General features: G+C 41.4%; 6 protein-coding genes and 1 long non-coding RNA gene across 10 annotated transcripts in view; 5 read left to right on the forward strand and 2 right to left on the reverse strand.

Annotated features, from left to right (window-relative positions):
* The first annotated feature begins 482 nt into the window (after window positions 1-482).
* Window positions 483-3,717, forward strand: LOC133451847 (E3 ubiquitin/ISG15 ligase TRIM25-like). Its single transcript, XM_061730990.1, has 2 exons — window positions 483-632; window positions 1,907-3,717. The coding sequence occupies exon 2, from the start codon at window positions 2,062-2,064 to the stop codon at window positions 3,715-3,717; it is 1,656 nt and encodes a 551-aa protein (XP_061586974.1). The 5' UTR covers window positions 483-632; window positions 1,907-2,061.
* A 16,534-nt stretch (window positions 3,718-20,251) lies between these two features.
* Window positions 20,252-25,240, reverse strand: LOC133452150 (uncharacterized). Its single transcript, XR_009783243.1, has 3 exons — window positions 25,111-25,240; window positions 24,873-24,923; window positions 20,252-20,287 (listed from the first exon to the last, which is right to left on the reverse strand). It is a non-coding gene; the product is annotated as an uncharacterized LOC133452150 (long non-coding RNA).
* Window positions 25,241-27,993: 2,753 nt separating this feature from the next.
* Window positions 27,994-30,271, forward strand: LOC133452406 (E3 ubiquitin/ISG15 ligase TRIM25-like). The gene has a single exon (XM_061731680.1). It carries the CDS (start codon window positions 28,064-28,066, stop codon window positions 29,735-29,737), a length of 1,674 nt encoding a protein of 557 aa, XP_061587664.1. The 5' UTR covers window positions 27,994-28,063; the 3' UTR covers window positions 29,738-30,271.
* Window positions 30,272-37,854: 7,583 nt separating this feature from the next.
* Window positions 37,855-43,325, forward strand: LOC133451848 (tripartite motif-containing protein 16-like). The gene is made up of 2 exons (XM_061730991.1): window positions 37,855-37,871; window positions 41,654-43,325. Exons 1-2 carry the CDS (start codon window positions 37,855-37,857, stop codon window positions 43,323-43,325), a joined length of 1,689 nt encoding a protein of 562 aa, XP_061586975.1.
* Window positions 43,326-51,052: 7,727 nt separating this feature from the next.
* Window positions 51,053-52,869, forward strand: LOC133452407 (tripartite motif-containing protein 16-like). Its single transcript, XM_061731681.1, has 2 exons — window positions 51,053-52,448; window positions 52,497-52,869. Exons 1-2 carry the CDS (start codon window positions 51,053-51,055, stop codon window positions 52,721-52,723), a joined length of 1,623 nt encoding a protein of 540 aa, XP_061587665.1. The 3' UTR covers window positions 52,724-52,869.
* A 6,374-nt stretch (window positions 52,870-59,243) lies between these two features.
* LOC133452408 (tripartite motif-containing protein 16-like) lies at window positions 59,244-63,064 on the reverse strand. 2 transcript variants are annotated; one of them, XM_061731682.1, is made up of 2 exons: window positions 62,955-63,064; window positions 59,244-61,503 (listed from the first exon to the last, which is right to left on the reverse strand). In XM_061731682.1, the coding sequence occupies exon 2, from the start codon at window positions 61,317-61,319 to the stop codon at window positions 59,652-59,654; it is 1,668 nt and encodes a 555-aa protein (XP_061587666.1). In that variant the 5' UTR covers window positions 61,320-61,503; window positions 62,955-63,064; the 3' UTR covers window positions 59,244-59,651. The 2 variants fall into 2 exon arrangements, with proteins under 2 accessions (XP_061587666.1, XP_061587667.1); XM_061731683.1 differs by lacking the exon at window positions 62,955-63,064 and adding an exon at window positions 61,572-62,175 and having other exon boundaries at window positions 59,244-61,463.
* Window positions 63,065-68,019: 4,955 nt separating this feature from the next.
* zmynd11 (zinc finger, MYND-type containing 11) overlaps window positions 68,020-71,403 on the forward strand; it is a 49,770-nt gene continuing 46,386 nt past the window's right edge. For all 3 annotated transcript variants that reach the window (XM_061731684.1, XM_061731685.1, XM_061731686.1), the window contains exon 1: window positions 68,020-68,222. In XM_061731684.1, coding sequence (XP_061587668.1) covers window positions 68,204-68,222 — 19 coding nt within the window. In that variant the 5' untranslated portion in view covers window positions 68,020-68,203. The remainder of the gene's footprint in view (window positions 68,223-71,403) is intronic.

The raw sequence follows: 71,403 nt of genomic DNA on the forward strand, positions 1-71,403 counted from the left end.
ACCAGATAGAGACAGATCATCTTCATGTAAAAATAAAAAGGTTCAGCTTTGTTATTTTCTTGAAGGGAACATATCTTGCAAACACAAGCATGTGTATCTGAAGAGACTCTGAGTTCAAAATATTTTAAACACCAAAACCTTGTTGCTGTGTTTGGTGCCACCAAATTTGACCAAATGTCATCCAGAGAGATTGTAAAATGCAGATTGTAAAATGCAGATTGTAAAATGCAGATTGTAAAATGCAGATTGTAAGATGCAGATTGTAAAATGCAGATTGTAAGGGCTTTGTGACGTGACAGACACAGACAACAGTGGAATTATCCCCGCGATCTTCCCTTATTGGCTTCATTCTTGTTAAATACCAGAGTAAATAGATCGTGTCCAGCAGCGCTTCACCTCCTCCTGCAGCCGTTCGTCAGGCGTTGCCTCCAGGCAGGAATCAGTCCACGGTGGAAACTCATTGGAAACCGATGCGCTGCTGATGCTGGCTGGTAAAGCAGGAAGTTACAACGAAGAAAGAAACAACAGCTTATTTATTTTATACATATTTGTTTCAGCTTCTGGGTGCAAAGTTCTGTGCTCGGACTCCTTCCTTCACTGTTGTTCTGTAACGCCACCCCTGGAAACAGCTGGTAAGGAATAACAGATACTTTCAGACTAACTTTGCTGTTTAGTTATGATTTCCTGATAAAGTCATGTGGTTCCCCGCTTTTATTCATTCATTTTTATAAGTCATCTTCTTTATTAATTATTAATAACTATCGTTGGACAATTATTGATAACGCTCTAATAACTGAACCAGCACTCCCTTTGTGGCACAATGTGATCCAGGTCCTGACCTAAGTTTCTTCCCTCTTAAAGGGGAGTTTTTACCTGCCGTAGTTTATGTAATAATTATCAATAAGGTGGATTCATTCATGTAAGAGCAGCTGCTCTCTTTCAGGATTCAGATCCCAACTGAAAAAACTACAAGGCGTCTGCTCGGAGAGGAAAACTGGTTTATTAATTTGAAGAACAGGTTCTCAGCAGGAGAGATGTACATGCATGAAACATGCGTGATTAAAAACAACACACCATGAATAAGCTCACCTGGACCTTCCAGCTCCAATCATTAAAAGTCAGCCATACCTTCTGCTGCACCTTTAGGGGGTTGGCTCTTATTAAATGGATCTAATAAAATTTAAAAAACAGTCTTAAAACCGTAAAAAAATTATGGCTGACCACCCATAATCCAGCTTCTGGAATACAAAAATAAACATTTTACTCTCCCACAATACATGAACTAAAAAAAAAAAGAATCAAAACGAGTCAAAACAATCAGACGCTACTTCTACCTTAGTAGACCTTCATCCTGGACACGTCCCCCAGCCGTCCTCTCACCTTCACTCCAGCACTTATGCCTGAGTCCGTTGCTGCTACACAGATTCTGGACATTTGTGTAGTCCACATGTATCAAGACCTGAATGCTTCCTACTTGTTGTAAATGTGACCTGTATAAAGAACGGAGCCCTTTTTTATTCCAATACACTGATTAGTACATCAGAGGAAACTTCAACTTCTGTGTCTCATTCAAAAAGATTTAACACATCGATAACTTTGCAGAGTCACAGACACCTCACTAACAACTGTTTTATTGAAATATTATTAAAAAGAACAGATCTGAGTCACATTAAACACTTTAACATATCTATGTTATCGTTGTTGAGAAACTACTAGAAACAGTCTGGAAACCTGGAACATTACGCTGACAGTAGCTTTTAAAGATTTCTAATGTAAAAAGGGTTAAAGAAAGTGTTTGTATTTCAAACAACTTCTCTTCCTGGATGCTGATGAACCTTCCTCTTCTTCCTGCTCTCAAACCAGCAGATCCAGTCTGACCAGTGTTTCCTTGTTCCCTCCCCTGCAGATCTGCAGCTTAAAGACGAGTCTAAACAACATGAGCTGAACACTGAGAGCTGACAGCCTCCTACTCTGCACAGACACGTGATTTGTAGATCAGAGCTCAGACTAGTTTCATGTTTGAGGAAGTGAAACTGTCTCAGTCTCAGTTACAGAGGTGAAATGGCGCAGAAAGGAGCTCAGCTGTATCAGGAAACCTTTTCTTGTTCGATCTGTTTGGAGGTTTTAAAGGATCCGGTGACTATTCCCTGTGGACACAGTTACTGTATGAACTGTATTAAAAACTTCTGGGATGATGGAGAGAAGAAACTCCCCAGCTGTCCTCAGTGTAGAGAGACATTCATCCCAAGGCCTGTGCTGGTGAAAAGCACCATGTTAGCAGCTGTAGTGGAGCAGCTGAAGAAGACTGGACTCCAAGCTGCTCCTGCTGATCACTGCTATGCTGGACCTGAAGATGTGGCCTGCGATTTCTGCTCTGGCAGAAAACTGAAAGCCATCAAGTCCTGTTTAGTCTGTCTGGCGTCTTACTGCGAGAAACACATTCAACCTCATCATGATTCATCTACATTCAAGAAACACAAGCTGATGGATCCCTCCAAGAACCTGCAGGACAACATCTGCCCCCGTCATGATGAGGTGAGGAAGATGTTCTGTCGTACTGATCAGAAGTGTATCTGTTATCTCTGCTCTGTGGATGAACATAAAGGCCACGACACAGTCTCAGCTGCAGCAGAAAGGACTGAGAGGCAGAGAGAGATGGAGGTGAGTCGACAACAAATCCAGCAGGAGATCCAGGACAGAGAGAAAGATGTGAAGCTGCTTCAGCAGGAGGTGGAGGCCATCAATCAGTCTGCTGATAAAACAGTGGAGGACAGTGAGGAGATCTTCACTGAGCTGATCTCTCTCCTCCAGAAAAGAAGCTCTGATGTGAAGCAGCAGATCAGATCCCAGCAGAAAACAGAAGTGAGTCGAGTCAGAGAGCTTGAGGAGAAGCTGCAGCAGGAGATCACTGACCTGAAGAGGAGAGACGCTGAGATGAAGCAGCTCACAGACACCGAGGACCACAACCAGTTTCTCCACAACTACCCCTCACTGTCACCACTCAGTGAGTCCACACACTCCTCCGGCATCAGCATCCGTCCTCTCAGGTACTTTGAGGATGTCACAGCAGCTGTGTCAGAGGTCAGAGGTCAACTACAGGACATCCTGAGAGACACGTGGACAAACATCTCACTGACCATCACTGATGTGGATGTTTTACTGTCAGAACCAAAGAACCGATTCTTGAAATATTCATGTGAAATCACTCTGGATCTAAACACAGTAAACACACAGCTGTTACTGTCAGAGGAGAACAGAAAGGTGACTTTTATGGAGAAACGTCAGTCTTATTCTGATCATCCAGACAGATTCACTGAACGTCGTCAGGTCCTGAGTAGAGAGAGTCTGACTGGACGTCATTACTGGGAGGTGGAGAAGAAAGGTGAAGCTTTGGTAGCAGTTTCATACAAGAATATCGGCAGATCATGGGGGGGGGAGGAAAGTGCATTTGGAGGAAATGACAAATCTTGGTCACTACATTGTTCCTCAGACAGATATGGATTTTGGTACAACAGCATCAAAACCTCTGTCTCAGGTCCTCAGAGCTCCAGAATAGGAGTTTTCCTGGATCACAGAGCAGGTGTTCTGTCCTTCTACAGCGTCTCTGAAACCATGACCCTCCTCCACAGAGTCCAGACCACCTTCACTCAGCCGCTCTACGCTGGAGTCGGGATTTACAGTCCGGGACACTCAGCTGAGTTCTGTAAACTCAAATAGACTTATTTCCTCTTCATGTTTTTATTTCAGTTTTTCTTGATTTTCTTTTCTTCTCAGAGATGAACGTCTCAAACTCTGATGGATGGAGGGACGTTTTTGTTCTATAAGTTGATGTTTTGTTGTTATTTCCTCTTTTGGGTTTAAAAGTCGTTCTTTTGTAGTTTCACCTCGGAAATATTAATAATATTAACATCTTCTATTTCAGTATAAAAACAAAGAAATAAGCCTGTGTTGTAATTGTTGTTAACTATTAGTTTTGATGTGTTTCTATGTTATATTTCTCTTTTCTTCCACTTCATGGACTCCAACAGACAACCCACCAGACCTTCTTCATTCACACTTGTTTCCTCATTCATTAGCAAACCAAATGTTCTCGTTTTCGAAAAATGAAAATATTTTTTTAAACTTGAGCAGAAAGTAAATAATTTCAGAAATGTTACTGACCAGCAGCAACACAGCAAACAGTTCAGTAAAGCCTCTAGTTGGTGTAAACTGGTGTGTTGGGGCCGGTAGTCATAGCTGCAGCTGCAGGACCAGACTAGATCTGCAGATCAGATGTTGTTGATGTCTAAATCTGTTGAGGAGGTTTCATGTTTAACAATCTGAATATTTAGTAAGAAATAAAACTTCTGATTTTCTAACAAAGTGTTTTCTTCAGTCTTCATTCCAGGATTTGACTCAGATCTGAGGGAGAAAACATGAATCTAATATTCAAGTAAAAATGAGGCAGTTTTCCTCCTGAAACATAACAAAGTACAGGGTTCATGTTCACAACAGATCATATTTCTGGATTTAAATGTCTCTTTACTGATTTTACTGCTCTTGTTCTGGCCAGACGTCACTCAGAAAAGAGGATTTAAATCTCCACAATCCTCTTTTCCTGTTAAATATAGATGAAATAAGTGAATTAAAACAGTAAAGAGTTGAATCTCAGTGAAATGGACCCGTCTTGGGTGCAGGAGTCACTGCAGGAACATGTTCTGCTTGGAAGATGCTGCTGGACGGTACCAGAGGGCGGTGCAGCGGTTCAGCTTCACTCTGCAGGGTGGAGGTCTGGGAACGTGGCTCAGGAAACCTCCCAAGATGGCTCACTTTACCGTCAGCGTGTTAACAACTGAGTGCACGTTGTGACACTAGATGTAGGAAATGTTTGACTTTTAATGGGCCGTGAAGCCTGAGAGCAAGGGTCAAGTAAACTTTGAGTTTCAATGTGCAGGTGAACAGAAGCAGCAATAAAAATGAATCATGATGGAGACAGAAGCTCATCTGGACCTCTGGGGATGTAAAGTCAGCTCGGGTCGTCACTCCTGTGTTCCCAGGTTTCTAGAACTTCCCCAGACCAGGATCACACTGGTGTCTACACTGATGTTTACAAGACTTTTTCAGCTAAAATGATAATAATAATAATAATATTAATACGTGGATGTTTTTCTGAATCAGGTTGATTTAAAAATTGAAAAACTGGGGCCGGATTCACCAATATTTTCTTAAGAATGGTCTTAAGAAATGTCTTAAGATCTAAAATTAAGAAGTTCATAAGAAAGTGCAATTCCTCAATATTTTCTTAAGAACCGCCTTAAGAACTGTCATTAATTACGAATTTCTTATTTTTCCTACTTAAGAACTTCTTAAAATATGTCATTGCAACATTTATACCAACCCAGTCTCACACAAAAACGTACCCTGCCTACGTTGGTCCAAAGTGCAAAAACGTAGAGGGGCTACAATATTAGCCCTTGAAATGTATAACTGTTACGTTTTTTTAGCCCTTAAAACGTATAACTGTTACATTTTTCTGCCGATTCGTTTTGCGCCCAAGTCACGTGACTTTTAAGATTTTGGCCGTGATACCAACAAACACGGTGGACATTTTTCCATTTTTGAGTGAAGAAAATCAATATTTTGAGTTAGTTTCTGCATAGAAATGCGTTTTGATTACATTTCTAGCAATACATATTTCACTTTCATAATATTCACTCAGTAAATGTATATAATCTCTTGCTTGCTCGTGGTTGCAAGGTTTTTTCAGATCTCGTCAGAATAATGTAAATCTGGAACGTTTTAAAAACGTGAAATGGTTACATTTTTGGTTGCTGTACACGCTGTGAAGAAAATCAATATTGTGAGTTAGTTTCTGCATAGAAATGCGTTTTGATTACATTTCTAGCAATACATATTTCACTTTCATAATATTCACTCAGTAAATGTATATAATCTCTTGCTTGCTCGTGGTTGCAAGGTTTTTTCAGATCTCGTCAGAATAATGTAAATCTGGAACGTTTTAAAAACGTGAAATGGTTACATTTTTGGTTGCTGTACACGCTGTGAAGAAAATCAATATTTTGAGTTAGTTTCTGCATAGAAATGCGTTTTGATTACATTTCTAGCAATACATATTTCACTTTCATAATATTCACTCAGTAAATGTATATAATCTCTTGCTTGCTCGTGGTTGCAAGGTTTTTTCAGATCTCGTCAGAATAATGTAAATCTGGAACGTTTTAAAAACGTGAAATGGTTACATTTTTGGTTGCTGTACACGCTGTGAAGAAAATCAATATTTTGAGTTAGTTTCTGCATAGAAATGCGTTTTGATTACATTTCTAGCAATACATATTTCACTTTCATAATATTCACTCAGTAAATGTATATAATCTCTTGCTTGCTCGTGGTTGCAAGGTTTTTTCAGATCTCGTCAGAATAATGTAAATCTGGAACGTTTTAAAAACGTGAAATGGTTACATTTTTGGTTGCTGTACACGCTGTGAAGAAAATCAATATTTTGAGTTAGTTTCTGCATAGAAATGCGTTTTGATTACATTTCTAGCAATACATATTTCACTTTCATAATATTCACTCAGTAAATGTATATAATCTCTTGCTTGCTCGTGGTTGCAAGGTTTTTTCAGATCTCGTCAGAATAATGTAAATCTGGAACGTTTTAAAAACGTGAAATGGTTACATTTTTGGTTGCTGTACATGCTGTGAAGAAAATCAATATTTTGAGTTAGTTTCTGCATAGAAATGCATTTTGATTACATTTCTAGCAATACATATTTCACTTTCATAATATTCACTCAGTAAATGTATATAATCTCTTGCTTGCTCGTGGTTGCAAGGTTTTTTCAGATCTCGTCAGAATAATGTAAATCTGGAACGTTTTAAAAACGTGAAATGGTTACATTTTTGGTTGCTGTACACGCTGTGAAGAAAATCAATATTTTGAGTTAGTTTCTGCATAGAAATGCGTTTTGATTACATTTATAGCAATACATATTTCACTTTCATAATATTCACTCAGTAAATGTATATAATCTCTTTCTTGCTTGTGGTTGCAAGGTTTTTTCAGATCTCGTCAGAATAATGTAAAACTGGAACGTTTTAATAACGTGAAATGGTTACATTTTTGGTTGCTGGACACGCTGTGGAAAAAATCAATATTTTGAGTTAGTTTCTGCATAGAAATGCGTTTTGATTACATTTCTAGCAATACATATTTCACTTTCATAATATTCACTCAATAAATGTACATAATCTCTTGCTTGCTCTGGTTGCAAGGTTTTTCAGATCTCGTCAGAATACCCTGGCTACGTTGGTCCAAATGCAAAAACGTAGAGGGGTTACAATATTAGCCCTTGAAATGTATAACTGTTACATTTTTCTAGCCCTTGAAATGTATAACTGTTACATTTTTCTGCTTATTCGTTTTGCGTCCAAGTCACGTGACTTTTAAGATTCTGGCCGTGATACCAACAAACATGGTGGACATTTTTCATTTTTGAGTGAAAAAAATCTATATTTTGAGTTAACAAACACGGTGGACATTTTTCAGTTTTGAGTGAAAAAAATCTATATTTTGAGTTAGTTTCTGCATAGAAATGCGATTTGATTACATTTATAGCAATATATAAATGTAGATAATCTCTTGCTTGCTCTGGTTGCAAGGTTTTTTCAGATCTCGTCAGAATAATGTAAAACTGGAAATTTTTAATAACGTGAAATCGTTACGTTTTTGGTTGCTGGACAGTGCTGTGAAAAAAAATCAATATCTTGAGTTAGTTTCTGCATAGAAATGCGTTTTGATTACATTTCTAGCAATACATTTTTCAATTTCATAATATTCACTCAATAAATGTACATAATCTCTTGCTTGCTCTGGTTGCAAGGTTTTTTCAGATTTCGTCAGAATACCCTGGCTACGGTGGTCCAAAGTGCAAAAACGTAGAAGGGTTACAATATTCAACCCAGTCTCACAGGAAAACGTGGTACAGGCTACGTTGGTCCACATTGCAAAACGTGGCCAATGTTACGATTTGCCCTCCTAAAACGTGAGATGTGAAACCGTTCCGTGGCTCATTCATTTTAATAGGTTTCGTTAGGTTTCGTTTCTGTCACGTGACTTTCAAGTTTTCGGCTGTGGAGGAAAAATAAAATTGCTGCCATTTCTTTGATTCTCGGTCTAAATTGCAATATTTTAAGATAGTTTCGCCATGAAAAGCAGATTTTATCATATTCATAGCAAGAAATATATTTTGGTTATTTTACCCTCATTTAATGGATCTTATTGACGGAAATGTATGAACCATGTGCTTGTTTTACTTCCTTTGAGTAATAAAACCACCAATTCTCTTGCATGGCCCCGTTATTAAAATATATGCCAGGCCCAGTGCTTAATTTCTAAAGTGGGAGGTCCCGGAGCGCAGACGATGAGTGGCTCCGGTGCGAGAGAAAAAAAACACACACACACACACACACACACACACTGTTGAACTGTCCGTTTTGACGTTAACGGCGATTTTCACAATGATATCTGCAACATTTCTTAAGGCAGAAACACCACTGTATCATTGTTAATTACACAACATTAGTGGGTTAATTTCCTGCACACCAATTTTCATGTTTTTCCCTTCGATTGTGAGAAAAAAAAGAGTTGTTTCACGCTGAGAGCATCATGCCAGCCCATCAGAATCCTGGAAAAAACATCAACAAATGACACGTGTAACTTCCAGGCTGATTTATGGTTCCGCGTTACACCAACGCACAGCCTACGGCGGAAGTGATACTAGTAGCTGATTGGCCGATATGTGATCATCATCATCATCATCATCATCATCACCACCATCATCACCACCATCATCATCATCATCATCATCATCATCCTCGCTACCACCATCATCATCATCACCATCACCATCATCATCATCATCATCAGTCAAGTCAAATTGCACGTGCGAGGTCCCGTTCATCGCTGCTTGCAGCTTTAATTTATATATAACTATTTTAACATTTATAAACACAAAAACACGAAAGTGTCCTTGATAATTCAATAATACAATAGGTTCATGTTAAGGACATCCGTTTTAATTAGTTCTCCTTCGATTATGAGATGTTATTAATGCTCAGTAGACACAGGAGGTTTGTTATGTATTGTTATGAGGCCTATTTCGTGTCTATTTTTGAACAGTTCACTAATGCTTTGAGCTAGGAAGCTGAAATTCTAGACTCTGTATCAAGAGGTTACTTTCATCCACTGTGCGGATTTTCAGATCTGTGTGACCTTCGGAAGTGTCAAAGGTCACCCCGTCTGTTGCTTTTCGGCCTGCTAAGACTATTTCGTGTCTTTTTTTGCATAGTTCACTAACACTTTGAGCTAGGAAGCTGAAATTCTAGACTCTGTATCAGGAGGTGACTTTCATCCACTGTGTGGATTTTCAGATCTCTGTGACCTTCGGAAGTGTCAAAGGTCACCGCGTCTGTTGCTTTTCGGCCTGCTAAGACTATTTTGTGTCTTTTTTTGCATAGTTCACTAACGCTTTGAGCTAGGAAGCTGAAATTCTAGACTCTGTATCAGGAGGTGACTCTCATCCACTGTGCCGAGGTCCAGACCCGTGCGACCTTCGGAAGTGCCAAAGGTCACCGTGTGTGGTGCCTTTTTCGTGTCTTTTTTGTGTGTTTTTTGAATAATTCACTAACGCTTTGAGCTGGGAGGCTGATTTTTGACTATGTTGCAATGCAGAAGGCCCTTTGCTAGGATCTTTTGGTCTTGTGGCTGTACGACTTCCACAGAGCTAGTTGGCATTGCAGAGGGTTTACAGAGTTGAGACTTGGTAAGCCCAATTTAAGCCCCATATGGAGGCCACAGGTCAAGTTTTACTTGGTTTGGTCAAATATTGTGGCAACGGTGTCCGTTCGAATGTTGGAAAAGGTGACGTTTCAAAGCCCCGCCCATCGAAAAGTACAGGTCTGATCTGCACCAAACTAACGTCTGTCTGATCAGGGGATGCCCCCAAACAACATATAAAAAATTCAGACTCCTAGCTAAAGGCGTTAGTGAACTATGCAAAAAAAGACACAAAATAGGCCCTGTTCCATTAGTCAGGAGGCTCTCAGAGCTAGAGGTTTCTACACCCTCCTAACCAGCCAGAACGTTTTAGAGGAAACACTGTTGCAGAAGTCATAGAAATCTGAATTTTTTATATGTTGTTCGGGGGCATCCCCTGATCAGACAGACGTTAGTTTGGTGCAGATCAGACCTGTACTTTTCGATGGGCGGGGCTTTGAAACGTCACCTTTTCCAACATTCGAACGGACACCGTTGCCACAATATTTGACCAAACCAAGTAAAACTTGACCTGTGGCCTCCATATGGGGCTTAAATTGGGCTTACCAAGTCTCAACTCTGTAAACCCTCTGCAATGCCAACTAGCTCTGTGGAAGTCGTACAGCCACAAGACCAAAAGATCCTAGCAAAGGGCCTTCTGCATTGCAACATAGTCAAAAATCAGCCTCCCAGCTCAAAGCGTTAGTGAATTATTCAAAAAACACACAAAAAAGGCACGAAAAAGGCACCACACACGGTGACCTTTGGCACTTCCGAAGGTCGCACGGGTCTGGACCTCGGCACAGTGGATGAGATTCACCCCCTGATACAGAGTCTAGAATTTCAGCTTCCTAGCTCAAAGCGTTAGTGAACTATGCAAAAAAAGACACGAAATAGTTTTAGCAGGCCGAAAAGCAACAGACGGGGTGACCTTTGACACTTCCGAAGGTCACAGAGATCTGAAAATCCGCACAGTGGATGAAAGTCACCTCTTGATACAGAGTCTAGAATTTCAGCTTCCTAGCTCAAAGCATTAGTGAACTGTTCAAAAATAGACACGAAATAGGCCTCATAACAATACATAACAAACCTCCTGTGTCTACTGAGCATTAACAACATCTCATAATCGAAGGAGAACTAATTAAAACGGATGTCCTTAACATGAACCTATTGTATTATTGAATTATCAAGGAGACTTTCGTGTTTTTGTGTTTAGAAATGTTAAAATAGTTATATATAAATTAAAGCTGCAAGCAGCGATGAACGGGACCTCGCACGTGCAATTTGACTTGACTGATGATGATGATGATGATGATGGTGATGGTGATGATGATGATGGTGGTAGCGATGATGATGATGATGGTGATGATGATGAGGATGATGGTGGTGATGATGGTGGTGATGATGGTGATGATGATGATGATGATGATGATGATGATGATGATGATGATGATCACATATCGGCCAATCAGCTACTAGTATCACTTCCGCCGTAGGCTCTGCGTTGGTGTAACGCGGAACCATAAATCAGCCTGGAAGTTACACGTGTCATTTGTTGATGTTTTTTCCAGGATTCTGATCGGCTGTCATGATGCTCTCAGCGTGAAACAACTCTTTTTTTTCTCACAATCGAAGGGAAAAACATGAAAATTGGTGTGCAGGAAATTAACCCACTAATGTTGTGTAATTAACAATGATACAGTGGTGTTTCTGCCTTAAGAAATGTTGCAGATATCATTGTGAAAATCGCCGTTAACGTCAAAACGGACAGTTCAACAGTGTGTGTGTGTGTGTGTGTGTGTGTGTGTGTGTGTGTGTGTGTTTTTTTTCTCTTGCACCGGAGCCACTCATCGTCTGCGCTCCGGGACCTCCCACTTTAGAAATTAAGCACTGGGCCTGGCATATATTTTAATAACGGGGCCATGCAAGAGAATTGGTGGTTTTATTACTCAAAGGAAGTAAAACAAGCACATGGTTCATACATTTCCGTCAATAAGATCCATTAAATGAGGGTAAAATAACCAAAATATATTTCTTGCTATGAATATGATAAAATCTGCTTTTCATGGCGAAACTATCTTAAAATATTGTAATTTAGACCGAGAATCAAAGAAATGGCAGCAATTTTATTTTTCCTCCACAGCCGAAAACTTGAAAGTCACGTGACAGAAACGAAACCTAACGAAACCTATTAAAATGAATGAGCCACGGAACGGTTTCACATATCACGTTTTAGGAGGGCAAATCGTAACATTGGCCAGGTTTTGCAATGTGGACCAACGTAGCCTGTACCACGTTTTCCTGTGAGACTGGGTTGAATATTGTAACCCCTCTACGTTTTTGCACTTTGGACCACCGTAGCCAGGGTATTCTGACGAAATCTGAAAAAACCTTGCAACCAGAGCAAGCAAGAGATTATGTACATTTATTGAGTGAATATTATGAAATTGAAAAATGTATTGCTAGAAATGTAATCAAAACGCATTTCTATGCAGAAACTAACTCAAAATATAGATTTTTTTCACTCAAAAATGAAAAAATGTCCACCGTGTTTGTTGGTATCACAGCCAGAATCTTAAAAGTCACATGACTTGGACGAAAAACGAATAGACAGAAAAATGTAACAGTTATACATTTCAAGCGCTAGAAAAATGTAACAGTTATACATTTCAAGGGCTAATATTGTAACCCCTCTACGTTTTTGCACTTTAGACCAACGTAGCCAGGGTACGTTTTTATATGAGACGGAAAACCAATAGGCAGAAAAATGTAACAGTTATACATTTCAAGGGCTAGAAAAATGTAACAGTTATACATTTCAAGGGCTAATATTGTAACCCCTCTACGTTTTTGCACTTTAGACCAACGTAGCCAGGGTATTCTGACGAGATCTGAAAAAACCTTGCAACCAGAGCAAGCAAGAGATTATGTACATTTATTGAGTGAATATTATAAAATTGAAATATGTATTGCTAGAAATGTAATCAAAACGCATTTCTATACAGAAACTAACTCAAAATATAGATTTTTTTCACTCAAAAATGAAAAAATGTCCACCGTGTTTGTTAACTCAAAATATAGATTTTTTTTCACTCAAAAATGAAAAATGTCCACCATGTTTGTTGGTATCACGGCCAGAATCTTAAAAGTCACGTGACTTGGACGCAAAACGAATAGGCAGAAAAATGTAACAGTTATACATTTCAAGCACTAGAAAAATGTAACAGTTATACATTTCAAGGGCTAATATTGTAACCCCTGTACGTTTTTGCACTTTAGACCAACGTAGCCAGGGTACGTTTTTATATGAGACGGAAAACCAATAGGCAGAAAAATGTAACAGTTATACATTTCAAGCGCTAGAAAAATGTAACAGTTATACATTTCAAGGGCTAATATTGTAACCCCTCTACGTTTTTGCACTTTGGACCAACGTAGCCAGGGTACGTTTTTATATGAGACGGAAAACCAATAGGCAGAAAAATGTAACAGTTATACATTTCAAGGGCTAGAAAAATGTAACAGTTATACATTTCAAGGGCTAATATTGTAACCCCTCTACGTTTTTGCACTTTGGACCAACGTAGCCAGGGTACGTTTTTATATGAGACGGAAAACCAATAGGCAGAAAAATGTAACAGTTATACATTTCAAGGGCTAGAAAAATGTAACAGTTATACATTTCAAGGGCTAATATTGTAACCCCTCTACGTTTTTGCACTTTGGACCAACGTAGCCAGGGTATTCTGACGAGATCTGAAAAAACCTTGCAACCAGAGCAAGCAAGAGATTATGTACATTTATTGAGTGAATATTATGAAATTGAAATATGTATTGCTAGAAATGTAATCAAAACGCATTTCTATGCAGAAACTAACTCAAAATATTGATTTTCTTCACAGCACTGTCCAGCAACCAAAAATGTAACCATTTCACGTTATTAAAACGTTCCAGTTTTCCATTATTCTGACGAGATCTAAAAAAACCTTGCAACAACGAGCAAGCAAGAGATTATATACATTTACTGAGTGAATATTATGAAAGTGAAATATGTATTGCTATAAATGTAATCAAAACGCATTTCTATGCAGAAACTAACTCAAAATATTGATTTTCTTCACAGCTGTCCAGCAACCAAAAATGTAACCATTTCACGTTATTAAAACGTTCCAGTTTTACATTATTCTGACGAGATCTGAAAAAACCTTGCAACCACGAGCAAGCAAGAGATTATATACATTTACTGGGTGAATATTATGAAAGTGAAATATGTATTGCTAGAAATGTAATCAAAACGCATTTCTATGCAGAAACTAACTCAAAATATTGATTTTCTTCACAGCGTGTCCAGCAACCAAAAATGTAACCATTTCACGTTATTAAAACGTTCCAGCTTTACATTATTCTGACGAGATCTGAAAAAACCTTGCAACCACGAGCAAGCAAGATATTATATACATTTACTAAGTGAATATTGTGAAAGTGAAATATGTATTGCTAGAAATGTAATCAAAACGCATTTCCATGCAGAAACTAACTCAAAATATTGATTTTCTTCACAGCGTGTCCAGCAACAAAGAATGTAACCATTTCACGTTATTAAAACGTTCCAGCTTTACATTATTCTGACGAGATCTGTAAAAACCTTGCAACCACGAGCAAGCAAGAGATTATATACATTTACTGAGTGAATATTGTGAAAATGAAATATGTATTGCTAGAAATGTAATCAAAACGCATTTCCATGCAGAAACTAACTCAAAATATTGATTTTCTTCACAGCTGTCCAGCAACCAAAAATGTAACCATTTCACGTTATTAAAACGTTCCAGCTTTACATTATTCTGACGAGATCTGTAAAAACCTTGCAACCACGAGCAAGCAAGAGATTATATACATTTACTGAGTGAATATTATGAAAGTGAAATATGTATTGCTAGAAATGTAATCAAAACGCATTTCTATGCAGAAACTAACTCAAAATATTGATTTTCTTCACAGCGTGTCCAGCAACCAGAAATGTAACCATTTCACGTTATTAAAACGTTCCAGCTTTACATTATTCTGACGAGATCTGAAAAAACCTTGCAACCACGAGCAAGCAAAGGATTATATACATTTACTGCGTGAATATTATGAAAGTGAAATATGTATTGCTAGAAATGTAATCATGCAGACACTAACTCAAAATATAGATTTTTTTCACTCAAAAATGAAAAATGTCCACCGTGTTTGTTGGTATCACGGCCAGAATCTTAAAAGTCACGTGACTTGGGCGCAAAACGAATCGGCAGAAAAATGTAACAGTTATACATTTCGAGGGCTAAAAAAACGTAACAGTTATACATTTCAAGGGCTAATATTGTAACCCCTCTACGTTTTTGCACTGTGGACCAACGTAGCCAGGGTACGTTTTTGTGTGAGACTGGGTTGTTTATACAGGTAGTTTGCGTCTTAACCGTCAGTCACTCACTAAACATGGAGAAGGAGAAAAAGAGATGCAGGAACTTTTCAAGGCAGGAGCTTGAGGTTATGGTGGATGAGATTAATGTGCGAAAAAAAATACTATTGGGGAAAATTAATAATAATTAACTACCACGCTAACTAACATGCTAACAAACAGTTAACAGGCTCTTTGTTTAATTAATTACAAAGTATATCCTCAAACTATGACCTACTAGTCTAAACTTGTCTAAAATGTGTTGAAAAAGGGGATATTAGAGGCTTACCTTTTCACAGAAGAAATTTTAAGACGGGTCAAGGTTGTCTTAAAGTTAAGAAAAAAGTCAAGAACAAATTTGAGAACTTTTATTAGAAGAATACCATTTATTCTTAAGTTTGTTCTTAAGAAAAAACTTAAGAAGAAAGTTGAGAAAATACTTTTTACTTAAGAAAAAAATGACACTTAAGAAGATTTTTTTTCTTAAGAATGTTTTGTGAATCCGGCCCCCTGATTGGAAGCTTTGAGATCCAGAGACTCTGACTGCAGACTGTGGAGAAACAGAAGCTCCAGCAGAAACATGTGACCTCCACTCTCCAGGGTTCAGTTCAGGGGAACATATCAGCCTGTGGTAAAGTGGAAGTGACTGCTGGGTTCAGCAAACGCTGGTTAATCACAAGCTGCAGACTGCTGAGCTTCACTTCATAACACTTCATATTTCATCATTTACAATATTTATGTTTTACTTCTTTTTTTTAGTGTTTCTGCTGTTGATGTAACTTTCTGTCCTGAACATTTTATCCTGGTTCACGTCTGCAACCTCAGGACCTGGAAACAGTGAAGATCAGGAGTCTGGGGAGTGACGTCACACCGCCCCCTACAGGAAGATGGTTACATGAATGTAGTGAGGTTTTTAGAGAGGAAAGAAGTCACGTGTTTAAACACTTTTCCTCCTGTCTAGATTACTTTTTTTTATATATTTAATCATTTTATTGTCATTTAGAATTAAAGAAAAAGTTTTATGAGGTAAAGGATGTTGATAAAAACTTTTGTTGCTGCTGGATATGAAAGTTAATATTTTTAGGGATGCAGAATGTACTGAAGGCCAAGTTGAGAGCTCTGTTCAGACTCTGATCAGAGATCTCAATTTGGCCTTCAGAAGGGGGGCAGAGCCTCCAAACAGGCCAAGGACTCCTGGAGGGAGACCTGAAGGACAATAACCCAGGGCAGATGTGGAGGGGCATCCACTCTTCAACTCTTCAATCTCTCCCCCACACATCCTCCGCTCGCAGTACAGAAGAGCTCGAAGCGCTGTATCCAGCTTCTCCAATTTTCAGCAAGTTTGTTCCAGATTGCCTTGCAGACTGCGGTGGAGGTTGAAACTGCCATTCTCTTCTTCTGCTTTCACTTCTGACACCATGTAATATTGACTAGGCTTGACAACTGTGTTTTGTTGCTACATCTTTTACTTACTTACCGGTACTCATGTGCATCAACTTACAAGTCAGAACGACAACCACAACACTTCTGCATGACGTAGCTTGAGTTACAGTGTAGTACTGAATTTAACAAGGTTTACATCTAAGTTCAGAACAGTCTAAATAATCCAGTCAAAGGCAGCTGTGAACAAATCAGTTTTCAACCTGGATATAAAGGAACTGAGGGTTTCAGCTTCCTGCAGGTTTCTGGAGGTTTGTTCCAGATCTGTGGAGCATAGAAGCTGGATGCTGCTTCTCCATGTCTGGTTCATTCAGTGATTTATAAACTATCAGAAGTATTTTAAAGTCTATTCTCTGAGGTACAGGGAGCGAGTGTGAGGACCTCAGAACCGGAGCGCTGTGGTCCACTTTTTTAGTTCTGGTGAGAACCCGGGCAGCAGCGTTTTCTGATGAACTTTTTAGGCAGACCTGTGAAGACGCTGGTGCAGGAATCAACTAGACTGAAGATACACGCATGGATGAGTTCTTCAAGGTCCTGCTGAGACATTAGTCCTTCGATCCTGGAGATGTTCTTCAGGTGATAGAAGGCCGACTTTGTAATTGTCTTAATGTGTCTCTGAAGGTCCAGGTCTGAGTCCATGATACACCCAGAGTTCAGGCCTCATCACTGGTTTGTAGCTGTGATAGCTGAAGCTGTGACTCTTAAACAATCTTCTTCCAGTGATTTTTTTTTCTTGTGCAACTGATGGATTAGAAATAAATGAATAAACACAAAAACAACGGAACAGGTTTTCCTCATGTAATAAAATTTAAGTGGAGCTTTTTTACCCCCTGGTGGTTAAATTGTGAATTACGACTTTTACTGGACGGAAAAAAACATAAAAGAGGTCAAATAAAATAAAATAAAAACCGTCGCAGACTGACTTTACACTGATGTCACTTAAAGCCTTTAAGTGGATCATTTTCACCTCTGACAGAGACAACTGCATAATATCTGATAGAGTTAATGAGCTCTAAAAGGGAGAATAAAAAAGTACTACGCCATTATGAAAGAAAAGTAACACGAAAAAAAACACGAAAAGAATTTGTTTGTATGATAGAAAATAGTGTCTGAATTATTCCGTTCAGTCAGATCTTTGGTATTTTTCACACCTGTCTTACCTTCACTCCTTTCTACTCCTTACATTTTCACACAATTATCTGTACTTTTTATCCTTACATGTTAAAAACAGCCTTGTTACTCTATTTCATTTCGGCCTTTTAATAAAAAACTATCCAGTTAAATTGCTCCATCCGGATAGAGTGAATTTGGTTGTGGTTGTTTCAGATGTTCTTGTCCAGTTTTGTTCTTACATCCGTTCCCTCAGATTCCTGCAACTAAACTTGGATGTACATTCCAATAAAGGTTAGGATAAATGATAACATTCCTCTGAAGTTTGACTTTTTGCACCATTACAATACTTATAGGCAACTAGTCATCATATCTCCTGCTCTCTGAAACACATGTTAATGCTCAATAGTACACATATATGGTTCTTTAATATATTTGCATTATACTAAGATGCATTCATTTTCAATGGCTTTTGTCCTTAATGGCTTTAAAATAAAATAAAATAAAAACCGTCGCAGACTGACTTTACATTGAAGTCACTTAAAGCCTTTAAGTGGATCATTTTCACCTCTGACAGAGACAACAGCATAATATCTGATAGAGTTAATGAGCACTAAAAGAGAGAATAAAAAAGTAGTACGCCATTATGAAAGAAAAGTAAAAAAAAAAATGTATGATAGAAAATAGTGTCTGAATTATTCCGTTCAGTCAGATCTCCGTTCAGTATTTTTCACACCTGTCTTACCTTTACTCCTTTCTATCATGACTGTAATAATATCTGCAGTTACAATAAATACACCAACAGAATCGTGCAGCATCTCTTTCTGTTCTTTTAATGATAGATAGATAGATAGATAGATAGATAGATAGATAGATAGATAGATAGATAGATAGATAGATAGATAGATAGATAGATAGATAGATAGATAGATAGATAGATAGATAGATAGATAGATAGATAGATAGATAGATAGATAGATAGATAGTGAGATAGATAGATAGATAGATAGATAGATAGATAGATAGATAGATAGATAGATAGATAGATAGATAGATAGATAGATAGATAGATAGATAGATAGATAGATAGATAGATAGATAGATAGATAGATAGATAGATAGATAGATAGATAGATAGATAGATAGATAGATAGATAGATAGATAGATAGATAGATCAGAAATGTAAATGTGCGTTGGGTCCAAAGGTCATTTGTATTTAATTATCTGCCCACATTTGTAGATATTAATGCCGGTGAGGACATGAAAGATTATAAACTAAGTCTGCTTCCGTTCATGTTTGTTGTGTAAAGTCCTGCTTTACATTAGTGACGTGATCATTGTGTAATTTAATTTGCTAAATTTGTTTGCTGAGTTAAGTTGTTTATTATAAACTTCATTTAACCAGGAATTTTAGACGATTAAAAATCTCTTTTACAAGAGTTTATGACAAGAGTAAAATTTGCTTAAAACCTTGTTGGTGTAAATGCAAAAAATTATGTGAAATATAGCAATTCAGTACATTTTTTTAAAACTTATATATGGAATTTTTTTTAACTTAACTGTTAAATACTACTAAATAAAAGACAAAAAATGATTAATTTATGCAATTTTTTGAGGAACCAAAGTTTTTGAAGTGTCTTTGCTCCGAGGTGATTTCTCCTTCAACATCCTCCACCGACAGTGTGGACAGACACACGATCCTTCACGTCTTCCAGGAGTCCATCTGTATCCAGCAGAAAAACGTCCCGTCGGGGCGAGAGGGCTTCCCTCTGCCGTCTTCTCGGAGAGAAAATGTGGTCAATTATCTGAGAGACCAGCTGACCAATTCCATGATTGTAGAAAGTTTCGGAGGATGTGAAAAGAGAGGCTCTAAAAGAGAGACAAGACAGAACCAGACAGAGAGCAGCAGCAGGGCAGATAGGGAGGGAGCGGGAGCAGAAAAGCGTCCGCCTTCGCCGAGAGCAGGAAGTAGGAGGTAACAACAACAGGCCATGGAAACGGCTTTCACTGATTTGCATGCATGTACAGCACTAAAACATTGTTGTTTGTGCCTCTTGGGGAGAGAGGAAACCAAATTCTGGAATCAGGAGTGAGTTGCAGGTCCTCAGCTTCATGATATTGTCTTACAAAAGGACCCAGATCCCTCCACTGTAAACTGTGTGGCCGTGTCAGAATTGTAAAATACAAGGGTGGAAGTCAGAACCTCATGAGTTACACTGAGCCATCTTTCTCCACATGACTGATCTGGCCCAAAAGAGACGTGAGCTGTGCAACGGAGATCACCGGGTGTCGTGGAATCAGTGTCATCTGTAGAAATGTGCTCATGTGCTACATGTGTGAGGTGCGTAGTTCTAGGTGATGTGGTCATTTGCCAGATATATGCACATGTCAGTGTGGCACAATCCAGCTGCACAGGGTCTCACCTGACCTTTAGTCAGACCTTTGGTCTCTGTGGTTGTCTGAGGGAATGTGTAGTGGTCTGTGAAGAAAGACACACAATACTAAAGACAAATAAAGGAAATAAAAATACAAGATGGATAAAACAATTAAAATAACTCATTACTAAAGCTAAAACCAATAAAATCACACATCTCTAAAAATGAAAAAGACAAATGAAAAATGTCCTCCACACCTTCCTGACAAGCTGAGACACAGCAGAGCGGTGAGTATCATCGTATCAAAACACCTAACAGCTGCTTTCCAGCCACAGTTTTTTTTTATATTTTGTATTTGTAATATATTGTATTTTCCTCTAAACTGCTGATTCCTGGAGAGAATATAACATCTTGAATTACGGCAATATTGAATGCATATCATGATAGAAAAGTAACACAAAAAAATTGACTGATCAATGACCATACTTTTAGTTAATTAAGTCTTTATAATTTAGTTATTTTTAGTTAACTTTACAAAGTTATTAATACACATGCTGCTACCTAAAGGTAAAAAAATCACCTTTTTTTATCAAGTGTGGTGTGTAATGTAACCACCAGATGGAGACAGATTATCTTCATGTAAAAATAAAAAGGTTCAGCTTTGTTATTTTCTTGAAGGGAACATATCTATGGAGGATTTTTTGTGCCAAAATTAAATAAATAAATACATCATTAATTAATTAAAATGGGAATGAAATATATCATTAATTAATTAAATGTGTCATTAATTAAAATTAGAATGAAATATGTCATTAATTAATTAAAATACAATTCATTTTAAGTAAAAATATATATATTCATTATTTCAGCATTAAATTAATTAATGACACATTTAATTAATGATTTCGTGTTGCGTGTGAATCATGAAATGTAAAACTGCATTTAATTAATTAATGACACATTTAATTAAGTTTTTCTCAGTCGCTTTGGTACATTTCTCAGATCATCCTCGACATTTGCAAAACAGTATGTGCATTTCTCAAAACAGTTCGTACAAATAGCAAAACACCATGGATTACCTGCAAAAGCCAGTCTCTTGCTCAAAATCCTCAGTTCATCTCTCAAAATTAAATATCTGTGTCAATGAACGTGTCAGTGCATCAGAATCACAAGTGCTTGTGTCATTGTGTACGGATAAGACAGTCACATTGCTTAGTCATGTTCCCTGTGAAGTTGTCTTGCAGTCCTATGTGGAAAAAATATAGTAATGCAAAACACAAAATTGAGTAAGATAAAATGTCACTGTATATAGTATACTTACTGTATATTGTAAAATGAAAGTAGAATACTGTCATATTGTATGAAGCATTACAGAAAGTATACAGTATTACAGTACAGTGCCTATTGTTAGATTACATACCTGTTCTGTCGACGAAAAGTCTGAACGATTGACGACACAGTTGTTCTCCCAACATTTGGCTGCACCCTTCGACCAGCCTCGGCCATTGTAAGCCCATGATTGAGAACATGGTCTACAAGTGTAGCTCTTCTCTCATCAGGAACGCGCATATGTCCTCGGCCTCTTCTGCCTCTTCCTCTGTTTTGCCTCCAACTCCTCCGCCACGCAGCCTCACTCCTCTTCCTCTTCTTCTTCTCTCTGGCTGTTGACCCCGTCCAATTCCTTGTCCTTCCATTGTCAGACATTGTAACATTGTGTTGTGCTCTGGCTATATGTATACTTGCCAGCTGATAGTTCATGAGATGCACCTTTGAGCTATTTCAGAAAACTGGTTGATCATTGGTTGATCTAATGCTTGACATATTTCCCTTCATTACAGAAAGACAAGATTCACCTGGGAACAATTTACCAATTCAGGCCAGATTTAGAAACAAAGTCTAATAGAAATGTATAGAAATATGCTGACATATTATGACAACTTGTTCAACCATTTTGCATGTAAAGACTTATGCGATGAACTAATGCCTAAATGTTGTGGGGGGTGAGACTATTCAACAGAGACCCATTATAATACATTTTGATCAACATGACATAAACAACTGATAATGTAGGAAACAGCAGAACATTGTACATTATCATTTGCATGGATGACAAATGCATTTGCAACTTGTTCAAAGAAATGAGAAACTGCTTTTTTGATGTGCACAAGTGACACAATGATGTGAAGATTGAACAAGTAGTTTTGAGAATTTCAATTCTGATCTGAGAAATGTACCAAAGCGACTGAGAAAAACTGTAACGATTTCGTGTTGCTGAATAATGAAATGTAAATGTAAAACTGTCAGTTTCACTCGTCAAACTCAGTGGGCGGAGCTAACGCAAATCTAGTGGAATCCACTGCTTTGGTCTGAAACTGGAGGTAGAAGAGGAGCCTTTCTAAACATGACAGCTGTGAGTTGCGTGTTGTAGAGACTTGCGTGATGCAGCAGCAGGTATCTGCTGTGACGGAGCCGCTGGAGCCGGAGGAGTTCTGCTCAGAGCTTCTTCAATCAAACTCGCTGCTTCTCTCAGCAGCTCTGGGCAGGATTTTGACATATTGTACACCTTGCTGTTTCAACATTTGTGGTTAGAGGACCGAGGTTTCAGTGGTTGCGATAACATTTTGGAGTAGAGTAAAAAATTTGGAGTAGATTTAAAAATTTTGGAGTAGAGTATCCAAACCAACGTAGAGGTGAATAGCGCCACCTAGTGTATCGTAATGTGTTCACAACATGGATGTATGGTTCACAAGCCCTGCAACAATCCATTATGTGGATTCGATTTGCCTTGACTTGATGTGCAGGGGAACCAATGAGGTGTTTGGAATCCGCCCACTGAGTTTGACGAGTGAAACTGACAGTTTTACATTTACATTTCATGATTCAGCAACACGAAATCATTAATTAAATGTGTCATTAATTAATTAAATGCAGTTTTACATTTCATGATTCACACGCAACACAAAATCATTAATTAAATGTGTCATTAATTAATTAAATGCTGAAATAATAAATATATATTTTTACTTAAAATGAATTGTATTTTAATTAAATAATGACATATTTCATTCTAATTTTAATTAATTAATGACACATTTAATTAATTAATGATATATTTAATTCCCATTTTAATTAATTCATGATGTATTTATTTATTTAATTTTGGCACAAAAAATCCTCCATACATATCTTGCAAACACAAGCATGTGTATCTGACGAAACTCTGAGTTCAAAATCTTTTAAACACCAAAACCTTGTTGCTGTGCCACCCAAATTTAACCAAATGTCATCCAGAGGGATTGTAAAATGCAGATTGTAGGATGCAGATTGTAAAATGCAGATTGTAAGATGCAGATTGTAAGATGCAGATTGTAAGGGCTTTGTGACGTGACAGACACAGACAACAGTAGAATTATCCCCGCGATCTTTGCTCCATGTAACTCAATATCATTCTGCATGCGGTCCCTCTTATGTGGGTCGTTCAAAGCTGTAATGTTAACTTCATAACAGGGACAACTTTCATCTAAAACACATCGTAGACATTTCTTAAAGACCCAATGTCAGCTTTTTCTCCAGAACGTGTGCTTTTAGGGTTGATTGAGGCAGGATTTGGACCTATTTGTCTATTCCAATAGGTTTTGTACCTTGTCTTCTTTTTTTTCTTTTACTGATAGTTATCTCATGGCCCACTGCACAGAAACACCTCCGACAGGTGGGGGGTGGAGGTCTGACAGCCAAGGCTCAGCTGAACGGGTCCAAACATGTCTGAACAACTGTGGGGGGGCAGAGTCCCTCCACAACCATGAGACTGATGACGTCAGACAGGAAACATCTAGTGAGAGTTCCTGCTGCTGAAGGTGGATCCTCAAGCTGGAGACTCATGGGGGAACTTAGGCTTGCCCACATTATTTTCCCCTTTTTGTCTTCATTCTTGTTAAATACCAGCGTAAATAGATCATGTCCAGCAGCGCTTCACCTCCTCCTGCAGCCGTTCGTCAGGGGTTTCCTCCAGGCAGGAAACAGTCCACGGTGGAAATTAATTAGAAACCGATGCGCTGCTGATGCTGGCTGGTAAAGCAGGAAGTTACAACGAAGAAAGAAACAACAGCTTATTTATTTTATTCATATTTGTCACAGCTGCTGGGTGCAAAGGTCTGTGCTCGTACTCCTTCCTTCACCGTTGTTCTGTAACGCCACCACTGGAAACAGCTGGTAAGGAATAACAGATACTTTCAGACTGATTTAGCAGTTTAGTTATGATTTCCTGATAAAGTCAGGTGGTTCCCCGTTTTCATTCATTCATTTTGATAAGTCATCTTCTTTATTAGTTATTAATAACTATCATTAAACAATGATTGATAACGCTCTAATAACTGAACCAGCACTCCCTTTGTGGCACAACGTGATCCAGGTCCTGATCCAGGTTTCTTCCCTCTTAAAGGGGAGTTTTTACCTGCCGTTGTTTATGTAATAATTATCAACAAGGTGGATTTAATCATGTAAGAGCAGCTGCTCTCTTTCAGGATTCAGATCCCAACTGAAAAAAACTACAAGGCGTCTGCTCGGAGAGGAAAACTGGTTTATTAATTTGCAGAACAGGTTCTCAGCAGGAGAGATGTACCTGCATGAAACAATAACAAAAGCTGGTCACAGGTGTGATTACAAACAACACACCATGTAATAAAAGCTCACCTGGACCTTCCAGCTCCAATCAATAAAGGTCAGCCATCCCTCCTGCTGCACCTTTAGGGGGTTGGCTCTTATTAAAAGGATTAATAAAATTGTAATAAAAACAGTGTTAAAACCATAAAGAAATGATGGCTGACCACCCATAGTCCAGTTTCTGGAATACAAAAATAAACATTTTACTCTCTGACAATACATGAACTAAAAAAAGAATCAAAACAACAAGTCAAAACAATCAAAACACCTTAGTAGAGCTTCATCCTGGACACGTCCCCCAGCCGTCCTCTCACCTTCACTCCAGCACTTATGCCTGAGTCCGTTGCTGCTACACAGATTCTGGACATTTGTGTAGTCCACATGTATCAAGACCTGAATGCTTCCTACGTCTTGCAAATGTGACATGTATAAAGAACGGAGCCCTTTTTTATTCCAACACACTGATTAGTACATCAGAGGAAACGAAAGTTACGCCTGTAACTACGGTTCTATGAGTCCCGGATGACCGCCAGGCGGTGCTGTAAGCACTGGATATCTCCCCTCGCGCATGCGCATGTCGAGTACAATACCAACAATGTCACGTCACCCGTGACCCCTGCATGACCCCCGGAAGGGGTATATCTTCCGGCGTCAAGCATGGGATCGACTCCTAGAATCTTCTCGCGAGAGCACGAGGATTCCGAGTGACCGGCAGGCCTGGCGGTCATCCGGGACTCATAGAACCGTAGTTACAGGCGTAACTTTCGTTCTATTTCGTCCCTACTGACCGCCAGGCGGTGCTGTAAGCACTGGATGACGAATACCAACAATGTCACGTAGGATCCCGGTCACTTACCTCACTGACCAGGGGCAGAAGGACCCGGGAGTAGAACCACGCCCAATGTTTGGGGAGTGGCGACATTGATCCGGTAAAATCTGGAGAACGTGTCTGGCGACGTCCATGAAGTCGCGGTGCAGATGTCCTCCAGAGGCACCCCCTTCAGGGCAGCCAAGAAGCTGCAACGCTTCTGGTCGAGTGGCACCTCACCCCCACTGGTAAGGGGCGGCCACTGGCCCTGTAGGCATGCTCGACGGTGTCCACCACCCAGTGGGACGGCGCTGTCCAGAAAACAGCACGCCCCCTGTTCGGGCCACCATGGCAGAGAACAAGCTGCTCCGACCATCGCACAGGCGCGGTAGCATAAGCAGCGAGGGCCCGTACGGGGCACAAAGGGCTCGGCCCACTCTCTGCAGGACCTAGGGCAGGAACGCCACGTTCGGCCACAACATAGCCCCTGAGCTGACTGACAGGGCATGTAACTCATCGACTCGCCGATGTCATAGCGAGGAGAAAAGCTATCTCCATAGAGAGCCACTTCAGGCCCACCCGGGCCAAGGGCCCAAAGGGTGGAGAAGAGCTCGGGGGTTTCTATTTATGTTTATGTTCTGGTTCTCTGGAAAGCGTCTAGAGACAACATCTGTTGTAGTAGACGCTATATAAATAAAATTGAATTGAAAACTGGGGCCTTTGGGCTCCTCGGGGGGGCGCAGCCTCAGAGCCCCCCGAGAAAGAGAAACCAGCCGGTGGCACTCTCAACCAGGGCAAGTTGCGACGAAATGACCGCCACATACACCCTTAGAGTGGACTGAGCACGGCCACCATCCAGGAGGGACCGAAAGGAACCCCAGGATCGTGGCCACGGGGCAAAGAACAGGGTCCTCTGCCCTGTCTGCACACCAGGCAGAGAATCTCCCCCACTCGCACTCATACCAGAGGCAGCTGGGAGGCACATGGGCATTTGAGATGCCAGCCCTGACGGGTTCAGGACAGCTTGACAACAATGGGTCGGGCGCCGCAGCGGCCAGACCCAGAGCTGAAGACGACGGGGTCGGGGTGCAAAACCTGAATCCCCGGCTGGGAAAGACGGTCCCTCTGGGGGGCGTCATGTTGTGTCGCAGCAGAGGAAACTATGTTTCCCCGGTCGGAATGGGGCCACCAAGAGGAGCCCTCTGGAGGACCCTCTGCAAAGTCGGCTTGTGCCGGGAGAGGAAGTCCGTCACCCGGTTCCTGTTTCCAGGCAGGGACATCGCCCGAAGGCCGGGCAGGCGAGGAGCTGTCCCGCTAGGAGGCCCCGAGACACCTGCAGCAGCTGTGCAGAGTCGGTGCCCCCCCTGGTGGCCGATCAAGGGACAGTGGACACACTGTCCGACCGAACCGGCACGTGACTCCCCCACAGGAGTTGCAAAAAGTGTTAGAGTGTGAAGTGCAGAGCCCAGAGCTCCAGCACGTTGATGTGGCGCGTGCAGACCCGGGAGGACCACTGATGACAGCCTCCCGGCAGGGAGGGGACAGCGCCTAAGGGCACACCCCTCAGCCGGAATGTCCCGCCTTTCCAGGGTGCAAGGGTATAGACACACACCCGCGAAACCCTGACCAGCCTGCGCCTGTGCCTCTTGGCATCCAGGCGAGGCTGTCCAGCCACATTGCAGGGGCGTAGCGACAGCAGGCCCAAAGGTATAAGAGGGGCAAGGGTAGCCACCATGCACCTGGTGAAAAAAATCCTCGGTGACAGGGAGAGCCCGCACAGGAGCACCCTGAACCGACAACGGTGGCCCCGGTAGGCGACTACCGGTGACGTGCTGCGACCGGCACGTGAAACAAGTGCCCTGTAGGTCCACAGTTGCAAACCACTTCCTCCACACCAACGCAGAGCATCCGCTGTGGTCAGGCCTCCGGAAGGGCAGGACCTTCACGTATTCGTCGAGGTCCCTCAGGTCCAAGATGGGACGACGTCCGTCGTCTCTCTTGCTGATGAGAAAGTAGCTCAAGTAGAACCCCCAAACCGCGGCGGGGGGTCCACCGGCATGATGGCGCTCTTGGCAAGTAGGGCGGGCAACACCTGAGCCCAGTAGCTTTTAAAGATTTCTGATGCAAAAAGGGAAGAGAAAGTGTTTGTATTTCAAACAACTTCTCTTCCTGGAATCTGATGCTGATGAACGTCCCTCTTCTTCCTGCTCTCGAACCAGCAGATCCAGTCTGACCAGTGTTTGCTGGTTCCCTCCCCTGCAGATCTGCAGCTTGAAGGCGGGTCCGAACAACATGAGCTGAACACTGAGAGCTGACAGCCTCCTACTCTGCACACGGGATTTATAGATCAGAGCTGATTCTAGTTTCAGTGTTGAGGAAGTGTAACTGTCTCAGTCTCAGTTACAGAGGTGAAATGGCGCAGAAAGGAGCTCAGCTGGACCAGGAAACCTTTTTTTGTTCGATCTGTTTGGAGGTTTTAAAGGATCCGGTGACTATTCCATGTGGACAGAGTTACTGTATGAAATGTATTAAAACCTACTGGGATGAAGGAGAGAAGAAACTCCCCAGCTGTCCTCAGTGTAGAGAGACATTTATACCGAGGCCTGCGCTGGTGAAAAACAACAGGTTAGCAGCTGTAGTGGAGAAGATGAAGAAGACTGGACTCCTAACTGCTCCTGCTGATCACTGCTATGCTGGACCTGAAGATGTGGCCTGTGATTTCTGCTCTGGAAGAAAACTGAAAGCCATCAAGTCCTGTTTAGTCTGTCTGGCCTCTTACTGCGAGAAACACCTTCAACCTCATCATGATGTGGCTCCATTAAAGAAACACAAGCTGGTGGATCCCTCCAAGAACCTGCAGGACAACATCTGCCCCCGTCATGGTGAGGTGATGAATATGTTCTGTCGTACTGATCAGAAGTGTATCTGTTATCTCTGCCCTGTGGATGAACATAAAGGCCACGACACAGTCTCAGCTGCAGCAGAAAGGACTGAGAGGCAGAGAGAGATGGAGGTGAGTCGACAACAAATCCAGCAGGAGATGCAGGACAGAGAGAAAGATGTGAAGCTGCTTCAGCAGGAGGTGGAGGCCATCAATCAGTCTGCTGATAAAACAGTGGAGGACAGTGAGGAGATCTTCACTGAGCTGATCTCTCTCCTCCAGAAAAGAAGCTCTGATGTGAAGCAGCAGATCAGATCCCAGCAGGAAACTGAAGTGAGTCGAGTCAGAGAGCTTGAGGAGAAGCTGCAGCAGGAGATCACTGACCTGAAGAGGAGAGACGCTGAGATGAAGCAGCTCAGACACACCGAGGACCACTACCAGTTCCTCCACAACTACCCCTCACTGTCACCACTCAGTGAGTCCACACACTCCTCCAGCATCAACATCCGTCCTCTCAGATACTTTGAGGATGTGACAGCAGCTGTGTCAGAGGTCAGAGATCTACTACAGGACATCCTGAGAGACACGTGGACAAACATCTCACTGACCATCACTGATGTGGATGTTTTACTGCCACAACCAGAACCAAAGAGCAGAGCTGGATTCTTGAAATATTCATGTGGAATCACTCTGGATCCAAACACAGTAAACACACGGCTGTTACTGTCAGAGGAGAACAGAAAGGTGACTTTTATGGACCAACATCAGTCTTATTTTAGTCATCCAGACAGATTCACTAAACGTCCTCAAGTCCTGAGTAGAGAAAATCTGACTGGACGTCATTACTGGGAGGTGGAGAAGAAAGCAGATGCAGTTCGTGTAGCAGTTTCATACAAGAACATCAGCAGATCAGGTAGATGGGAAGAAAGTAGATTTGGATTTAATGACAAATCTTGGTCACTACATTGTTCCTCAGACAGATATGTATTTTGGTACAACAACATTCAAACCTCCATCTCAGGTCCTCAAAGCTCCAGAATAGGAGTTTACCTGGATCACAGAGCAGGTGTTCTGTCCTTCTACAGCGTCTCTGGAACCATGACCCTCCTCCACAGAGTCCAGACCACCTTCACTCAGCCGCTCTACGCTGGAGTTTATGTTGGTTTTACTGATGGAGCCTCAGCTGAGTTCTGTCAACTCAAATAGACTTATTTACTTCATGTTTTTACCCCAGTTTTTCTTTTCTTCTCAGAGATAAACGTCTCAAACTCTGATGGATGGAGGGATGTTTTTGTTCTATAAGTTGATGTTTTGTTGTTATTTCCACTTTTGTAAGTGGAAGTTGTTCTTTTGTAGTTTCACCTGGGAAATATTAATAATCTTAACATCTTGTATATCAGCTAAAAAAACATAAAAATAAGGCTTTGTTGTAATTGTTGTTAACTATTAGTTTTGATGTGTTTCTATGTTGTATTTCTCTTTTCTTCCACTTCATGGACTCCAACAGACGAGCCACCAGACTTTTTTCATCTTCTTCATCTCCAGTATCGTGTCAAGTAAATGATTTCAGAAATGTTGCTGACCAGCAGCAACACAGCAAACAGTTCAGTAAAGCCTCTAATTGGTGTAAACTAGTGTGTTGGGGCCGGTAGTCATAGCTGCAGCTGCAGGACCAGACCAGATCTGCAGATCAGATGTTGTTGATGTCTAAATCTGTTGAGGATGTTTCATGTTTAACAATCTGGATATTTTGTAAGAAATAAAACTTCTGATGTTCTAACAACGTGTTGTCTTGAGTTTTCATTCTAGGACTTGACTCAGAGGGAGAAAATATGAATCTAATATTCAAGTAAAACTGTGGCAGTTTTCCTCCTGAAACATCCCAAAGTACAGAGTTCATGTTCACAACAGATCATATTTCTGGATTTAAAATCCCTTTTTCCTGTTATACAAAGATGGAATCAGTGAATTAAAACAGTAAACAGTTGAATCCACTGGTTGTCAAAGTGGTTAAACAAATGTAGGTTCTAAGCTGTCAATCACCTGTAAATACCTCTATTAGTTCCTGATTTCTGCTGAATTACAGGAACTCCAAGCTTAATTTGCATGTTTTTGACTATTTATTTTTTGAATCAAAACATGATAAACCAAACTGATTCATCAACTCTCAGAACTTTCAGATGTTAAATTGTACTTATTGTTTTACTTTTAGGGACTTAATCCTGAGTTTAACCTGGAAAAGTCTGGGTTTCACTGATTTTTTTCAGACACCAGATAAAACACACTAGGGTACAGATTTACTAGATCGTACAACATGGTTTAGTTAATTAACTACTTGATTTAGTCTACCGTAGTCTAGTGTATATATATATATATATATATATATATATATATATATATATATATATATATATATATAAAATCATCATCTACATTTTGATTCATTTTTGATTTATTATATGCATTTGTTTTATTCACTTTTATGTTGTTGCGGATGCAAACTTTCAGACATTTTTGGTTCAGACTTCTCTTCTGTTGGTGGATGATTTGAAGGCTCCACCTCCCTGAGCGCTGCAGAGGAAGTAAAAAACAGTGACAGGTGCGTCTGTTATCTGATCTGATACTTTCTAATCTCATGTGTTAGCTTGAATAAACTGGTTTCTCCGTCCTGCTGTAATGGTTTTTTAGTAGTAGACACTTTACTTGTCATTGAACCAGCGTCCCGACAACAAAATATGTTTCCAGTTCAGCCCATTCAAGAGAACAGAAAAAACAAAGCAAACGATAACATAGGACATGGGTAGACAGGTGCCTGGGGCTGCAGCCATGAATAAGCGTCACCCTTATCATTAGCCGGGAAAGAGAAGGGGAAAAATCTTCATGCTGTGTATGAAGGGGCCAAAAAATACCGCAGCATTCTCAAACAATTTAACAGCATCATGCTATTGTCCTTGATGTTATCAGCAGCTCGGTATAATTCTGATACAGGTCCACAGGTGTCATGAGGGGACGGGGGGGGCTAGTGGGAGCAAACCGTCTTGTTTCCACACATCCAGGGAGATTGTGGCTAGACAGGCCTGCCAGGCCGCCCTGGCAAGGCCTCCAGTAATTTTCCATCAGTCTCTTAAAGCAGCTAATCTGCAATTCTGTTCAAGAAACTGATCCATAGTGATGTCTGTGGACTGATGCAGACTGAGATACTTTGTAACCTTCGTTGATTTCTTCTCCAGCTGCTGTAAATTTTACTTAAAGGGGACCTATTATGAAAAACACGTTTATTCTTGCTATAACATACGATATGATCCATCCAGTGTGATGTGGCTTCTACGAGCCGTTCAGATTCTGCTCCCGTCGTTACGTAACGACGGGAGCGATGCGTGAAACCACGGCCACAACTAACTCCGCCGGCCGGAGCTTCCGCCATTTTTTCGTAGCGGTGTATCGCGTCATTCAGGCAGCCAATCAGCACAGAGCCTCATTATCATAGCCCCGCCAACTCAGAATCCTGCATACAGAAGGAGGTTAGAGAATAGGAAGATAAAGACATGACATAATATATTTAGCAAAAACAATCAAAAGCTTGTTTTTAAGACATTCAAGGCCTGTTTAAAATAGATATTAGATGCCATAATAGGTCCCCTTCAATGAAAGAAAAAAGGTGAAGTCTTGAGCAAATTCAAGGAATCTGAGAGAACATTCTCCAATGATTGTGGACACAAAGTTGCAAGACTGAGATCAGATAACGGTGGGGAGTACACTTCATGCGAGTTTCAAGAATATCTGAAGGCTCAAGGAATCCACCATGAGATGTCTGTACCTCATACACCTCAGAAAAATTGAGTTACAGAAAGAAAAATAGAAGGACATTGATTGAAGCAGCTAGACGCATGTTGTCACATGCTAAGCTACCAAAGATGTTGTTGTCTGAGGCTGTAGCAACAACAGCTGACATGCAAAACAGGTTGCCGACATCTGTCCTGAAGCAAAAGATACTCTACCAACGATGGTCTGGCAAACACCTGACGAGAGTGTTTCATTGTGTTGTTTATACATATGTCCCAGATGCTGACAGACTAAAACTGGACAATAAAAGCTGTAAAGCTCAGGTTTGTGGGCTATGACAACAATGCAAAAGGTTGTCATATGTTCTATGAAGAGAAACATTTCATTTGAAAGGATTTAATCTTTAATGGGTCAGAATTTGACTGGAAACAAGAGGTGGATTTTTCCTGTCCAGATAAAGAGGTGATTACCATCACAGAAGAGGAAGAAACAACCCATGATGACATCACTGTCAATGAAACTGTTGAAGGAGGAAGCAGAATCAGAAGGGCTCCAAAGAGATGCAGCGAGTTTGCAGATATGGTGACAGCTGATCATTGTGCTAATGTATATTCTGTCACAGAACCAAGCACACTGAAAGAAGCATTAAAGTGTCCAAATGCAAAACGAAGGCAAGAAGCAGCTGAATATGAGTCACTGCTAGAAAATGAAACCTGAGATCTGGTGGAACTACCAAAGGACAAAGAGGTCCTAGGGTCAAAATGGGTGTTCAAAGTCGAGCATCAAAATGACAGAGAAGTGGAGCGATATAAGTGCAGACTTGTTGCCAAAGGTTCCTCACAGCTGCATGGTGCTGACTACGATGAAACGTTTCCACCCGGAGTACGTTTGAGCTCAATTCACACATTATTATCCTTTTGCCAAAATAACCTAAATGTACATCAAATGGATGTTGTCACTGCATTCTTAAATGGACACCTGGAGGAAGAAATCTACATGGACCAACCTGAGAGACACATCAAACCAGGTCAGGAGCATCTTGTGTGCAAGATGCACGTTGTGAGGTCAAAAAGCGCAAGCCACAACCAAGGACTCTAGCCCAAGCCATAGCTAGGAACGTGCTCAGCCCCAGCCAAGAGCTCGGTCCCAAGGCCGGCCCCCTGAACTGGAGCTCCAAAGGAGTCCCACTGAACTGTCTCGCCGGCCGGCCCGGCCCAGAGCCCAGGCCCCCTGAACTCTGTCTGTGTGTTGGCCTGGTCATCATCCCTATACTTGTTGAGAATCATCAGTTTGAGCCCTTCCTTAAACAAACTCATGCCTGGACGTTTATTCCAGACCTTTACACCACTGACTGAGGTGCACATTCTCTTTATGGTTGTTCGAACACTCCTGGTTCTGAAGTTCAGGCTTCCTCTGTAATTACAACCTCCCTCTCTATCAGTAAAGGGTTTCAGTATAATATCTGGTAGTTGTTTGTTTCTGGCTTTATACATCCAAAGTTCATTTGTAGTTCTCAGCATATACTATGTCTTTAACTTCCGTTCCACCTCTCCCACCAGTATACCTTTCTCTTATAGCATCAATTACGATTATATACAAATGGAGAATTATGCAAATGAGGCTATGCTGTCATTTAGTGTCTTTCCAGACAGCCAACAGCTTCTTTCCTTGTGGAGAAGTTGGCAACACTGGCTGGTAGCCACAATTAACTTTGATTGATAAACCGTGGGGGCAACTTGGCTGCACTCATATGCAAAACTGCTCGTTAGAAACCAGTGGGTCATGTGACCTATCGCTTCGTCCATTGTTTTTTACAGACTGTGGTTTGGGCATCAACAATGTGAGTGATCATGGCTGTACACTCATCGACTGTCCCACTGACATTAATCTGCCATCACATCTCTGTACATTCACTCCTCCACAGGTGGAGCGTTGTGGGCCTCCAGGGGGCACTCCTGTCTCACCTGGTGGAAACAGTCTACCTGCAGTCTGACGGCGGGCTCGGCTACACCGGTCACCTGCGCAGGGCTGTGGCACCGCCTGACACCTGTCAAGCACTTGCCCTTCCCCTACCGACGAAAGAAGCTGCTGCTGGGCTGTAGGTCCAAACCATTCTTGTCAGAGAAAAACCAGAACCACACGTGAAGTTCAACAAAGCTTTCACATTTTTACCTTCATTTTGGAAAATAAATAAATGAACCATTGCATCTTGTTTTGTTGAGTCAATAATGAAATAATGCAACACATCAGCCAGTTTATTACCTGGTGAACATAATAAAGTTGGTTGGTGACTGAATCTCTTGTGTCGTTTATCTGAGGTCGTATTCACCTCGTTGTAAATCACATGGTTTTTATTGTTCAGATATGTAAAAACCTTTGAACTAAGAGAGGGAGGGCGAACTTTTGAACACGACTATAGATACTCTTAGGTGACGAGTGACATGAGCTGGTTCAGTCAACTCAAGCAATATGTTACACTGACACACACGCAGACGTAGGTGGACATGAAATGATTCCCAAACACAAACACACACTTTATGTGATCCAAAAGCGAGTAAATCTCAATTCAAATTTAAAATACTTTATTCACACCCACAGGGAAATGTAGTGTTGCAGTAGTTTCCATGATTCAAGTCTGTTCAGAGGCTTATTGTAGCGTTATTGCTATGGGCAGGAAGGATCTCTGTAGAGGTCTGAAGGATCTCCTGTAGAGGTCTGTGTTGCAGCAGATCTGAAAAAGTATCCTCCTTCCAACAATCATGTCCAGAGGCTCCAGAACAGAATCAGCCTTCTTCATTGGTTTCTTCAGTTTCTTTAAGTCTCTGGTTCTGATGCTGCTCCCCAACAGATGACTGCAGATGTGACTGAACTCTCCACAACAGACTTATAGAAGATATTCAACATCTTGCTGCAAATGCTGAAGGACCTAATCCTCCTTAAGAGGTAAAGTCTGCTATGTCCTTCCTTGTAAACAGCCTGCAGTTTGCTGTCCAGTTTAACATCAAGGTATTTATACTCCTCCACCACCTCCACTTTTTCTCACGGATGGAAAAACTATAAAACTTAGTCCTGATCCACCTAAAATCCACAACCTCCTTTGTCTTGTTCACATTCGAGATGAGATGATTGTCCCCACAGCATGCTACAGAACGATCCACCAGTTCTCTGTCCTCAGTCTCTGATTCACTACTGCAGAGTAATCTGAGTATTTCTGCAGATGACAGGACTCTGTTGTGCAACCAAGGGAGTGCTGGTTCAGTTATCAGAGATTTAATTATAATTGTCTTACGATAGTTATTGATAACAGTCAGGCAATACACAGAACACATCTGATGTATGCTTATGTTTCAGAGAAGTTGGATGGTATCAATTACCATTTTTTAATTTAAAAAAAATAATGCAAAAAATTCTGATCACGGGCCTTTGCAACCAGGAAATGTTACAAATCTGTGTAAAATGTGTAAAAATCAACTTCTCTCATTCAAATGAATAAAGTGTTAAAAGATAGTGAAACAACACTTGGGATAAGGTTCTTATACCTAAACTACACATAAACTTCAGATTATATATTTGTGTATATGTGTGTGTGTCATGATGGCTGTTCATACACGTGAAAAGAAAGAAAGATGTCTGACAAAGTCACGTGGTGACTGAGTTTCGCGTGATTCAAAATGTCAGACGAGATTTCATCTCATCCAGTGAGAATAAAAAAGAACTCGGAGGCTGAAATGGCCAAGATAAGACTGTGCTTGTGTGTGCAGGGGTTAGTAGGAGAGGATGAGAGGAATGGAGAAGAAAGTAAAACCCAAGACACTAAACTTCTCACCACCAGAAAACCAAGCTCTTCTGATGTTTCCAACACAGAGACACACCAATGTGAAACTAACTGCACATGGTCTTTCAACTGGGAAATGAGGAAGGGCTTTGTTTTCTGTTGTGGAAGAACACGTCAACAACATCCAGCAATGTGGATGAAGTAATATACAAATGATAGAATAAACAAACGAGCTAATAATAACAGTGGTGACGGTGTCAGCTGTCCTGCTCACAATGTAAAACCAGAGACGTTCAATAAACGAGACCCCCCACTACGGTTCGGTTTCCTGTATCTGTGTCACTGGGTTTCCCCACTGCCCCGCCCCTTTAGGAGAAACAGCAGGTCCTGAGTCTATTGAGTCCTATGGGAAAAGTGAACGTGAGCACAGATTATTACCAATTCCTTCGCCCCATAGTAACCTAAGTAAATATGGGACCCATTTTTCAAAAGCCACAAACCTTCTGAACATTCTGACACCAAAATGGCAATTTTCAGACCGACAGATTAGGAGAAAATGAACTTTGTTTGAGACCTGTCTCTGTCTGAGCAAAACACTCTCGCGAGATTTGGCTCTCATAGCTCTCCTCAGAGCCGTCGGTCACTGCAGAACTGCCAACGTCGTTTTCCCATCGGATAAACTGAAATTTAAAATTAAAATAAAACTTGCTTCTTTGCTTAATAATACTGTTATTGTTATTATTGAAGTCTTTTTGGAAGTGAAAAAAAGAATATTAGACTGATCCGATGATTGGTATCAGGTTGATATAAGACATTAAAGTAGCAGATAAAGGGCAGCTTGGTGGCGCAGTGGGTTAAGCAGCGGCTCATATACTGAGGCTACAGTCCTCCTGCAGCGGTCGCAGGTTCGAATCCCGGCCTGCGCACCTTTGCTGCATGTCATCCCCATTCTCTCTCTCTACCCCCTTCCTATCTGCAACTTAAATAAAGGGCCACTAGCAAATATTAAAGTTGTACTGTATCTCGTTCACAACACTTCCAAAACGATGTGGGGAGAGGGGTGACCACGCCCACTTCGGAGACAGGAAGTGTATACCATTTCATACCATTGGCAGAAACGGTAATGCGTTATCTTCTGTATAGAGTATCTTTGGTAAAACTTAACTAGTTAAATATGCTAACTATGTTTCTCTGCCCAGGCACGTAACAGCCTCTTATGTGGATCATTGTAAGTGAAGAAAAGGTATTGGTCTGGCAAGCCAGCGTTCCCTAGTAATCAGCTGGATGGTTACGCTCCGCAGGTCATCCTAGTGAAGAGCGTCTCTCTCTCCTGCTCTCCTCTTCTCCGTGTGGATGCAGCATGAGCTCTGCAGCTGGACTTCCTTCAGCTCCAGGTCGGTCCGAAGGCGTTCAAGTCATCGAGGAATGCAAGGGTCCCTTGTTCAGCTCATCGGGGGCTCAGAACGTTCTCAGGTCACTCGTTGCAGCGCTGCAGACTGTGGTTGCCATTTCCAGGCGATAATGGAGAAGGCCGGAATATAACCAGTAGATTTTCATGCTAAAAAAAGTAGCTGTGGCCTTCTTTATAGCTCACAGAGAACTCCATGGGAGAGGGCTTGGGAGAAAAGAGGGAAAAGAGAGAGAGAAGGGGGAAGCCTGCCCTTTATCGCCGGGCCTGGGCTGCAATAAATCGGCAGCAGCCCCTCCTGTGTTTTGGGGTCCTTGCCCAATGAGGCTGCTGTTCCTTATCACTGAAAGGCTGTAAATGCAAAGTCTGCAGGGGTTTTGAGTCATTATGGAGGTTCCTTTGTTTCAAACCACGCGGTCAACATTAAGAAATCGAGACTGGCCTCAGAGTTGGGCCTAGGAGCTAGACCTCAGAATTGAAATGAAGTCTTCCAATGTTCAACACAGGGCTGGGGCCCAACAACCCCCACTTGTCCTGGAAGTCTGAGGTGTACGGAGAAGAGGAGTGGTGAGAATACAGTCCCCTGTGGTGCTCCTGTGCTGCTGACCACCTGGTCGTCAGTAATCCAGGTGACAGTGGAGGCTCCACCTGTGTCTTCTGGAGGTTCTGACGTAGTAATGCAGGCTGGATGGAGTTAAATGAACCGGAGAAAACAAAGAACATGATCCTTACAGTGCTGCTGCTTTGTCCAGATGACAGTTGGTTGAGGCAGGTGAACGACAGCATCTCCACCTCCACCCCCACGATGAGAAACAAACTGCAGTGGGTCCTGGAAGGTGCTTCTTTGCTTATTCAGGTGGGCCAATAAAAGTCTCACCAGGACTTCATGAGGAGATGTTGAGTTACAGGTCTTTAGTCACGAGAAGATGGATGAGAATTATTAAGAAAACTATGAATGTTTGATCTTGTTGCCGACAATCAGAGTTACAGTTAGTTGTTTCTGGAGCTGAATGACGTGATGGTTTTATGTCTTGTGGGGTTCAGAGCTGCTGCGGAGCTGAAAAATGTGTTTCCCATTCAGAGAAACACCCACGCCATACTTCTTACTTTTTGTAAATGCAACCTGGATAAAGGATGGATCCCTTTATTATCCTAACAACAGACTGATTATTACATCAGAGGAAACATTATGTTCTTTCTCATTTATTGAAGCTGTAACACGTCTAAACTGGGAATTGAACCACTGACTTTCAGATGAGAAGCAGATCTCTTTGAAGAGTCACCATCACCTCACCAAGAAATGTTTTATTCACATTTTTATTCAAATAAACAAGAACAGCTTTGAGACAAAATTAAAAATGTATCTATTGTATCATTGTTGAGAAACAGGCATTAAAACGATCTGGAAACCTGGAACGGGAGACTGATAGTAGTTTTTAAACAGGAACGTTTTCTGTTCTGAAAGAGTTAAAGAGTTTTTCAATTCAATTCAATTCAATTTTATTTATATAGCGTCTAATACAACAGATGTTGTCTCTAGACGCTTTCCAGAGATCCAGAACATGAACATAAACATAAACATAAACCCCCGAGCAATTATTACATAAACAATGGCAGGTAAAAACTCCCATAGTGGGAGAAAAGCCTTAAGCGGCAAGGAAGTGGCAAGGAAAAACTCCCCTTAAGGAGGGAAGAAACCTTGAGCAGGACCAGGCTCATAAGGGGGGACCCTCCTGCCGAAGGCCAGACTAGCAGGCATGTGGAAGCAGAAACGGGATGACCGGGGACGGGGGGGGGGAGACGGGGGACCGGGACAGCAGGCCAGAACGCAGCTCCCGAGGCTCCGGCCTGCAAACATGCACAAAAGAGGAAAAAAAGGGTGCCAGCACAAGAAACTACAGGAATGATGGACAAAAACGATAGCTATGAGATATTTATAATAAACAAAATTGGAAATGGAGAAGAGAGGAAGGGAAAAGGAGAGGAGAAGAAGGGTGAGAGGCACCGCCCAGCGGATCATGTCGGTGCCCCCCTGCAGCATAAGCCTATAGCAGCATATCTACCGCGAAGCTATATTTGAGACTAACTATTATAGTCTTGTTCTATAGCTGCAACTATGACTACTGACTCTAACACACTAGAGTTTACACTACCTAGAGATTTACCAACACCAGCTAGAGGTTTACTAAACACTAACTATAGGCTTTACTGAACAGAAAGGTTTTAAGTTTAGTTTTAAAGGTGGAGGTGGTGTCAGCCTCCTTAACCCAGATTGGAAGTTGGTTCCATAGTAATGGTGCCTGATAGCAGAACGCCCGCCCTCCAAATTAGATTCTCTAGGAACTACAAGTAAACCTGCACTCTGAGAGCGGAGAGCTCTGCCAGGAACATAAGGCACTATCAGGTCTTGTAAATACTGCAGAGCTAAGCCGTTTTGGGCTTTATATGCAAGTAATACAATTTTAAATTGGATTCTGAATTTTACAGGTAGCCAATGGAGCGACGCTAACACTGGAGAGACGTGGTCTCTCCTGCTGATTCCTGTCAGTACTCGTGCTGCTGCATTCTGGATCAGCTGGAGCCTATTCAGCAAATTACTTGGACATCCTGCTAACAACACATTACAGTTATCCAGTCTAGAAGATACAAACGCATGAACTAGTTTTTCGGCATCACTCTGCGAAAGGATTTTCCTAATTTTTGCAATATTACGGAGATGGAAAAACGCTATTTTACAAACCTGATTAACATATGGTTTAAACGACAAATCCTGATCAAAAACAACACCAAGGTTTCTCACAGTTGCACTGGAAGACATCGCAACACCATCTAATCCCTTCCTAAGATGCTCTGGACCAAGAATGATAACCTCTGTTTTATCTGAATTTAGAAGCAAGAAATTTCTGGACATCCAGTCCTTTATGTCCCTAAGACATGCCTGAATTTAACTAACGGTTCTGTTTCATCCAGCTTCATAGACAAATCGAGCTGCGTATCATCAGCATAGCAATGAAAGTGTATGCCGTGATTCTGGATTATACTTCCCAATGGCTGTATGTATAAACTGAACAAGATTGGCCCTAGCTCTGAACCCTGCGGAACACCATAACAGACCCTTGACTGTTCTGAAGAAACCTCATGTACCGTACATGAACAAACTGGAACCTGTCCGATAGATATGATTTAAACCAACGTAGAGCTGTCCCTTTAATCCCAACAACATGCCCTAACCTGTGCAGTAAAATGCCATGATCTACAGTGTCAAAAGCAGCACTGAGGTCCAGTAGAACCAATATGGACACTAATCCCTTATCTGAGGCCATAAGGAGATCATTTGTGACTCGAACCAGTGCTGTCTCTGTGCTATGATGCATTCTGAACCCTGACTGAAAGACTTTCAAACAGATCATTTCTATACAAATAGTCACATAACTGGCTTGAAACTGCCTTTTCCAGAATTTTAGATACAAATGGAAGGTTGGAAATTGGCCTATAATTAGCTAAGGTGTCTGGGTCAAGAGAAGTTTTTTTTAAGTAAGGGTTTAATTACTGCCACTTTGAAAACCTGTGGTACATATCCTAAGTTTAGGGATAGGTTGATTTGGTCTAGTATTGTCGTACCAATAAGAGCATACATACATACATGTGGTTGACTTAGCTCTATTGACGAGTGAGGTCAGCTCAGGGAGGTCTATAGGATCAAAACAGTCTAGAGACAAGTCAGAGCCTAGGGAAGTCGCTAAAGCTGAAGAAACGCCCACAACCGGCTGGTTGATTTCTTGTCTAATTCTCGTGATTTTACTTTTAAAGAATCTCATAAAGTCTTCACTACTGAGAGCTGCAGGAATGCACGGCTCAACAGAGTTGTGACTCTTTGTCAGCCTGGCTACAGTGCTGAACAGAAAATGTGGGTTACTTTTGTTATCCTCTATCAATGTTGAATAATAAGCTGTTCTGGCTTTGTGAATGGCTTTTTTATATACTATTAGAATATCTTTCCATTCACCATTTTTATCTCAGACAACTTCTCCTCATGGACTCTGAGCCTCATAAACCAGCAGCTCGACGCTGGACACGTTTCCTTGTTCCCTCCCCTGCAGATCTGCAGAATAGTTTCAGTGTTGAGGAAGTAAAAACTTCAGTCTCAGTTATAGAGAGGAGAAATGGCGCAGAAAGGAGTTAAGCTGGACCAAGAAACCTTTTCTTGTTCGATCTGTTTGGAGGTTTTAAAGGATCCGGTGACTATTCCCTGTGGACACAGTTACTGTATGAACTGTATTAAAAACTACTGGGATGAAGGAGAGAAAAAAATCCCCAGCTGTCCTCAGTGTAGACGGACTTTCACTCAGAAACCAGAGCTGGTGAAAAACACCATGTTCGCTGATTTATTGGAGCAGCTGAAGAAGACTGGACTCCAAGCTGCTCCGGCTGATCACTGCTATGCTGGACCTGAAGATGTGGCCTGTGATTTCTGCTCTGGAAGAAAACTGAAAGCCATCAAGTCCTGTTTAGTCTGTCTGGCCTCTTACTGCGAGAAACACCTTCAACCTCATCATGATGTGGCTCCATTAAAGAAACACAAGCTGGTGGATCCCTCCAAGAACCTGCAGGACAACATCTGCCCCCGTCATGATGAGGTGATGAAGATGTTCTGTCGTACGGATCAGAAGTGTATCTGTTATCTCTGCTCTGTGGATGAACATAAAGGCCACGACACAGTCACAGCTGCAGCAGAAAGGATGGAGAGGCAGAAAGAGGTGGAGGTGAGTCAACAACAAATCCAGCAGGAGATCCAGGACAGAGATAAAAATGTGAAGCTGCTTCAGCAGGAGGTGGAGGCCATCAATCAGTCTGCTGATAAAACAGTGGAGGACAGTGAGGAGATCTTCACTGAGCTGATCTCTCTCCTCCAGAAAAGAAGCTCTGATGTGAAGCAGCAGGTCAGATCCCAGCAGGAAACTGAAGTGAGGAGAGTCAGAGAGCTGGAGGAGAAGCTGCAGCAGGAGATCACTGACCTGAAGAGGAGAGACGCTGAGATGAAGCAGCTCTCAGACACTGAGGACCAAAACCAGTTTCTCCACAACTACCCCTCACTGTCACCACTCAGTGAGTCCACACACTCCTCCAGCATCAGCATCCGTCCTCTCAGGTACTTTCAGGATGTGACAGCAGCTGTGTCAGAGGTCAGAGGTCAGCTACAGGACATCCTGAGAGACACGTGGACAAACATCACCGTGGCCATCACTCATGTGGATGTTTTACTGCCACAACCAGAACCAAAGAGCAGAGCTGGATTCTTGAAATATTCATTTGAAATCACTCTGGATCCAAACACAGTACACACACTTCTGTTACTGTCAGAGGAGAACAGAAAGGTGACTTTAATGAAGAAACATCAGTCTTATTCTAGTCATCCAGAAAGATTCAGTGTTGTTTCTCAGGTCCTGAGTAGAGAGGGTCTGACTGGGCGTCATTACTGGGAGGTGGAGAAGAAAGCAGATATAGTTGGTGTAGCAGTTTCATACAAGAATATCAGCAGATCAGGGGATGAAAGTGGATTTGGATTAAATTACAAATCTTGGTCACTATATTGTTCCTCAGACAGATATTTATTTTGGTACAACGGCATCACAACCTCCATCTCAGGTCCTCAGAGCTCCAGAATAGGAGTTTACCTGGATCACAGAGCAGGTGTTCTGTCCTTCTACAGCGTCTCTGAAACCATGACCCTCCTCCACAGAGTCCAGACCACCTTCACTCAGCCGCTCTACGCTGGAGTCGGGATTTACAGTTCTGGAGTCTCAGCTGAGTTCTGTAAACTCAAATAGACTTATTTACTCTTCATGTTTTATTGATTTTCTTTTCTTCTCAGAGATGAACGTCTAAAACTCTGATGGATGGAGTTTTTGATCTATAAGTTGATGTTTTGTTGTTATTTCCTCTTTTGTAAGTGGAAGTTGTTCTTTTGTAGTTTCACCTGGGAAATATTAATAATATTAACATCTTCTATTTCAGCATAAAAACAGAAATAAGGCTGTGTTGTAATTGTTGTTAACTGTTAGTTTTGATGTGTTTCTATGTTGTATTTCTCTTTTTTTCCACTTCATGGACTCCAACAGACGACCCACCAGACCTTCTTCATCTCTCTTCATGTCTGCATTCACACTCGTTTCCTCATTGATTAGCAAACCAAATGTTCTTGTTTTCTTAAGATAAAAATATTTTCTAGACTCGAGCGCAAAGTAAATGATTTCAGAAATGTTACTGACCAGCAGCAACACAGCAAACAGTTCAGTAAAGCCTCTAGTTGGTGTAAACTAGTGTGTTGGGGCCGGTAGTCAAAGCTGCAGCTGCAGGACCAGACTAGATCTGCAGATCAGATGTTGTTGATGTCTAAATATGTTGAGGATGTTTAACAATCTGAATATTTAGTAAGAAATAAAACTTCTGATGTTCTAACAAAGTGTTTTCTTCAGTCTTCATTCCAGGATTTGACTCAGATCTGACGGAGAAAACATGAATCTAATATTCAAGGAAAATTGAGGCAGTTTTCCTCCTGAAACATCCCAAAGTACAGAGTTCATGTTCACAACAGATCATATTTCTGGATTTAAATGTGTCTTTACTGATTTTACTGCTCTTGTTCTGGCAAGACTTCACTCATAAAAGGAGGCTTTAAATCTCCACAATCCTCTTTTCCTGTTAAATAAAGATGGAATAAGTTAATTAAACCAGTAAACAGTTGAATCTCAGTTAAATGGACCCGTCTTGGGTGCAGGAGCCGCTGCAGGAACATGTTCTGCTTGGAAGATGCTGCTGGACGGTACCAGAGGGCGGTGCAGCGGTTCAGCTTCACTCTGCAGGGTGGAGGTCTGGGAACGTGGCTCAGGAAACCTCCCAAGATGGCTCACTTTACCGTCAGCGTGTTAACAACTGAGTGCACGTTGTGACACTAGACGTAGTAAATGTTTGACTTTTAATGGGCCGTGAAGCCTGAGAGCAAGGGTCAAGTAAACTTTGAGTTTCAATGTGCAGGTGAACAGAAGCAGCAATAAAAATGAATCATGATGGAGACAGAAGCTCATCTGGACCTCTGGGGATGTAAAGTCAGCTCGGGTCGTCACTCCTGTGTTCCCAGGTTTCTAGAACTTCCCCAGACCAGGATCACACTGGTGTCTACACTGATGTTTAGAAGACTTTTCTCAGTTAAAATGATAATAATCATATTAATACGTGGATGTTTTTCTGAATCAGGTTGATTTAAAAATTGAAAAACTGGGGCAGGATTCACCAATATGTTCTTAAGAACGGTCTTAAGAAATGTCTTAAGATCTAAAATTAAGAAGTTCATAAGAAAGTTCTTAAGTGCAATTCCTCAATATTTTCTTAAGAACCATCTTAAGAACTGTAATTTCTTACGAATTTCTTATTTTTCCTACTTAATAACTTCTTAAAATATGTCATTGCATGCGCCAACAAACAACATTTATACAGGTAGTTAAAAAAAAAATACTATTGGGGAAATTTAATAATAATTAACTACCACACTAACTAACATGCTAACAAACAAGCTCTTTGTGTAATTAATTACAAAGTATATCCTCAAACTATGACCTACTAGTCTAAACTTGTCTAAAATGTGTTGAAAAAGGTGATATTAGAGTCTTACCTTTTCACAGAAGAAATTTTAAGACAGGTCAAGGTTGTCTTAAAGTTAAGTAAAAAGTCAAGAACAAATTTGAGAACTTTTATTTCAAGAATACCATTTATTCTTAAGTTTGTGCTTAAGAAGAAACTTAAGAAGAAAGTTGAGAAAATACTTAAGAACTTTTTTGGAGAATATGACTTCTTCTCTTTTTTCTTCTTAAGACTGAACTTAAGAAAAAAATGACACTTAAGAAGATTTTTTTTCTTAAGAATGTTTTGTGAATCCGGCCCCCTGATTTGAAGCTTTGAGATCCAGAGACTCTGACTGCAGACTGTGGAGAAAGAGAAGCTCCAGCAGAAACATGTGACCTCCACTCTCCAGGGTTCAGTTCAGGGGAACATATCAGCCTGTGGTAAAGTGGAAGTGACTGCTGGGTTCAGCAAACGCTGGTTTATCACAAGCTGCAGACTGCTGAGCTTCACTTCATAACACTTCACATTTCATCTTTTACAATATTTATGTTTTACTTCTTTTTTAAGTGATTCTGCTGTTGATGTAACTTTCTGTCCTGAACATTTTATCCTGGTTCACGTCTGCAACCTCAGGACCTGGAAACAGTGAAGATCAGGAGTCTGGGGAGTGACGTCACACCGCCCCCTACAGGAAGATGGTTACATGAATGTAGTGAGGTTTTTAGAGAGGAAAGAAGTCACGTGTTTAAACACTTTTCCTCCAGTCTGGATTCTTTTTTTTATACATTTAATCATTTTATTGTCATTTAGAATTAAAGAAAAGGTTTTTTGAGGTAAAGGATGTTAATAAACTATTTTGTCGCTGCTGGATATGGAAGTTAATAATTTTAGGGATGCAGAATGTACTGAAGGCCAAGTTGAGAGCTCTGTTCAGACTCTGATCAGAGATCTCAACTTGGCCTTCAGAAGGGGGGCAGAGCCTCTAAACAGGCCAAGGACTCCTATAAGAGGAAAATGGAGGGAGACCTGAAGGACAATAACCCAGGGCAGATGTGGAGGGGCATCCACTCTTCAACTCTTCAATCTCTCCCCCACACATCCTCCGCTCGCAGTACAGAAGAGCTCCAAGTGCTGTATCCAGCTTCTCCAGTTTTCGGCACGTTTGTTCCAGATTGCCTTGCAGACTGCGGTGGAGGTTGAAACTGCCATTCTCTTCTTCTGCTTTCACTTCTGACACCATGTAATATTGACTAGGCTTGACAACTGTGTTTTGTTGCTACATCTTTTACTTACTTACCGGTACTCATGTGCATTAACTTACAAGTCAGAACGACAACCACAACACTTCCGCATGACGTAGCTTGAGTTACAGTGTAGTACTGAATTTAACAAGGTTTACATCTAAGTTCAAAACAGTTTAAATAATCCAGTCAAAGGCAGCTGTGAACAAATGAGTTTTTAACCTGGATATAAAGGAACTGAGGGTTTCAACTTCCTGCAGGTTTCTGGAGGTTTGTTCCAGATCTGTGGAGCATAGAAGCTGGATGCTGCTTCTCCATGTCTGGTTCATTAGTGATTTATAAACTATCAGAAGTATTTTAAAGTCTATTCTCTGAGGTACAGGGAGCGAGTGTGAGGACCTCAGAACCGGAGCGCTGTGGTCCACTTTCTTAGTTCTGGTGAGAACCCGGGCAGCAGCGTTTTCTGATGAACTTTTTAGTCAGACCTGTGAAGACGCTGGTGCAGGAATCAACTAGACTGAAGATACACGCATGGATGAGTTCTTCAAGGTCCTGCTGAGACATTAGTCCTTCGATCCTGGAGATGTTCTTCAGGTGATAGAAGGCCGACTTTGTAATTGTCTTAATGTGTCTCTGAAGGTCCAGGTCTGAGTCCATGATACACCCAGAGTTCAGGCCTCATCACTGGTTTGTAGCTGTGATAGCTGAAGCTGTGACTCTTAAACAATCTTCTTCTAGGGATTTTTTTTCTTGTGCAACTGATGGATTAGAAGTAAATGAACATACAAAAATAAAACGGAGCAGGTTTTCCTCATGTAGTGAAACTTAAGCTGAGCTTTTCCCCCCCCCCCTGGTGGTTAAATGGTGAATTACGACTTTTACTGGACGGAAAAAAAAAAACATTTAAGAGGTAAAATAAAATAAAATAAAAACCGTCGCAGTCACTTAAAGCCTTTAAGTGGATCATTTTCACCTCTGACCGAGACAACTGCATAATATCTGATAGAGTTAATTAGCACTAAAAAGGAGAATAAAAAAGTACTACGCCATAATGAAAGAAAAGTTAAAAAAGAAAAACATGAAAATAATTTGTTTGTATGATAGAAAATAGTGTCTGAATTATTCCGTTAAGTCAGATCTTTGGTATTTTTCACACCTGTCTTACCTTTACTCCTTTCTATCATGACTGTTATAATATCTGCAGTTACAATAAATACACCAACAGAATCGTGCAGCGTCTCTTTCTGTTCTTTTAATGATAGATAGATAGATAGATAGATAGATGTTCAGAAATGTACATGTGCGTTTGGTCCAAAGGTCATTTGTATTTAATTATCTGCCCACATTTGTAGATAATAATGCCGGTGAGGACATGAAAGATTATAAACTAAGTCTGCTTCCGTTCATGTTTGTTGTGTAAAGTCCTGCTTTACATTAGAACGTGAATGTTGCTGAGATGCAGAGACGGAGCATCACTTGTAGCTCAACAGAACCGCCTGTAGGTGCGCGAGTGAAACTGCTCCGACCGCGTCTATTTCTTGGTTTGTCCATGTCACTACTTTCTTCCGTCCCTTCATCTCGACCGCTGTGGTGTCCAGTGTAGCTCTGGGCCAGTGCTCCTCACTCCTGGTCCTCCAGAGCCGCTGTCCTGCATGTTTTTGATGTTTCCCTGCTCCAGTAAACCCTGATACAGATGACTGTGTCACCAACAGAACTGTGCAGACCTGGAGGAAACATTGGTGATGATTAGCACTAATTAGAATCAGGTGTGAATAGAATGGAATCAGGGAAACATCAAAAACATGCAGGACAGCGGCTCTCGAGGACCAGGAATGAGGACCACTGCTCTGGGCGCTAAATTCATGGTTGTTGACGCGGTTTTCAGAAGAAACTAGTGACGTCAGGGTGGTTGAGGTTGAGGCGTGGACGATGATTGTGCTTTTGTAACAACAACAACAAACAACACCTTAAAAACTATCTCTAACTATCTCCAAACTGTCACTGACCGCAACTCTCCATCAAACACATTTTGAACATCAGCCTGTGGAATATTGAATCTCTAGTCCTTAAAATATGATCTCATCATTGTGTAATTTAATTTGCTAAATTTGTTTGCTGAGTTAAGTTGTTTATTATAAACTTTATTTAACAATAGTTTATGACAAGAGTTTTAAATTTGCTTAAAACCTTGTTGGTGTAAATGCTAAAATTATGTAAAATATAGGAATTCAGTAAATTTTTTTAAACTTATATATGGAATTTTTTTAACTTAACTGTTAAATACTACTAAATAAAGACAAAAAATTAATGCAATATTGAATCACTAGTCCTCAAAATACGATCTCATCATTGTGTAATTTAATTTGCTAAATTTGTTTGGTGAGTTAAGTTGTTTATTATAAACTTTATTTAACCAGGAATTTTAGAAGATTAAAAATCTCTTTTACAAGAGTTTATGACAAGAGTTTAAAATTTGCTTAAAACCTTGTTGGTGTAAATGCTAAAATTATGTAAAATATAACAATTCAGTAAATTTTTTAAACTTATTCATGGAATTTTTTTTAACTTAACTGTTAAATACTAGTAAATAAGAGACAAAAAATGATTAATTTATGCATTTTTTATTGAGGAACCAAAGTTTTTGAAGTGTCTTTGCTCCGAGGTGATTTCTCCTCTTTCCCCTGCCTCCAATTTTGAAGCATCTTCAACATCCTCCACCGACAGTGTGGACAGACACACGATCCTCCACGTCTTCCAGGAATCCATCTGTATCCAGCAGAAAACGTCCCGTCGGGGCGAGAGGGCTTCCCTCTGCCGTCTTCTCTGAGAGAAAATGTGGTCAATTATCTGAGAGACCAGCTGACCAATTCCATGATTGTAGAAAGTTTTGGAGGATGAGAAAAGAGAGGCTCTAAAAGAGGGACAAGACAGAACCAAACAGAGAGCAGCAGCAGGGCAGATAGGGAGGGAGCGGGAGCAGAAAAGCGTCCGCCTTCGCCGAGAGCAGGAAGTAGGAGGTAACAACAACAGGCCATGGAAACCGCTTTCACTGATTTGCATGCATGTACAGCACTAAAACATTGTTGTTTGTGCCTCTTGGGGAGAGAGGAAACCAAATTCTGGAATCAGGAGTGAGTTGCAGGTCTTGAGCGTCATGATATTGTCTTACAAAAGGACCCAGATCCTGCCACTGTAAACTGTGTGGCCGTGTCAGAGTTGTAAAATACAAGGGTGGAAGTCAGAACCTCATGAGTTACACTGAACCATCTTTCTCCATGACTGATCTGGCCCAAAAGAGACATGAACTGTGCAACGGAGATCACCGGGTGTCGTGGAATCAGTGTCATGTGTAGAAATGTGCTCATGTGCTACATGTGTGAGGTGCGTAGTTATGGATGATGTGGTCATTTGCCAGATATATGCACATGTCAGTGTGGCACAATCCAGCTGCACAGGGTCTCACCTGACCTTTAGTCAGACCTTTGGTCTCTGTGGTTGTCTGAGGGAATGTGGAGTGGTCTGTTAAGAAACACACACAATACTAAAGACGAATAAAGGAAATAAAAATACAAGATGAATAAGACAATTAAAGTAACACATTACTAAAGCTAAAACAAATAAAATCAAACACCTCTAAAGCTGAATAAGACAAATGAAAAATGTCCTCCACACCTTCCTTACAATCTGAGACACAGCAGAGCGGTGAGTATCATCGTATCAAAACACCTAACAGCTTCTTTCCAGCCACAGTTTTTTTCCATATTTTGTATTTCTAATATAGTGTATTTTCTTCTAAACGGCTGAAGTGTAAAAAACAGTGTTAAAACCATGAAAAAAATATGGCTGACCACCCATAGTCCAGCTTCTGGAATATAAAAATAAACATTTTACTCTCTGAAAATACATGAACTAAAAAAAGAATCAAAACAACGAGTCAAAACAATCAGACGCTACTTCTACCTTAGTAGAGATTCATCCTGGACACGTCCCCCAGCCGTCCTCTCACCTTCACTCCAGCACTTATGCCTGAGTCCGTTGCTGCTACACAGATTCTGGACATTTGTGTAGTCCACATGTATCAAGACCTGAACGCTTCCTACTTCTTGTAAATGTGACCTGTATAAAGAATGGAGCCCTTTATTATTCAAACTCACTGATAGTACATCAGAGGAAACATTAACTTCTGTGTTTCAGTCTCAGATTTAACAAACTGATAACTTTGCAGAGTCAAAGTCAACCTCACTAACAACTGTTTTATTGAAATATTATTAAAAAGAACAGATCTGAGTCACATTAGACACTTTGACATATTTATGTTATTGTTGTTGAGAAACTACTACTAGAAACAGTCTGGAAACCTGGAATGTTGCTTTGACAGTAGTTTTTAAAATTTTCTGATGTAAAAAGGGTTAAAGAAAGTGTTTGTATTTCAAGCAACTTCTCTTCCTGGAATCTGATGCTGATGAACCTCCCTCTTCTTCCTGCTCTCAAACCAGCAGATTCAGTCTGACCAGTGTTTGCTTGTTCCCTCCCCTGCAGATCTGCAGCTTGAAGACGGGTCTGAACAACACCAGCTGAACACTGAGAGCTGACAGCCTCCTACTCTGCACAGACACGTGATTTGTAGATCAGAGCTCAGACTAGTTTCATGTTTGAGGAAGTGAAACTCTCTCAGTCTCAGTTATAGAGGAGAAATGGCGCAGAAAGGAGTGCAGCTGGACCAGGAAACCTTTTCTTGTTCGATCTGTTTGGAGGTTTTAAAGGATCCGGTGACTATTCCTTGTGGACACAGTTACTGTATGAACTGTATTAACAACTTCTGGGATGAAGGAGAGAAGAAAATCCCCAGCTGTCCTCAGTGTAGACGGACTTTTACTCAGAAACCCGAGCTGGTGAAAAACACCATGTTTGCTGCTTTATTGGAGCAGATGAAGAAGACTGGACTCCAAGCTGCTCCTCCTGATCACTGCTATGCTGGAGCTGAAGATGTGGCCTGTGATTTCTGCTCTGGAAGAAAACTGAAAGCTGTCAAGTCCTGTTTATTCTGTCTGGCCTCTTACTGTGAGAATCACCTTCAACCTCATCATGATGTGGCTCCATTCAAGAAACACAAGCTGGTGGATCCCTCCAAGAACCTGCAGGACAACATCTGCCCCCGTCATGATGAGGTGATGAAGATGTTCTGTCGTACTGATCAGAAGTGTATCTGTTATCTCTGCTCTGTGGATGAACATAAAGGCCACGACACAGTCTCAGCTGCAGCAGAAAGGACTGAGAGGCAGAGAGAGATGGAGGTGGGTCGACAACAAATCCAGCAGAAGATCCAGGACAGAGAGAAAGATGTGAAGCTGCTTCAGCAGGAGGTGGAGGCCATCAATCAGTCTGCTGATAAAACAGTGGAGAACAGTGAGGAGATCTTCACTGAGCTGATCTCTCTCCTCCAGAAAAGAAGCTCTGATGTGAAGCAGCAGATCAGATCCCAGCAGGAAACTGAAGTGAGGAGAGTCAGAGAGCTGGAGGAGAAGCTGCAGCAGGAGATCACTGACCTGAAGAGGAGAGACGTTGAGATGAAGCAGCTCTCAGACACCGAGGACCACAACCAGTTTCTCCACAACTACCCCTCACTGTCACCACTCAGTCAGTCCACACACTCCTCCAGCATCAGCATCCGTCCTCTCAGCTACTTTCAGGATGTGACAGCAGCTGTGTCAGAGGTCAGAGGTCAACTACAGGACATCCTGAGAGACACGTGGACAAACATCTCACTGACCATCACTGATGTGGATGTTTTACTGTCAGATTCACAATCAGAACCACAGAGCAGAGCTGGATTCTTGAAATATTCATGTGAAATTACTCTGGATCCAAACACAGTATACACACAGCTGTTACTGTCAGAGGAGAACAGAAAGGTGACTTTTATGAAGAAACATCAGTCTTATTCTAGTCATCCAGACAGATTCACTTCATATCTTCAGGTCCTGAGTAGAGAGAGTCTGACTGGACGTCATTACTGGGAGGTGGAGAAGAAAGCAGATGATGTTGGTGTAGCAGTTTCATACAAGAATATCAGCAGATCAGGGGATGGAAGTGGATTTAGTGTAAATGAAAAATCTTGGTCACTAGGTTGTCGCTCAGACAGTTATGTATTTTACAACAGGATCCAAACCTCCATCTCAGGTCCTCAGAGCTCCAGAATAGGAGTTTACCTGGATCACAGAGCAGGTGTTCTGTCCTTCTACAGCGTCTCTGAAACCATGACCCTCCTCCACAGAGTCCAGACCACCTTCACTCAGCCGCTCTACGCTGGAGTTTGGGTTGGTTACACTGATGGAGCCTCAGCTGAGTTCTGTAAACTCAAATAGACTTATTTACTCTTCATGTTTTTATCTGTTTTTATTGATTTTTTTTCTTCTTAGAGATGAACGTCTCTAACTCTAATGGATGGAGGGACATTTTCGTTCTATAAGTTGATTTTTTTTTTGTTATTTGTACTTTTGGAAGTGGAAGTTGTTCTTTTGTAGTTTCACCTGGGAAATATTAATAATATTAACATCTTCTATTTCAATATAAAAACAGAAATAAGCCTGTGTTCTAATTGTTGTTAACTGTTAGTTTTGATGTGTCTCTATGTTGTATTTCTCTTTTCTTCCACTTCATGGACTCCAACAGACGACCCACCAGACCTTCTTCATCTCTCTTCATGTCTGCATTCAGACTCGTTTTCTCATTGATTAGCAAACCAAAGGTTCTTGTTTTCTTAAGATAAAAACATTTTTTAGACTGGAGCAGAAAGTAAATGATTTCAGAAATGTTACTGACCAGCAGCAACGCAGCAAACAGTTCAGTAAAGCCTGTAGTTGGTGTAAACTAGTGTGTTGGGGCCGGTAGTCAAAGCTGCAGCTGCAGGACCAGACTAGATCTGCAGATCAGATGTTGTTGATGTCTAAATCTGTTGAGGATGTTTCATGTTTAACAATCTGAATATTTAGTAAGAAATAAAACTTCTGATGTGCTAACAAAGTGTTTTCTTCAGTCTTCATTCCAGGATTTGACTCAGATCTGAGGGAGAAAACATGAATCTAATATTCAAGTAAAACTGAGGCAGTTTTCCTCCTGAAACATCCCAAAGTACAGAGTTCATGTTCACAACAGATCATATTTCTGGATTTAAATGTGTCTTTACTGATTTTACAGCTCTTGTTCTGGCCAGACTTCACTCAGATAAGAGGCTTTAAATCTCCACAATCCTCTTTTCCTGTTAAATAAAGATGAAATAAGTCATTGCATTGCACGCGCCAACAAACAACATTTATACAGGTAGTTTGCGTCTTAACCGTCAGTCACTCACTAAACATGGAGAAGGAGAAAAAGAGATGCAGGAACTTTTCAAGGTTATGGTGGATGAGATTAATGTGCGAAAAAAAATACTATTGGGGAAAATTAATAATAACTAACTACCACGCTAACTAACATGCTAACAAACAGTTAACAGGCTCTTTGTGTAATTAATTACAAAGTATATCCTCAAACTATGACCTACTAGTCTAAACTTGTCTAAAATGTGTTGAAAAAGGTGATATTAGAGTCTTACCTTTTCACAGAAGAAATTTTAAGACGGGTCAAGGTTGTCTTAAAGTTAAGTAAAAAGTCAAGAACAAATTTGAGAACTTTTATTTCAAGAATACCATTTATTCTTAAGTTTGTGCTTAAGAAGAAACTTAAGAAGAAAGTTGAGAAAAAACTTTTTTGGAGAATATGATTTCTTCTCTTTTTTCTTCTTAAGACTGAACTTAAGAAAAAAATGACACTTAAGAAGATTTTTTTTCTTAAGAATGTTTTGTGAATCCGGCCCCCTGATTGGAAGCTTTGAGATCCAGAGACTCTGACTGCAGACTGTGGAGAAAGAGAAGTTCCAGCAGAAACATGTGACCTCCACTCTCCAGGGTTCAGTTCAGGGGATATCAGCCTGTGGTAAAGTGGAAGTGACTGCTGGGTTCAGCAAACGCTGGTTTATCACAAGCTGCAGACTGCTGAGCTTCACTTCATAACACTTCACATTTTATCATTTACCATATTTATGTTTTACTTATTTTTTTAGTGATTCTGCTCTTGATGTAACTTTCTGTCGTGTACATTTTATCCTGGTTCACGTCTGCAACCTCAGGACCTGGAAAACAGTGAAGATCAGGAGTCTGGGGAGTGACGTCACACCGCCCCCTACAGGAAGATGGTTACATGAATGTAGTGAGGTTTTTAGAGAGGAAAGAATGTAAATGTAAATGTAAATGTAAATGTAAATGTACTTTATTTATATAGCCCTTTACAGCCACCTCTAGGTGAGCCAAAGTGCTTTACAGAATAAAAGATACAGAAATACAACAAACAAAAATCATAAGACACAGCAAAAAAGAAATAGAATAAAAGAAAAAGAGTAAAAAGTGTCACTACACAAATGGCTATTAAAAGCCATTCTAAATCAATAGGTTTTTTCGAAGAAGTCAAGCGTTTAAACACTTTTCCTTCCATCCTTGGTCTCTGTGGTCGCCTGAGGGAATGTTTAGTGGTCTGTGAAGAAAGACACACAATACTAAAGACGAATAAAGAAAATAAAAATACAAGATGAATAAAAAAAATTAAAATAACACATTACTAAAGCTAAAGCAAATAAAATCACACACCTCTAAAGCTGAATAAGACAAATTAAAAATGTCCTCCACACCTTCCTTACAAGCTGAGACACATCAGTATCATCGTATCAAAACACCTAACAGCTGCTTTCCAGATTATACTCTGTATTTCTAATATAGTGTATTTTCTTCTAAACTGCTGATTCTGGGAGAAATCTGCACAAGAAGTCCAACGTGTCTGGACTGTTGGTCGATGCACAAATGGCAAATAAAAAACCTTGAACCTTGAACCTTCCTTGGATGCCTGCAGATTCAGCTGCTGGTTTGGGAGGAACATCCAGGTCAAAGAAAACACAGACATGAACAGATGAAGCAACAAGGACGACATCCACGTCAGAAACACCACCCTTGGAGATGAGCTTGTCTCCAATGTGACCCCTGCTGTGGCTGGACGCAGTCACATGCTGAGTTGGACCAAACACTTCAAGGACAGCAGTGAGGTCTCCAGCCTGCTGGTCCTGAGCTGCATCTACATGCAGGTTCACGTCCCTGTTAGGACCAACTAGTCAGAATCAGTGCAGCAGCTGGAAGTAGTGAAACATCAATAAAACAATCCCTGCTGGTTTGTAAATGCTGAAATAAAGTCTGAAAGATTGTTTTAACACGAAGGTTACGCGTGGAACAGGTGAAGTTTTAGAGCTGAACCGGGTCAAACCGAGGAGCCTTCAAGACTAAAGTCGTGAGACAAAAGTGGACGTTGAAGAAATGTTCCAGTTTATCATCCAGCTGTGGTTTTCCAGGCTCAGAGCTCCTCCAGCCGGACTTCTCCTGAAGGGTCATCAGCGTTTGAAACCTCTGAGCTTCAGTGCGTCGGGTGGACGGGACGGAGGATCAGAGGAGCTGAGTTCCTCCCACCTTCGTTTAGACCAGGACTGAAGAACAAGCAGAGCTCCTCCCTGAAGGAACAGCCAGTAAAGGAGGAGATGAGGGCTGCAGCACCACATCATAGGAGGAGACCACACCCTCCTCATAGTCCACAAACACCCCCACCTTCTCAGGAGCTGCTGGAAGGAGAGCTCTACTGACGGAGCATCCAGAGCTTCCTAGTTACGTCCGTTCCTCATCCATACGGTCCAGAAACCGTCCTCAGGTCTCAGAGTGGTGACGTCCTTCCTGCCGATGGAATCTCTGGCCACTCCGAGATCCCAGTCCATCTTTCCTTCACCCTCAACCTCAGAGTAAAATCTGCCTGAGGAGAACCGTTGCTCTCCTAAAACGTCCACACATGTGGAAAACCTGCCTGAATCTAGCCCTTCAGAGTGAACAACCAAAGCAAACCCAAATTACACCATGTTGGCCATGTGGCTGTCAGCTGCTCAATCAGGGAGAGAGTGAGCAGGCTGACAACTGAGCCTTTTATAATGGTGAGACCACACCCTCAGGTGTGGCCAATAAGGTTGGACGGCCGCCCTCTTCAGCCACAAGGACAGGAACTGCTGTGAAGACACACACAAATTAGTAAGGCCGTCACAGCATACAGAGCCAACAGATCCACAGAGGATGCTGTGAACATGGCTCTGATCTACGCACTAGAACATCTGGATACTGCAGGCAACTACGTCAGGTTCCTGTTTGTGGACTTCAGCAGTGCCTTCAACACCATCCTCCATCCGTCCTGGAGAACAGGCTTTCCCTGCTGCAGGTCCCAGTCCCCACTAGGAGGTGGATCATGGACTTCCTCACCAACAGGTCCCAGCGGGTGAAGCTGGGGAAGTGCATCTCCAGCCCCAGGTCCACCAGTACCGGATCCCTGCAGGGCTGAGTTCTGTCCCCTCTCCTATTCTCCCTGTACACCAACAGCTGCGTTTCCCTCCACCCCTCAGTCAAGCTCCTAAAGTTCCCTGACGACACCACCCTGGTGGGCCTCATCTCCAGGTTTGGCAAGGCCTACAGCAGGGAGATTGAGCGGCTGCCACAACTACCTGGAGCTTAACACCCGCAAGACAGTGGAGATGGTGGTGGACTTCCAGAGAAACGCAGCCCCTCCCGTTCCCATCGTGCTGGGAGACACACAGGTGGACTCTGTGGACTATTTCCACTTTCTGGGCATTACCATCACCAGGGACTTGAAGTGGGAACTGAACTCCACGGCCCTCCTGAAAAAGGCCCAGAAAAGGCTGTTCTTCCTCCGACAGCTGAGGAAGTTTAGGCTGCCAAGGACCATGATGGCCCAGTTTTACACGGCCATCAATGAATCCACTCTCACCCACTCCATCATCACCTGGTTCCCCGCGACAGCTGCAAGGGACCTTCACAAGCTCAGCGAGTGACACGCCCTGTGGAGAGAGTGATTGGCTGCCCCTTGCCCTCCCTGAAGTCCCTGTACAACTCCAGGCCATTGAGAAGAGCTAGGAAGATCATGGGCGATCCCTCTCACCCAGGCCATGGCCTCTTCACTCTCCTCCCCTCTGGTAGGAGGCTGAGACTACCTGAGGCTGTGAAAGCCGCCACAGACTCAGCTTCTTCCCCTCAGCCGCCAGGCTGATCAATGACTCAGGTCCCCCAACCTGCTCCTAATGGCCCTTTTCGACTAGTACCTACTCTGCACCCTTCTCCTGGCCATGCCCCCGTCTTACGCTTCTCCACTACAGGCCGAGACGGGTAGAGGCGTGCCGAGTAGATACTTTTTCTGTACCTCTTCTGCCGAGGTTCTACGCGTGCTGAGTAGGCCCTGTATCTGACGTCATCACACTACACGTCACCGATTGGTTGGGGGGTGGGGCTGTCAGACGTTTGAATCAGACAGCGGGGAGTCAGTGCGAGAGCAGCCCGCAGCTTCCTCATTTTATCCGACAGGCAATGGCAGCGCAAACGTCTGTTTGGTGATCCAACTCTGAGGTGCAGATGTTCATAAACCTGGTGGCTGAGGAGAGAATTAAAAAGGGATCTAGACGGGTGATATGGAAACGACCAGATCCACCAGGCGCTCGGTCATTTCTCAGCCGCTCGCGGTTCTCAGCTGATTTATGGTTCCGCGTTACACCAACGCAGAGCCTACGGCGTAGGTTATGCCGTCGATTTAACGCAGAACCATAATTCAGGCTTTAATTCTCATCAGCGCCGACGAACAAAAAAAAAAAAAAAGCGTCGCCGCTTGAAGCTTCTTTCACTCTCATTTTTTAACTTGATATCGAACACAAGCCACAGACCCAGCAGCATCATCTCCTCCAGGTTCTACATCTTTAGTGTTGTTGTCTTCTCTGTTTAGATCACACAATCAAATACGTCACAGCAGCTTCCCTCCAACCCTCCCACTTCTCACCTGGGTGTCGAAAAACAAACGAGGACAAAGTGGGTGGAGGCGTGACGAGTCGGGGCGCGCTGAGTAGGTACTAGTCGAAAAGGGCCACAAGTGACACTGGCACTTGTCACCGGTGTCACTTAAACACTGCACTAGTCACTTTACTGCATCTGCCTGCACTTTATTTTTTGTTTATCCCCTCACTGTGGTGTTATGTGCCTGTTATTTATTTATATGTTGTCAAACTGTGAAAATATATTGAATACACACTCTGTTACCACCGTAACGAATTCCTATGTGTTTTACACAAATGGCTAATAAAGAAATCTGAATCTGAATCTGAATCTTATTGGTTGATGACTCAATAAGTCACAAATATCCAGTCGTGTTTCTTTTAGTCAGGTTGGTTTGATTCAACGCACGAATCGGCACAGATTACTTTTGTAATACTGTAGCCTATTTGACCCGGTCTTTGTATGTTTCGACCGTATAGAAACGTAATTCTTGCCATTTTAAGAATGACATGTGTACCTGTTGCACTCTACTGCCCTTACTTTTTAACAACTTGTGCTTTTTATTATTTTACCTTTCTTATCATTTTATTTGTTATTTACTGTTTAATTGTATCTTGCTGCTTTTAATGTTGATGTAAAGCACTTTGAATTACCTTGTGTTGAATTGGGCTATATAAATTTGTGTAATAATTGCTCGGGGGTTTATGTTCTGGGTCTCTGGAAAGCACCTAGAGACAACTTTTGTTGTATTAGACACTATATAAATAAAATTGAATTGAATTGAATAAACTTGCCTTGCCTTTTAGCCGTCACAAACGTAGATTTGCCAGAATCCCTGCTCCTTTTATTATCTTATTATTCGTTTGGTCCCAAACTTGAGTTTGTTGCCGTTTGTTTCAGAAATCAGTGCAGTCAGAAACAGTTTGCTTTTATTTCACCTTTAAAATGTCTTTATTGGTTTAGAAAACAAGAACAGTTGGTTTGCAAATGAATGAGGAAACGAGTCTGAATACGATAGAGATAAAGGTCTGTTGGGTCGTTTGGTGGAGTCCATGAAGTGGAAGAAAAGAGAAATACAACATAGAAACAGATCAAAACTAATAGTTAAAAATGACAACATAGGCTTATTTCTATGTTTTTATACTGAAATCGAAGATGTTAATATTATTAATATTTCTCAGGTGAAACTGCAAAAAAGAACGACTTCCACCTCCAAGAGAGGAAATAACAACAAAACATAATCGTATAGAACAAAAACTCCATCGATCAGAGTTTGAGACGTTCATCTCTGAGAAGAAAAAAAAAAAATCAATAAAAATTGAGATGGAAACATGAAGAGAAAACAAGTTTATTTGAGTTTACAGAACTCAGCTGAGTGTCCAGGACCGTAAATCCAAACTCCAGTGTAGAGCGGCTGAGTGAAGGTGGTCTGGACTCTGTGGAGGAGGGTCATGGTTTCAGAGACGCTGTAGAAGGACAGAACACCTGCTCTGTGATCCAGGTAAACTCCTATTCTGGAGCTCAGAGGACCTGAGACAGAGGTTCTGATGCTGTTATGACAAAATTCATAACTGTCTGAGTAACAATGTAGTGACCAAGATTTTTCATTTAATCCAAATCTACTTTCCTTCCACCCCCCTGATCTGCTGATATTCTTGTATGAAACTGCTACAAAAACTGCATCTGCTTTTTTCTCCACCTCCCAGTAATGACGTCCAGTCAGACTCTCTCTACTAAGGACTTGAGGACGTTTAGTGAATCTGTCTGGATGACTAGAATAAGACTGATCTTGGTCCATAACTGTCACCTTTCTGTTCTCCTCTGACAGTAACAGCCGTGTGTGTACTGTGCATGGATCCAGAGTGATTTCACATGAATATTTCAAGAATCCAGCTCTGCTCTTCGGTTCTGGTTCTGGCAGTGAAACATCAGTGATGGTCAGTGAAAGGTTTGTCCACGTGTCTGTCAGGATGTCCTGTAGTCGACCTCTGACCTCTGACACAGCTGCTGCCACATCCTGAAAGTACCTGAGAGGACGGATGCTGATGCTGGAGGAGTGTGTGGACTCACTGAGTGGTGACAGTGAGGGGTAGTTGTGGAGAAACTGGTTATTGTCCTCAGTCTCTGAGAGCTGCTTCATCTCAGCGTCTCTCCTCTTCAGGTCAGTGATCTCCTGCTGCAGCTTCTCCTCCAGCTCTCTGACTCTCCTCACTTCAGTTTCCTGCTGGGATCTGATCTGCTGCTTCACATCAGAGCTTCTTTTCTGGAGAAGAGAGATCAGCTCAGTGAAGATCTCCTCACTGTCCTCCACTGTTTTATCAGCAGACTGATTGATGGCCTCCACCTCCTGCTGAAGCAGCTTCACATCTTTCTTTCTGTCCTGGATCTCCTGCTGGACTTGTTGTCGACTCACATCCATCTCTCTCTGCCTCTCCGTCCTTTCTGCTGCAGCTGAGACTGTGTCGTGGCCTTTATGTTCATCCACAGAGCAGAGATAACAGATACACTTCTGATCAGTACGACAGAACATCTTCATCACCTCATCATGACGGGGGCAGATGTTGTCCTGCAGGTTCTTGGATGGATCCACCAGCTTGTGTTTCTTGAATGGAGCCACATCATGATGAGGTTGAAGGTGATTCTCACAGTAAGAGGCCAGACAGAATAAACAGGACTTGACAGCTTTCCGTTTTCTTCCAGAGCAGAAATCACAGGCCACATTTTCAGGTCCAGCATAGCAGTGATCAGCAGGAGCAGCTTGGAGTCCAGTCTTCTTCATGTTCTCCATTAAATCAGCTAACATGGTGCTTTTCACCAGCACAGGCCTTGGTGTGAACGTCTCTCTACACTGAGGACAGCTGGGAAGTTTCCTCTCCTTTTCTTCATCCCAGTGGGTTTTAATACAGATCATACAGTAACTGTGTCCACAGGGAATAGTCACCGGATGCTTTAAAAGATCCAAACAGATCGGACAAGAAAAGGTTTCTTTATCCAGCGGAACTGCTTTCTGCGCCATATCTCCTCTCTATAACTGAGACTGAAGTCAAACGTGGAACTAGTCTCAGCTCTGATCTACAAATCTCGTGTCTGTGCAGAGTAGGAGGCTGTCAGCTCTCAGTGTTCAGCTCATGTTGTTCAGACCCGTCTTTAAGATGCAGATCTGCAGGAGAGGGAACAAGGTAACACTGGTCAGACTGGATCTGAAAGCAGAAAGAAGAGGGAGGTTCATCAGGATCAGATTCCAGGAAGAGGGCAAACTGGATTTAACCTTTTTATATCAGACATCAGTTCAGAAGTAAGGCCCAATCCCAATTCAACTTCACTCGCCCTTCTTTTCTCCACTCGCCCTTCTTTTCTTCCCTAACCCCTAAAAAAGAAGGGGGAGATTTTAGGGCACTTGAGATCTAGGGAACTTGGCCCAGATGCCTGTCCCATTTCTCCTACTCCCCCTCGTTTTCATCCCTAACCTGATAAGGAAGCTGAGAGCCAAAAGCTGTTTTAATTTCAGCTGTAGCGCTGTTAATATGGCACTTTATTAAGTTTTAATATTTTTTCAGGCATAAAGGTAACCTTAAGATCCGCAACCGGGGCTCAGTTTATCCAAATAACGCCTGTTAAGAAATTTGACCCGATGTTTTCGAGATGAGAAGAGCCGCCGCCCCCGGGGAGCAGCAGCAGCTCACAGCCCGAAAACAGACGTGTCCGCCGGGTCAAGCTGCTCCGTCGTCCCGGGAGAGAAACTCTCTCCCGGGACGCAGCTCTGTTGAGAATTACGCTGGCTGAAATAAATCATTTAGGAAGATGTTGGTTTAATAGATGAAATCTAACAGTTGTAGCTACGCCTGTTAAGAAATTTGCTTCGAAATTTAGAGATTTCTGTCTGCCGGCTCCGGAGTTTGGGTCCGCGTTACACCAACGCAGAGCTTACGGCGTAGGTTACGTAACCTACGCCGTAGGCTCTGCGTTGGTGTAACGCGGAACCATAAATCCCTTTATTCTGGCGTGATCTTCTACAACTTTATCTGAAAGTGTTTAAATTACCCAGATAACAGCTGGATTACTTTGTGGTTTCTGAAAACTATTATATCAGAAACATCCAAAACAAATCTGACGAGTCACAGGATTATTTCTCTCTATTTCTCTGAGACGAGTCTGCCTGTTTGCCTTCGGTCGGCGAGTCAAATCGACGCAGAGCCTACGGCAAAAGCATTCTGGGAAATTTTCATACCCCCTCGCTCGCCAAGTCAGCATCTGAAATCCCTCGATTTGAAGGGGCTATTCTCAGCCCCTAGCCCTCGTTATGCCCCCTCCCCCTTGGTGAAAAGAGGAATTGGGACACCACTACCTTCACGGGAACGCGCAAAAGTTAGGGTTAGTGAAGAAAACGAGGGCGAAGGGTTCAATTGGGACGCAGCCTAAATGTCTTTTTACCCCAACTCGTATTTTACCAAAAATAATAATTAAAAAAATGTAATTTAGGTTTCCTTTTAGAGAAATTCATTATTTTATAGTTTATAATTCCTATAAATTTCACATAAACTTCATTTAGAGATGAAACCAGATGAACTCTGTGCTGGACATACTGGATTTAACCCTTTCAAGTTAAATTTCACATGAAAAAGAGACTTCATGCAAGAAAAGATTTCTTTACCCAGCTAAACTCCTTTCAGGGTCATTTCAGACCTCCAAATATCGAGCCCATGAGATGATTAACAACCACAGTTCCGAGGATTTACAAATTGTGACTCTGGAATGTCTACTGTAGTAACTTCAGGGACTACGTGGTTATTTCTTCACATTATTACACTACTTTGCGTATTTTTGTTCGTCCTAGCACCGAATGCTAAAGCTAACAACAACAACGTGCGCTTCAGGAAACCCGGAAGCATTCGGCGTATTCTTTTAAAGAAACTTTATTTAAACAAATAGACCGTAAGGTGAACCGCAAAAGAAAGTGATTCCCGCTCCCACCTATGGCGACGACACAATATTTACATTATAAAAAAGATTGATTCATGCTCACCTTATAAGTAAAGGTTCGGAGCTCAAAACCCCCCGAAGAGTCCCGTGATCGGGACCGCAAAACGGTACTAGTTCTTCTTCTTCTTCTTCTCTCAGTTTATTGGCGGATCGCAAGCAACTTTCAGGTGCATACCGCCACCTACTGTACAAGAGTGTGTGAAATTATTTCATTTAGCCCGGTTTAAATTCTACGGTACTAGTTTCTTCTGAGCGTAGTAAGATTTTCTTCCGCGGGTCGAGGCGCGGTCGTCACGTGATCCCGCTGCACCAATAGGATGCGAGTTACTAGTAAACACAACGGCAATACGGCATGATGGTGAAAACAAACCCCAAAAGTCGTGAAAATGATCAGAAATGATCCGAAACCGTGCTAAATACACTGCCACGTCAACAAAGAACTTTGAGATTATTAGACAACAAGGCGGACCTTATATATATATATATATATATATATATATATATATATATATATATATATATATATATATATATATATATATATATATATATATAATCTAAAGTATCTACAAACACTTGATTCGGTAGCCTATGTATTTTTCTATAGATAAGAACGATATTCTTTCGTTTGTTTTTAATAATAAGATGGTTATTGATTAAATTGCTATTCCAGATTCATCTGATCTCGTCACCAATTTGATTTATATGGAACTGAGTTATATGTAATGTATGTAAATAATAATAATAATGTAAATTATAATAACAATAATGAATAACCATAATAATCATTTGAGCCATTATATATATATATATATATATATATATATATATATATATATATATATATATATATAGATCTAAATGCCACAGAGAGGAGAAGGGCATCTTCCGATTCCAATTGATTGAATGATTCCTTTACATTGTCTTGTATTTATCTATGTAATGTTGTTATTGTTAATGTGGCTTTTTGCTGGTTATTGCTGCTGCTTTTTATCGGAGCCTTGCATTGTTTATTTACTGTTGTGCACTTTATCCCCCATCTTTCTGCTCACTTTTGTACTTTTGTAAATTTTTTTATGTGTTTGTTCTATGTCGTTAAACTTATGCAACCAAATTGCCCTTCAAGGGACACCAATAAACTGATGATAATGATGATGATATCTGAATGTTTCGGCTTTCAAGTTATATTTTCACATAGTCAAACCAGATGTTCTTTTTTTTATATCTTATATTCAGATCAACGAATTGCAGAACCATAAGAGTGTTTTATCACAATTTTGTATAGTTACAATTTCAAAACTTTCTTCTTACAATCATGACTCTACCATATGAAATGTAATTGCAGTTAAAATAATTCAATGAGACTCTCCAGAAAAACATTCAAACCAATTCTTTATGTAATAAAACAGGAACAGCAAATATTATTCAGCATTTTTACAGTCTTTTCACGAGTTAGTAAGTATTGTATATAAAGACAATTAAATTAAGAAGAAAAACTATATACATTCTATACATTAGAGACATTAATCTATGAAACGTATGCTATAAAGAAAAGATGGAAAGGATTCAGCAAAGTAAAGTAAATATGCGTTACAATCGGTGAGGTTCGGTTGCCAAACACACTTAAAGGAGCTTGAGGCCGGATTGAGGCAGAATTTATGAAAAAAATTTGTATACGTTCTAAGTTTTCTAGTAATAATGTCAGATGAAGCGTTCCAAACCCAAAAGAATGAGCCCTCTAGTGTATCTCTCCGTTGCCTTGAACAGGCTGTGTGCTGCAAAATGTGCTGCAATTCGGGCCCAAATTTACCGCGCTGTCCTGCGGATGTGACGTCACATGACGCTGCATGCGCGTTCTCCACGTTCTCCCGTGCTGGCTTCACTGTTGGCTGCAGTACCCCCGACGGCCGTCGTGGTGAAGGGTGGCGCTAGAGAGTCTCATTTCTTAAAAGGAGCCTCATGCTCCTTTAAAGTGGAAATGAAACGTGCATGTTTTGGCACTGGTAGTGGTCAAATATATTTAAAAAACGACTTTGTCTAAAATCTGATTTTTTTAAATTGTGAAACCCATAGAAATAACACATTTATTTTCGTAGTTTCTACCTAGTTCTCTGGCTAGCGAGCCGCCATCTTGAAGTGACGTCGGTGCTTACGTCACGGGGTTGGTTGGTGCTTTGAACGCTCTATTGGCAAGACAGGACAGCAAGTGGTTTTTGCGAAAGATCATGGATGAGGACGAGATTGAGAGGACTGTGGAGGTCAGCAACCCTATGGCTTATGCTTTTGAGCCTATTAGACGAGGGAACCGAGCAGTGGTGATGGTTAGGGAGGAAGAAGTCGTGGAGGAGCCGGGTGTTTTGGGTGAGGAGCGGGTCGGCAACACTACCTGGTGTAGGTGTGGTTTATGCACGGTGATGCCCACCGTGCCGGAGTGTATCTGCTGTCAATGATGTCAACGCATCAGAAACAGATGAAAACACAACTAAATATTAAAGCTGACGGCGCACCCAGAAACAGATGAAAACACAGCTAAACAGGTGGCGGCGCAACAGAAACCCAGATGAAAATGCAGCTAAAAACATTAAGGTGACGTTGACACCTTAATGTTTATGTTTGCATCTGTGTGGAGGTGCGCATAATAATGTCACCATATCTGGAGTGCGCCGTGCGCACGTTATCCAATTTGTCACTGCAAAGTTTTGTTTGAGGAAAAAAGATTTTTGAAATACTTATTGGTAGTGGCAGTTTATGGAAATGGACTGCTTTGTCCCTGCCCTTAACCCGGTAAAATTCATTATTACACCCAGGAGCAATGCAATAATGACCTCCGACTTGTCTTCTTCTGTCCTGTCGTGGCTCTTCCTCAGTCTCCATCTTGTCTGTCTGTGAAAACTGTCTCCGTCTTTGACTGTCTGTCAAATTATCTAGGCTACCTCTTTTACTCTATTGATCACTAATATAGATCACTGTCTTTATATATAACCGTCTTTATATGTCATTATCTCTATCTATAAATGTCTATCTTTCTCTATCTGGATCTTTTTCTGTCTCTATCTTCCTCTGTCTCTGTCTCTGTCTCTCACTACCTCTACCTCTACCTCTGTCTGTGGACTCCCGTGAAGCTAACCAACCCCGTGATGTCACGGCCAAGATGGCGGCGTCCGTGCTATGAAAGCTATAACGGGAGTTCTTTTTATTTTTTATTGTATTACGTTTTTCATGTTTATTACATAATTGGTGAATAGAGTGGATATCCATTTAGCAAATAATGTATACTTGACTGACTGCTTCATTTCCACTTTAAGTTTTGGAAAAAGTTTGTGTTAAAATATTAAGGTAAGCATTTTATATTTAATACACCTGCTGTTAACCAACGTGTACTTTTCAGGTTTTTTTTGTTATTATTGTTTGAAATATGCTATTTTTTATTTCATTTTTTCCAAACACATTTTCAGTTTTTATATAAAAGTGTAGTTTTCTTTTTTTTTTTTATTTTAGGGCCAGTCACTGAACTGCAAGTTTTCCTACGTCCTCTTTGGCTTCAACCTGGAAGTTAGTTAGATGGGCTTCCCGAATACTAATTTTCATGTCACAGGAAAGCCATGCCAGTCTTATACATTTTTATTAATTTATTCCCCACCTCATTTTAAAATGTCCATATCTTTGAAGAATATTAATTTTTTTTTTAGATTTTTTAAATTCTTTTCATTACTCTTTCTAAATGCAATTTACTGTCATTACTCCCTTACTCCGGAATTGAAAAAGAACACCGGTGGAAGCTGAGCAGCGCCCAGCCATCTATGGAAGTAGATTTGTGTCTTAATTATTCAATCAAAAAAAAGATTGCTTCAATCAAAAAATATATTTTCAATTAAAAAAAATTTCACTTCAATCAAAAAAACTTTTTCAATCAAAGAAAAGTGTTCGAATGCAATATTTGAGACTCAAAATAATGCATTTGAACACTGTTTTTCTTTGATTGGAAATGTTTTCTTTGATAGAAGTGAAGTTTTTTGTTTGAAACAACTTTTTTGATTGAAGTAGTGTTTTTTGTGTTTGGGCCATATTATGGGTAGGACATTTGTGTCTTTATCATTTAATCAAAAAAAGAAGTTGCTTCAAAAAGAAAAAAAATATTTTCAATGAAAAAAAAAATCACTTCAATAAAAAAAACTTTTTCAATCAAAGAAAAAGTCTTTGAATGCAAAAAAATATTTGAGACCCAAAAAATTGCATTTGAACACTTTTTTTTGGATTGAAAATACACACTTGTCACTCACATGTCTGACTCTTGGCTGACCAATGGGGAAGCATCCGCCCACTGCGGGATGTTTGTGTCCAAATGATTCAATAAAAAAAAGACTTCAAAACTTTTTTCACTTCAATCCAAAAAAAAATAAAATCACTTCAAATCGAAAAAAATATTGTGTTCAAATGGAATTTTTTGGGTCTAAAATATTTTTTTGCATTCAAACACTTTTTTTCTTTGATTTAATTTTTTTTGATTGAAGTGACATTTTTTTTAATTGAAAATATATATTTTTTGATTGAAGCAATCTTTTTTTTTTATTGAATAATTAAGACACAAATCTACCTCCATAGGAGGCTGCAGCGTGTCGGCTGTAAAGGCTGATTTATGGTTCCGCGTTACACCAACGCAGGTGTAAGGTGTGCGTCGCCGCGTACCCTGCGTCGATTTAACGCGGGACCATAATTCACGCTTGAGATCCCCCCGCGGCTCGCCTGCCTGGTGCTGCCCGGAGCCGCTGCGGAACCGAGCCGCTCCCGGAAACCCAGCAACTCCCGAAAAAAACCTCTAACTCCCGGAAACCTTTACCTCCCGGAACCGGAGCCGGCGGCGGCGGCGGCAGCTCGGTCCGGGTCGCGGGAGCGAGCGTGTCCGGGGCGGCGGGGACGCGCATGCGGTGCGGGGTCGTTGGTGAGTCCGAGCTGCTGGTTCTGCGCGGCGGCCCCGCCGAGATAAACCCTCCCCGTCCTCCAGGCGGGCCGGGGGGACGGAGCCCCGCGTTTTACTGCTGAATTCCCCCCAAAAACAGCTGCTTTTGTGTCTTTATTGTACTGATTTAACTCGGTTAGCTGCACGGGCTAGCGCCGAGCTCCCGCTCACTAACACAGAAAAACACCGCGGAGAGGGACGTTTACCCGTCCGTTTCTCCCGTTTCTGTTTGGAAACGACCCGCTTTAATTTATGCGACCGATTAATATGGATAAAAACGAGGCTTTTGTTTGGAAAAGGTGGTTTTAAGGGGTTAGCTGGCCGGCTAACGAGCTGAGCCGAGCAACATGGCCTCCGCAGATGTGTCTTTGTTGTCAAATGTTCCAACTTGTGGGTCGGTTATTGATCGTTGTCGGTCGTCTGTGGTGATTTGGGGCAGAGTTGAACACCGCAGGGCGTCTAAAGCTGTGTGTTTGTGCTGTTGCCATTGGCGGGTTCTTCACCATCAGCTTTATTGGCCAAGTATGAACGAGCCAGACAGGGAATCTGTCTAAGGTTGTTTCTCTCACTCAGCCAGATTTAAATGGTTGCAAACAGTAAATGGAGAAGTGTGGCTCTTATTAACATATTTATTTATAAGAAAGTGAAAGGTGCAGCAGTATGAGGTAGATATGGTTATTGAAAGGTGCATTGTGCATGTGATTGTGGTTATTATTATTGTTATTATTGCACAGTGGTTGATTACTCTGAGACTCTATGAGTGATGAGAGTTCATCAGAGCAACAGCTTGTGGGAGTCTGGAGGTTTTGGCTACAGAGCTCTGTAGCGCCGTCCAGAGGGGAAGAGGTCAAACAGACTGTGTCCTGGTCCTGGTCCTGGTCCTGGTCCTGGGTGTGAGGGGTCTGCAGAGATGTTACCTGCCCGTTTCCTGGTCCTGGACCGGTACAGGTCCAGGATGGATGGATGGATGGGTGGGTGTAGGGCTGGGCGATATGGACCAAAAGTCATATCTCGATATTTTCTAGCTGAATGGCGATACTCGATATATATCGATATTTTTTTCTGTGACATAATTGGGGTTTCCCCCAAAGCATTATAGCATAGCATCTCTGTTTTTCTGAGGCAAACCCTTAAAAAAACAGTCAGTTTTAATACAATGCCTCGTGCCAAATGTCACACAGGTACCTTTATTAACAGAGGTCTGCACAATATCAAAATGTATAAAAGAAATGAAATAAAAATAAACTGCCTGCATATATAGAATAAAAATGCTTCTTGAATAAAATAAAACAAATATCCCTTTCCTGCATAACAATTAAATTAAAATACACTGTGCAATTAATACAATGTAGACAGTAACAGGCAGACCTTTCCACTGAGGTTGACAGTTGTGCAAACAACAAAACATTTGTGCAAATCTCAAATAAAACATTCAAGTCAATTTGTCACAAAATAAGCTATATCAAAATCATGTAAAAAAAAAAATTGATATAAACGATATTGTCTCGTACCAATATCGCGTTTGAAAATATATCGATATATATTAAAATCTCGATATATCGCCGAGCCCTAGATGGATGGATCAGAATCAGGTTTATTGGTCAAGTCAGGTCAAACAAGACAGGGAATTTGACTCCGGTTATTTCGCTCACTGTACAGTAAATAGACAAATGGCTCTTATTAACATATATACGATTTTAAAAAAAAAAAAAAAAAAAAAAAGTGAAAGGTGCAGCAGTATGAGGTAGACATGACTAGTGAAAGGTGCATTGTTACAGCACATGATTGTGTTATTATTGTTATTGTTACTGATGATGATAGAATGGACGGGTTGTTTAACTTCAATGTTTTTAAGTTGGCTCATTTTGTTTCTGAAGCCTGGATAAAGCGTCAGGATTGTTTATATGTTTAATTGGTACAGGGTCTGTTGTCTGGCTTTCATTTGCTTTATGTTCCTTTTTCTTTTTTTGGTGTCTTGTAAGCCCACTCGGGCTGGGCACTTCATGTGCATGACACGTAAATAAAAACTTCAATCAATCAATCAATCAAAACATTTTTATTATTACTATTATTGTTTGGGTCTGCAGAGATGCTACCTGCCCGTTTCCTGGACCGGTACATGTCCTGGATAGATGGGAGGTTAGTCCCAATTATCCTCTCTGCAGACCTGATTGTCCGGTGCAGTCTGTCAGTCTAGTTTGGTGGCTGATCCGAACCAGACAGTGATGGACGTGCAGAGAACAGATTGAATGATGGAGGTGTAGAAGGTGGTCAACAGCTGCTGTGGCAGGTTAAACTTCCTGAGCTGACGCAGGAAGTCCAACCTCTGCTGAGCTTCTTCCAGACAGAGTTAATGTGGGTGATCCACTTCAGGTCCCGGGAGATTGTGGATCCCAGGAACCTGAAGGTGTCTGAGGTGGAGACAGTGCTGTTGAGGATCGTATTTGTGGCAGAGTTGTGCATCACAAGGCGTCTGTTGTGCTAGAAAGCGTGGCTCTGTGTGTGTGTGTGTGTGTGTGTGTGTGTCAGTGGTGTTGCCATTAACTGGTTAATGTGCTTCCAGACGGTCCTCAGCGGCTGTCAGGGTTGATTTAATCCAAATGTTTTTTCTTTCACAACATGTTAATTCAGAGGGAGCTACCAGGAGAAGCGACATGTAGCGCCTTTGTTTACCGAGGAAACACCGTCCACCAGTGCTGGTAGTCTCCCTCGTGGGGCTCTGGTGTCGCAAAACTCCCTGATTAAGTTATACCGTTTTGTTTCAGACCTTCCAGGTGCATATGAAGTAAACTACAACACCATTACAGCTCATCAGGTAGAGATGTACCAATTTACCTGCCTGAGATTGATATTGGTGATATATTATTTTCTCAGACCATGCAGCATTTCCACAAAGCAGCAAACCAGAGTTTGCTTAGAAAGTCTGGATCGTTTGGGACGGTGTGAATGTGCAATCGGACCGTGATGCTGATCAAAGGAACTCTGGTCCGCTTAAAAAAAAAAAAGGTTGGTTTTGATCTGTTTTGATTCCCCCTTTTCCACCAAACTGGTTCCAGGCTGGTTCTGGTTCTGGGCCAGTGCTGAGTTTGGAACCGGGCTTTCTGTTTCCACTGACAAAGAACTGGCTCCGGGCCAGAAGAACCGGTTCCAAGGTAGCACCAAC

This window comes from Cololabis saira, chromosome 10 (assembly GCF_033807715.1).
Source record: "Cololabis saira isolate AMF1-May2022 chromosome 10, fColSai1.1, whole genome shotgun sequence".
Lineage (NCBI taxonomy): Eukaryota > Metazoa > Chordata > Actinopteri > Beloniformes > Belonidae > Cololabis > Cololabis saira.

What these genes read in the sequence shown, in the direction of transcription:
- LOC133451847 (XM_061730990.1), top strand. Translation starts at nt 2,062, where the DNA reads ATGGCGCAGAAAGGAGCTCAGCTGTATCAGGAAACCTTTTCTTGTTCG.
- LOC133452406 (XM_061731680.1), top strand. Translation starts at nt 28,064, where the DNA reads ATGGCGCAGAAAGGAGCTCAGCTGGACCAGGAAACCTTTTTTTGTTCG.
- LOC133452407 (XM_061731681.1), top strand. Translation starts at nt 51,053, where the DNA reads ATGGCGCAGAAAGGAGTGCAGCTGGACCAGGAAACCTTTTCTTGTTCG. An exon ending in CAGCAGATCAGGGGATGGAA is followed by an intron (nt 52,449 to 52,496) that starts GTGGATTTAGTG and finishes GTTGTCGCTCAG; the next exon opens with ACAGTTATGTATTTTACAAC.
- LOC133452408 (XM_061731682.1), bottom strand. Translation starts at nt 61,319, where the DNA reads ATGGCGCAGAAAGCAGTTCCGCTGGATAAAGAAACCTTTTCTTGTCCG.